At 44.4% G+C, this 72,089-nt stretch overlaps 1 long non-coding RNA gene across 4 annotated transcripts; it reads right to left on the bottom strand.

Annotated features, from left to right (window-relative positions):
* Positions 1-21,977: 21,977 nt before the first annotated feature.
* LOC138753274 (uncharacterized) lies at positions 21,978-43,488 on the bottom strand. Of its 4 annotated transcripts, none has more exons than XR_011351068.1 (7): positions 43,281-43,488; positions 40,637-40,769; positions 40,138-40,395; positions 34,998-35,164; positions 31,500-31,550; positions 26,470-26,561; positions 21,978-22,807 (listed from the first exon to the last, which is right to left on the bottom strand). It is a non-coding gene; the product is annotated as an uncharacterized lncRNA (long non-coding RNA). The 4 variants fall into 4 exon arrangements; XR_011351067.1 differs by lacking the exon at positions 43,281-43,488 and adding an exon at positions 40,877-41,279; XR_011351066.1 differs by lacking the exon at positions 43,281-43,488 and having other exon boundaries at positions 40,637-41,279.
* Positions 43,489-72,089: the final 28,601 nt, after the last annotated feature.

Here is a 72,089-nt window from a genome sequence, read left to right as displayed (position 1 = left end):
ATATGAACACGTTACTGGCTCTTGATAACAATACGTGCACTGGAGCTAGTTTTAAACAAAATATTCAGGAGATAGTCCCTTCAGGTGCTGGCATGGACCTACCGCATGAGCTCACAGGTCACCTGCCCTCTGCTCCAGTGTGATCCTGGAGGGCGGTCCTTTTGGAGGCTGGTTGCCCGGCTGAGGACCACTCTGTGCAGTGGCCAGGCTCACCTGTTAGGTCAGCCTGTGAAGCCTCGTTCCCTGCTTCGCCGGCTGCCATCGCTGGCACCTCATGCAGATAAAGGCCACAAGCACGGTTGGCCTAGCAGTTAGCGCGATGCCTTTACAGCGCCAGGGATCCGGCCCGGGGCTCGAACCCTGTCCCGTCCATAAGGAATTTGTACGTTCTGCCCTGTGTCTGCGGTCTTTTTTCCCGGAGGGCTCCAGTTTCCTCCCACCACTTGGTGGGGGGGCGGTTTGTAGGTTAATTGGGTGTAAATTGGGCGGCGCAGACGCCTGGGCCGAAACGGCCTGTTACTGTGTTGGAATCTAGGGGTTAAAACAGTATGAAATAAATGATTAATTAATAAGTGTATATTTACTGCATGGTTCAGGGAAAAAGGAATGTGATTAAGTGGCAATCACAGCATGGAGCAAAGTTGGCTGAGCAAAATTGTCTGCTCCAAAATACAGGGAGAGGAAATGCATAAAACGATTTATGCTCAAACTAAAGGAGGTGGTGAGTAGCACAGGAGACACAGGCCAGATCAGAACAAAGAATGGCCTGCAAGAAAAAAGGGAATGGAAAACCAGTCTAGGAGGAAGATTAAGGCAGGAGGAGGTGTTAAAGAGAACAGCAGAAATTGGCCAGACAAGAACAGAATGGTGATTAGAAATATCTGGGGATGAATTAATTTCTGATCAACACAACAGGATAGTCTGGCCTGGAGGATTAAGATGGGAGTGCTACACCCCAGATATCTGCAAAACAGGAGATGACTTGTGATAACCCTTATGCAAAAAGATCTAGCAAAGGAAGACAACTTTTGTTCTGTATGATAAGATTGATCTATATAAACTGAGCGAACTGGACAATAGGGGTCAGTCTTGGGGAGTAGCTCACTGTGCAGGTGACCTATGAACTAATGACTGACCCAGAGCTCTGTTAAGTTTTATTCTTGTGCTGTGTAATAAATTGACTGTTGAACCGAATACCTTCTCCTATCACTTCATTCAAAGAACACGCTGGACTCAGACTACACATAGACTAAATTAAGAGTAAGGTAAAGCCAGAGTCCGACAACTGTGGTGTTAGGTCTAAATTTTGAAAATTAGCCCATCCTCAGGAGTCCTGAGCTTCTGCCACTCAATGGCAGCAGATGTGCCACATTTAATTGTAATAATGCAGAAGCTGATGTCCCAAAAGAAAAAAATAATGCAGATACCCTCTCAAACATTGCAAATAATTAGAGGGCCAGTCAGCGTCTGGACAGATGAACCGATGACAACTGGGAGATTTACGTTCTGTTCATTAATTCTATCTGGAATAAAAAGCTATTTTCATTCATGGTGACTGTGAAATTTTGAACTGTCAGAAGAAACTATTAATATCACTGAAGAGAGAGGAAATTGCTCCTTACTCGGTCTGCCCGGCATGTCCACTGTTCGCATTGTACATGACTGGAGCCTCACCACACCTGCTCACGAGCAACTGCAGATGAGTGACAGAACCAGTCTAGTTAGCAATGCTGACAGCCCATGACTGAATAAAGCAGCAATGGAACAGCAGCGTGTTTCCAGGATGTGCTGTGAAATTAGGCAAACAATTATCTCAGCGCCCGAAGAAGGTCTGGTTCAGAAGGTCAATGCACAAATGTGCTGGAGAAATTCAGTGTCCAGAGGATGTGCAGGGTGACCAACATTTTGGGCCTGGCCACTGCATTAGGCAGGATGGTGTATGGCCTGCTGTGTTCCCTTGCAGACTTGCATATTGCCCTTGATGCTGCATCAGCAGATTTATTTTGTTATCTGGTTCAGAAGGTCTCAATGACAGTTTTCTTCTTAGAATTACACACACACGCACACACACACACACACACACACGCACACACACACACGCACACACACGCACACACACACGCACACACACACACACACGCACACACACACACGCACACACACACACGCGCGCACACACACACACACACACACATGTGCACACACACACACACACACACACACACACACACACACACACACACACACACACACACACACACACACACACACACACACACACACACACACACAGGGATATAGGAATATAGGATTCCCCAGAAAAATCTCCTTGACCTGGATACCTGTAGGTAACTCAGTTCATCGATAATGAAGGCAGCAATCAGCGCCCTCCTTTCCAGTCCCTGGCAAGGAGTTGAAGGCCACACACGCCCCCAACTTGCTGCTGCTGCTCTCCTCACATTACTTCCCAGTTCCTGTCAGACTACAAACTGGGTCATTTCGGAAGTCTGACAGATGTTTACTTGTTCGCTGCCACCATTGATTTACAGATGCACTGCTGGGTAAATAAGTAAAGACCTCATCATCACTCACCAAATCACAAGTCCAAAAATGATAACAGCATGCGACCTTTGTCGAATAAAACTAGATTGCCAATTGTGATCTGGCCATGCTATTATCACAGGCAAATAATCCATCTTCTGGCTTATTCAACTTTACATTAGAGTGGACCCACAGGTTTTATAAATCATCAAAGCTTATCCAAGATTATTAGTGTCAGAGGGTCCCTCTGTGCAGTATATTGTACAGTCAGCACCTTTCTCACACACTCTACTCACACACACACACACACACATACACTCACACAGACATGCACATGCACACACACAGAGACACACATGTGTGCACATACAAGCACACACAGGTGCACACATACAGGCACACGCACATGCATATGCACATGCACAGACACACGTGCGGGTGCACACATACATGCACACACACACATACATATACACAAACACACACACACAAACACACACACACACACCCACACAAGTAAACACACACACACACACACACACACACACACACACACACACACACACACACACACACACACACACACACACACACACACACACACGCCAGTAGTTTTCATATAACTCATACCTGACCAATTATCTTTCTGGGCATGAAGAAATTAAAGGAGTTTAATTTCAGATCAATGACTGGAATGAGTTTAGGGAACAAGGAATTTATTATTCATTGACAAGTGTACCCATCAGCACACAAAAACTCATCTGCAATGCAACCAGAGGCTTTTAGTACAAAATTCTCAGAAACCCCTCAATCCGTGCTGACTTGAGGAATATTTGTCCTGCTGCATACAAAATGAGATCCAAAAGCATGCACAATGGCACGCTTCTCCAGTCACGGTTTCATTCTCCGCTCTGTGCTGATTCCTGATAAAGCTGATGCAAACACCATCTGCCCTTCTCGGAGAAGTATGAGCTTTTAGCAACTAAAGCAGTATTCTTTGTCCTCCTGTCTCTGAAGCCAACGATATTAGGCTCTTGGCAAGTTCCCCAAGATATTTATGCTTTAATATCTTAGGAGCACTTGATTTGGGGTTGTGAGATGCCACCTTGGATCTGCTCCGGAGGTATTTGTGTCCCAGAATGATGCCCTTTATCCCAAAGGGTCGGAATAGAGAGAGGTAATGTCTACTTCGATGTGCATGGCCTTTGTAAATCCTGATCGAAGCAGTGCCTTCCATTTTGAGCTCAGTACCTTTGAAGGTGGTAAAGGAGGAGTCACAGGGGTAAAAATTACAAAGATAGGACTCCTTGAATTTGGCTTGTCTACTTGACATTAGAGAGGAGTTTAATCAAGAGAATTCAGTGAGATAGATATGGAAAGTAGCTCGAACAAGGGGAAGTTAAGGTCTCTTCAATTAATAAGTGCTGGGGAAACTCAGCAGGCCACTCAGCATTCAAAAGGGGGCAAAGTCTTGGGCCTGAGCCTTTTGTCAAATGATGAGCAAAGAAGCAGGCAGGTGCCTGAATTAAAAGGGGCAGGGGGAGGAGCACTGGCCAACAGGCCATAGGGGGGGACATAGGAGGGCAGGAGAAAAGTGATTGAAGGAGGGGGTGAGGGGTAGCGCTGTGAATGCAGACCTGGAGGAAAGGAGACAGAGAGAGAATGATAGAGCTAGAAGCAAGGCAATTTAGGGATAGGGAGAGGGGCAGGTGCAAGAAAGAAGACATGGAGATGGAGGAACGAGAGAACTGGGTGGGGGTGGGAAGGGAATGCTACTGAAACCGGAGAAGTTGATGTTAATACCATCTGGTTGGAGGGTGCCCATCCATGGAAGGAAGAACATGGAAGTTAAGGTCCATATTTTCTGGTCAATGGGGGATAATTGTTCATGAACAATTGTTCAAGTCTCATCGCTCCTGTCCCTTTAATCACCTTAGACCGTTGAAGTCTCGACCCTCATCTCTTTCTGGGTTATATTAAGGTCCAATGAACTTTTATTAGCATCCATGCTCCAGGACCCCTGCTGTAGTGTCTGCATTTGCCTATCTCTTTTTCTTCTCAAATCCCTTTGATGAGAAAATTAGATCAGGGGAGTCTTTTGTCCAGAGCAGGGGAATCAGTACCCAGAGGACATGGGTTTACCATGAGGGAGGAGAGATTTAACAGGGTAATTTTGTTTTACACAGAGAATGACGAGAGAATGGAATGGGGCACCGGAGGAGGTGGTTGGGGAAGATTGCAACTTTAAGATTGGGCAGATACATGGATGTGATGGGTTTAGGATGTGGGCCAAATACAGGCAGGTGGGAGCTATTTGTCAGCATGAACAAGTTGGGCTGAAAAGCTTGTTTCCAAGCTCCATGACATTATCATTTACCCACCCACTCTAAAGCTTCATTATTATAGAGTGGTGTGACATACTGTCCGACAATAAGACTGGGAAGAAAATTGGAGCATTTTCTCCATAATAGAGATTTATTATTGTAATAGTATAATACAGACCTCTGCTTTGAAAGTTAGAAATCAGAAACAGCTCCAAGGCCTCTCGAGATCAGAAAGAGATGTTTTGCTCCTTTGCATGAGCAGCTTAAGAATCCTCACCGAGACACCCAGAATTTTCGTAATCGGAAAAGTTAACTCTTAAATCAAATCACGTTCAACAAGAAAACTGGAAGACGAGAAAGGCATGTGTTCACTCCACATTCTTAGCACTCTAGCAACGAGGTCCGGGTTCACTTCAGACTCCTGGCACCAGTGTTCCCAACACAACAGGCACTGCAGCAGTGAGAGCAGAGATTCACTCCGGGTTCCTGGCACAACAATGTCCGACAGGAGGGAATGACAGGAATACGCTCCAGGTTGCTGGCACCACAGCAGAGAGGGCAGGGGTTTGCTGCAGGCTTGGCAGACATGTTACTGGCACAGTAATAGAAATGGCAGGGATTTGTATCAGATTCCTGGCACCACAGTGCACGGTGGGAGAGGACAGGACAGGAATATGCTCCATGTTCCTGGTACAACAGTGCACTACAGGAGAGAGCAGGAATTTGCAACGTGTTCCTGACACAGCAAGGAGGAACCCGTGTGAATGTCCTTTATTAAAGTACAATGAATTTTTGGACTAGATGACAATGAACTCTCTCATAAACCAATGGGGCTGTCTGAAACCAGTGTTCTCCTTTGGTTTGTCAATCATCCTTCCCGTGATAAGGTTGCTGCAGAGAAATAGACTGGAGGTTAATCCATAGGACCATAAGAGTGGCAGAGAGGATCACTGGAGACTCCCTCCGCCCCCATCGACACGATCTACCGGGATCATTGTCTGAAGACAAGCTTATTGTCATCTGATTGTACAGGTACAATCCGATGAAACAGCATTCTCCGGTCCTCGGTGCAAAACATGCAGACACACAACGAGACATAACAATACATATGCAGGACAAATAAATAAATAAATAGAATTTGTGTTGAGCATATGAGAGTCTCAGATGGTGACTGTGAGCTGTTGCTTTGGCTGTTCAACATTCTCACTGGAAGTAGGGAGAAGCTGTTCCTCAGCCTGGCTCTGATCCTCCTGTATCTCTTCCCCAATGGGAGCAGCTGAAAGATGCCATTAGCAGGGTGGAAGGGGTCCTCAATGATTTTGCACACCCTCTTCAGACAACAGTTCCAGTAGATCACTTCAATGGGGGGAGGGAGGTCCTGTGGATTGACCTCTGATCCATTTCTCTGCAGCAAGTGCATTGTACTGTGATGCAGCCAGCCAGGATGCTCTCAATAGAGCTCCTGTAAAAGGTTGACATAATGCTGTCTGATAGCCTTGCCCGCTTCAATCTTCTCACTGTTGCACCATCCTAACAAGTGAGGAGATGTTAAATGTCCACGTTCGGTCACTAGTTAGAACTCCAAGGAACTTGGTGCTCTCCACTCTCTCTACTACAGAGTAGTGGAGGGTGGTCATTCCTGGTCCTCCTGAAGTCCACGATCATCTCCTTCCTCTTGTCCATGTTGAGTCTCAGGATGTTACTCTCGCACTCCTTCACGAGATTTCCCACCTCTTCTCTGTAGGGCGGCTCATCATTGTTGCTGATGAGGCCAACGTCTGTGGCATCATCTGCAAACTTGATGGCCCTGTTGGAGTTGGATCTGGCATTGCAGTCATGGGTCTGTAACATTCATCAGGAGCGGGCTGAGAACCCAACCATGGGTGTTCCAGTGCTCAGCATGTTGGTACTCGGCGTTCTGCTACCAACCTGAACAGACTGTGGTCTCTCCGATAGGAAGTCCAGCATCCAGTTACAGAAAAGGGTGTTGAGGACAGCATATCCACCAGTCTCTGGGGAAGGATTGTATTAGACGCTGAGCTGAAGGCAATGAACAGCAGCCTGGCGTATGAGGCATGATTCTCCAGGTGGGCCAGGACGGAGTGAAGAAACATGGCTAAAGCATCGTCTGTAGAGTGGTTTCCACAGAAGATGCCCTATGCTTTTTAAAAATCACAAAGAGTAGGGTTCCAGAACAGATTCCTGTGGAACTCCACTCGTCACTGACCTCCAGGCAGAATACTTTCCGTTCACTATTACTCTCTGCTTTCTACATGCAGGCCATTTTTTTATCCAAAGTTCCATGGATCCCATACCTCGTGACTTTCTGAACAAATGTCTCATGGGGGACCTTGTCAAGCACCTTATAGACCACATCTTGCACCCTACCCTCATCAATCCCATTTGTTACCTCCTCAAAAAAACCCAATTAGGCTCATGAGGCACGACTTTCTCTTCACATGCTGAATATCCTTGGGTACACGGCACTTCTCCATATCCTCCTAGATCCTATCCTTAAGAATCCTTTTCAAAACAATTTTTATTTATTTATTTGTATATATAAATGATTGTCATGCATATGTATTGTTTGTACGTGTGTTATGTCTGGTTGTATGTCTGCGAGTTTTGCACGGAGGACCGGAGGGTGCTGTTTTGTCAGGTTGTACTCGTGCAATCAGATGACAATAAACTTGACTTGACCTGACTTGACTTGAAGTTTAACCAAGGTATTCTGAATTAAACTGGTTGATATCAAAGTGAAAGGCATCCCAGAACCCTCACGATGTAGGTTATCATTGCATTACTCTACGCTCAACAAACAGAGCTGATTATGTACCAGGGCAGCTGTGAATTCTACATTGAAGTAACATGGACCTGACAGCTCTATTGATTCTCAATACAAAGCACCCATTGATTCGGAATGAACCTATTAACCTGTGATTCATTAGTGGACTATGCACTTGGTAATGTAACTGTTGTCGGATTGCCATTCAAGCCTCACAACCAATGAAGATAAATGAGAGTATGCTCAGCTGGTACTTAATGGTCCCAAATGACTTGCTCAAAGTTGTTAAATGAGAAAATCTGCAGATGCTGGGGTGCAGTGCAATACACAAACATGCTGGAGAAACTCAGCAGGTCACGCTTCATCCATAGAAAGTAAAAGGTGGCCATCATTTCAGGCCTTGGCGCTTCGTCAGGTAATATCCGACGATGTGGTTCATAGTGTGAGGAGGTCACCTTACTATCAGATTCAGGAATGAACATTGGATTGAATTTATAGCAGAGCCAACAGGTCTTGCCAACTTCATAACTGATTTCTTGACAAATTCCAGTTCCAAAATGCAAATTTCCAATGTGAAATGTGTGAAGAAACTGGTTACATCAGCTCGTCCGGTCAGGATATTACCGGTCGATATTACCAAAGTCTACAAGATTATGAGAGGCATAGATAAGGTAGACAGTTGGCATCTCATTTTTTTTTATCAGGGCAGGTGTAGCAAACACCAGAGGACATCTGGACAAAATGAATGGAGGATCATTTAGGGGAGACATCCGTTTTTTACACTGAGAGTTGTGGGTGAGTGGAATGCATGGTGGTGACATTTGGAACATGAGGGGCATTTAACAGACTCTTAGACAGTTACATGAATGAAAGGGTTTTGGGATAGGGAGGGTTTTTTGGCAGGCACAACATCATGGGCCATGTGCTGTGCCTGTACTGTGCTGTAATGTTCGACAATAGCCCAGAATGATGGAACAGACAAGCGGAAGCAGAATGGGCAGCGTGAGTGGTGCATCTGAGGTGTGAATACAGCAATGTGGAACATCCCCCGACTGACAGCAGGGATTCGTGTATGGCAACGGCCTTTACAAATACCAAGAGGAATGGCGTCACTTGGACACGTTAATTGGTGTAGCTTGCCCTCCCTGGTATGGGTCATTTCTGTGCATAGGCATAGAACTGAATTTTTGGAGCAGAGTTGAGCACACAGTGCTCTGTGAACTGAAGATGAATTTTCAGCTAATTACTGTCTATGCACATTCATTACACTGCAGTTTCCAGAACTTTGTTCACCTAACTGCAGGAAAGATATCAATAAGATCGAAAGAGTGCTGTGAAGATTAACAAGGATGTGGTTGGAATTTGAGGAGCTGAGTTACAGGAAAAGGTTAAACAGATTAGGACTTTATTCCCTGGAGCGTAGAAGAATGAGGAGAGATTTGATGGAGGTACACAGAATTATGAGGGGTATAGATAGAGTCAATACAAGTAGGCTCCCATGAGGTTAGATGAGACAAGGACATGGGTTGAGGGGAAAAAGGGGAAGTATTTAAAGGGAGCATTGGTGGGGGGGGGGGGAACCTTCTTCACACTGAGAGAAGGGAGGGTGTGGAATGAGTTGCCAGCTGAAGTTGTGAATGCGGGATCCATTTTGACATGTAACCAAAGTTTGGATAGGTACATGGGAGAGGTGTAGAGGGCTAAGGTGGGTGCAGGTCATTGGGACTTAGCAGAATAATCGTTCAGGACGGATTACATTTTATTTTATGTTCCTAACTTTGCAGTGTGCACATTTTGTATGAGTGTGTCAACATTTCAAAAGTACAGCACTGACAATGAAGCAAACTGGGCTAATGTGAGGTTGTGAAAGATGACTTTAACTCTCTGCCTGATCTCCCAATTTCATTAGTTATGGGCATCTCCAAACAAGGACAATTCTTTACTAAATCAGCTTATTGACAGTGACTTGCGACGTTGTGACTTGCGGCGTTGACATTGAAGTTAAACCCTCTTTGAGCTTCTTGGCAATTTATATAACAGAGCCCTGAAAGATTAATGAGAAGGAAAAACTGCAGATGCAGGGAATCAAAAATACTGGAAATACTCAGGTCAAGAAGCATTTGCAGAGAGGGAGAGAAGTAACAATTTGAGTCATCACCTGTAATTATCCAAAACACCGAAATACTGGAACTCAGCCAGTCTTGCAGTGTCCATAGGAAGTAAAGATATATTACCGATGTTTTGGGCCTGAGCCCTTCTCCTTCCCTACACCACCGTCCTCCTCCGGCTGGCCAAACATGTCCTCACCCTCACTAACCTCTTTCAACTCATCCCACATAAATTACTCCATCTGTGGTTAACCACCTTGGTGCACGTGACAATCAACTTGAACTTTACACCAGCCAGCACCAGTTGTGTCAACCAAGTCACGTCAATCAACTTTCCAAGGAGACACTTCTGCAGAACATCTTGCAGCCAAGTTTTACTGATAATAGGATTTTGGAGCAAGATTTGTTCTCCTAAAGAGGTGAAAAATGAGTGGTGGTGGATGGGGGGTGGTGGAGGTGGGGGGGAGATGGGATGAAGTTCCTCCTCCACTGAATGGATTGGCCATTACAGAGATCAGCTCAGAATCAGAAAAGAACCTGGAGTCACAATCTATATGGGCTATGATAGAGTTGGATAAAATTGATGAGAAATTTATGGCTGAATTTATTTATAAATGGAATTCAAAACTTGAGTTAAGTCCCCCCACCTCTGAAGTTTGAAGTTGCTTGTCCCAATCAATAGCAGAGGTCTCCGGAACCAAGGCTGGTGGTGTAATGCCACAAAGCTGCATTAGACAAATGCCCATTGCTTGTTTGCTACTGCCAGCATCATTTTTCTGAGCATGACTTCCTCAGGTGCACTCTGCGGTGGGTCATTACAGCATTGAACGGCCGACTAGTCCATCAGATGGCTGACGTCCATCAGACGGCTGACTCGCCCTGCCCATTGGCAGTTGCTGCTGTGTAGCTTAGCTGCCTTCCATTTGCTCAGTGACCCAAACAAGAACTGCTACTGACTGAAGGAATAGGTCACTCCAGCATTGGAGTTCACTTCATCATTTATTAAGTTCCCAGTTGACCTTTACCACAAAACCATTTTCACGCACCATTCCCTCCTCCCTTGATTGCTTTAATATCCAGAAACCTCTTGATCACTGATATGAAGGAAACCATTGGCCGAGACTCTGCAGCTGGGGACAAGATTTCCAAACTCCATCTCCCTGACTGAAGAAATGTCTCCTCAAAAGTTCAAAGTTCAAATTTATTGTCCGAGTACTTACATGGCATCGCACACAATTCTTTTTCTCGTTCCTGCACTAAATTGACCCACCTTTATTCTGGGACAGTAAAGCCTGGCTCTGAATCTTCTCAATCAGGAGAAACACCTTTCTTGCGCCCATCTCGTCAAACCTTGTAGGCTTCTCATTCTCCTAAAGTCTGGAGAACTAGGGCCTGATTCACTCAACCTGTCTTCACTTGTCCGGGGACCGGAATTCGTGGATCTGCACTGCCCCTGTAACATCATTTCTGTTCAGGCAAGCAGACTAGAACAGTGTGCAATACTCCAGGTGTAGTTTCTTCAAAGTCCCGATGAGTTGACTCTCCTGGATAGCACGCTAACACAAAAAGGTTTTCACTCCATCTTAGTACATGTGAGGATAAACAATCCAATTCATTTCAATGAGTGAGAGAATTTTTTCAGAAAATAAGAATTTTTTTTTGAATGGTAGGTAATTAGTAAGTGCTGGTTTGCTGGTACGGAATTCTAGCTGCAGGTGTTCCCATTGCAAAGGAATTCCACTCTTTGGAGTCACCGCATTTTAGATTCACTGTGCTTCTTCAGAAGGGGTGGGTGTGAAGTGAGAAGAGATTGAGTAAGATTGCCACTGGAATCCGGAATAATGAGAGAAGATTTAATATTTGGAAAGGGTTTCCAGGTTAGCAGCCAAGACCTGTATCCACACTCATTTTACTGTTATACTGCTCTTTGTAACACAGTGCCTATACTTGGCATTGGAATTGTTCTGAATTAGTGCAAGGCATGATCCAACTCCACGCGTTCCTTCATTCCTAGGTAAATGACGTCCTGTGTGAGTCACACAACATGAAACCAAGACCAACCACGTTGCGTTGCTCCAGTTTTCCAGTGCCTACAGACTTCTCATTGACTATGGTTGACCACCCTCCTCGATACATCATGGCGACAGAGGGGAGCACATAGTGCATGTAAAGGACGACCTATCCTCAACCCATGGCACCTTGTCATCAGTCATAAAGGTGCAGCGGCACCTATACTTCCGCAGGGCATTGAGGCTACTGCGCCTCAGTTTGAAAATAATTTCACAGGAGCATAATTGAGTTTGGTTGCATCACTGTGCGGTGTGGAATTCGGACCAGACTTCACTACAGAGGATCACCGGTGTCTCTTTTTCTCCCATTGATGACGTCCACTGGGATCTCTGCTAAATCAGGCCTTAAAAGATTTATTGAGGATCTTTCCCGTCCAGCACACAGTATCTTTGACCCACTACCATCAGGAAGGTGGGACAGGAGGATCAAAATCAGGACTGCCAGGCTGGGAAAGAGCTTCTTCCAGCAGGCTGTGAGATTGGAGAACGGTATTCTATAACCTTGGGGCTCTTATTACTGAAACTGAGTAAATTATTTATACATATTTATGTGATATAATATTTTTAAGCACTTTGGCGATTATTATGTGCATTCTGTGTGTACGTGACTGCAAAGTGATCCAGAGAAATGCTGTTTCATCAGGTTGTAAATTTAGTCAGATGATAATGAACTTGACAGATTAAGAATTCAGTGGGAGCATATTCAAAACTCTGACTAACAGTCCCTGCAGGGGCATAGGCTTAAAATGCTGGTATTCTTCACATCAGCTGCCACCTATGGAGAGAGGGAATAAAAGAAAAGAATGTTTCACCTTTTTAATTATCAATGATCTGAAAGTTCAGTTGCTTTCTCTCTGTCCTGATGAGCACTTCAACCATTTTATATGGTTAGACTTGTTTCATCTGCTGTATTGAGATACACCCGTTCCACATATAGGTCCTGAGGATCACATAAGAATTAATCATTTATAAATACCTAGATCTGAGATAAATTAAAAAAAGATTTGACATCTATTTGCTGGGTTCATGCAAGTAATTGCGGAAAATAGACTTTATTTTATATAGAAATAGGCCACAGCAATTAATGTCTCTTGTGGACTCCTGGAAATTAGAAAGGACAAAGGAGACCAATCAGCCCACTGGGCTCACGCCAGCCACGGGAGACCATGGATATTGGATCCTGGAGCCAAGCTAGAGGAACGACACAATTAGCGTAGCAGTTAGTGCGACGCTATTACAGCACCAGCGACCCAGGTTCGAAACCGGCACTATCCGTAAGGGGTTTGTATGTTCTCCCAGTGTCCGCGTGGGTCAACTCCGGTTTCCTCCCACCTCCAAAAAACGCACAAGATTCCAGGTTGACCCTTTGGGCTCCGTGTCCAGAACTACCAGCAAACGCATATACTCCGAGTCCAGGTTTTGAGGGACTATCAACAAGCGCATATGCTCCGTGTCCCAGTTTTGCAGGACAGGTTTTTTACCCAACCACCAGCTGGATTGTACTAGTATTCATTCTATGGTTTACACATGGACCCAATCTGGAGCATATATTATGAAAGGTTAAAAATGGCAGGAGTCCAAAGAATTAATTTGTGCATAATTGGGTGGTACGCTCTATCAATAACTCCAAAGACTGAGGGAGGTTAACAAAAGGCTTTAATACACATTAGATTGTAGCTGGCCTGACTCCATGTGCTCGAATGCGGGACAGGAGAAGGGAGGTCGACCTTTATGGCCAGGTCACAAGGGGAGGAGTCATTAGGGAGTGAGCTATTGATACACGGCACAATATATACATATCACCCCACCAGGTATAAATGGCCAGAATCAGCTTCCACCATGCTAAATAAAATGTTTTAAAAATGTCAGTGAGGTGAGCAGCAGCGAGGAGAAAGGGAACAGTTGCTATTTCGAGCGGGAACTCCATACGTTGACAAGTCACAGGTTACGGACTTCGACCTGCCCACTCCATCCCTACTTGGTTCTGGTCCACTGATCCCTTCGATGTGGTCAGAAGGAGAAAACAGAAGGGAATGAGCAGCCCAGCACCACTAACGTTTACCTCGCTGAGCAGGTTGGCCATGTCCAGAGAGATCCAGTCCAGGAACTCTTCAGACAAAGAAAATATTTTGGTTCTGTAATGAGGAGGTGGCTGAGTGCTGGGGGGATCAGTGGCTGAGCCTTAGTAAGGGCCCCCCAGGGTAGGCGTGATGGGGGAGGACATTCACAGGCCATGCCCACATGCAACTACACATTCATTATGCTTTAGATTCCTTTCTCAAGTTTAATGTCTCCATCAGGAGTGCAGTGCTGCCAGAGCTCACCAGAGCACCATTCTGGCACCTCACTAGGCTGATCCGGCAGCTCACCGGGCCACTTCAGCACCTCACTGGGACACTCCGGCACCTCATCGGGCCTAACCAGCACCTCACCGGGCCACTCCAGCATGTCACCAGGCCATTCCGACGCCTCACTGGGCTGCTCCAGCACCTCACTGGGCCATTCTGGCATCTCACCGGGCTGCTCTGGCATCTCTCTGGGCTGCTTCAGGGTTGTTCTGGCCAGGGTGCAGTACCATTTTTTTTGCCCTGAGTATGGCGGAGTGGACAGGTTGGGGAGACATTGAATTCTCTTTGCGCCTTGTGTTTGCACGATTCACACGTGTGCTGCAAATGATCCACACTAGCTAATAGCCCAATCAGCAGGGAGGACACCCAAGGAGACGGCAGGGCAGATCAGAGGTGCCTGTTTTTGAACTGTGAGACCATGGCTTCTGAGGCAGATGCCGTGGTCTCACAGTTCAAAAATATGTGGTGCGGGAGACGGCCTTGGGGTCAGGGGGTGCTGCTGGGCTGAAAAGATTGGGTCAGTGGTCCCCCCCTGCCCGCTCCCCCCATAGTTATGCCCCTGCCTGGCCAGCACAGCAGGGAAAGGGGAATCTGGCTGGGTTCAGGTCTGGGCCCAAGCACACCTGTAGCTTGTGGATTTTACGTGATTTCGCCAAGCAGTCGCGGGCAAAGGAGGCAGCAAGCGCAATTTTCCAGTTGTGTGCGGAGCTACAGACTCACAGGTATAATGAAATGCACTGGAAATATGTTCCTAAAAATCTTAAACAACCAGAAGAACCAGATAAAGATGGGCCAGTGACAGCACTGAGCTACGGTGCAGTTCAGGGGTCTTCCGCAATCTGGCAGGTTTAACAAATAAATATCAGAGAAATCCTTGCAGAGCACCCGGGGATAACTCATGGAGACGCGGGGAGAATGCACAAACTCCTTACGGACCGCGCGGGATTCAAATGCCTTCTGGCACAGTTACAAATTTACGCTTCTACAAGTTTACTGAGTAGACTGAAGCCTGGGAGGTTTGGGGCCCCTTAACCTCTGGGCCCCTAGGCCTAGTCAGCCTAATGGTTAATCCGCAGCTGGAGGGGGGGAATGGATGGTGCTGTTCACTGAGACGTGTCTGCTGATGGGTTCGGCCTGAGGGCAAATTATCTGGAGCTGGTGCCGGGGCCGAGATACTTGCTCGGTGCGATAGATTTGATTAATATTCTGCACTTCACCTGATTCCACTTAAATTGTAATAATGAGAATGGGTCTCCATATGGAATAAATTAGAGGAGAAGCTCTCACTACACACTCTCCAATTGACTCTATCGAAGTAAGTATTTCTTCACCACATCGAACCTCCTCCAGTTCCAGGCAAGTGTTGTAGATTAGAGGCGCAAGAGATTATTCTTCCGGGAGAAATAGTGGCGGCGGAGTCAATTGTATTATTTAAGAAAAGGTTGGACAGGTCTATGGATGAGAAGAAGATGGAGGGTTATGGGCATTGTGCAGGGAGGTGGGACTAGAAAGGGGTGTTTGGTTCGGTGCGGACTAGAAGGGCCTAATGGCCTGTTTCCGTGCTGTAATTGTTATGTTATATTCTAGAGTATAGGGAGAGATTGGACAGATTAGGTCTTTATTCTTTGGAGCGTAGAAGGTTGAGAGGGGATTTGATAGAACTATTTAAGATTATGAAAGGGATAGACAGAATGGATGTGGATAGACTATTTCCGTTAAGAGGAGGAAAGATTAAAACAAGAGGACATGAGTTAAGAATTAAGGGGCAGAGGTTTAGAGGTAACATGAGGGGGAACTTCTTTACTCAGAGAGTGGTAGCCGTGTGGAATGAGCTTCCGGGAGAAATAGTGGCGGTGGAGTCAATTGTATTATTTAAGAAAAGGTTGGACAGGTCTATGGATGAGAAGAAGATGGAGGGTTATGGGCATTGTGCAGGGAGGTGGGACTAGAAAGGGGTGTTTGGTTCGGTGCGGACTAGAAGGGCCTAATGGCCTGTTTCCGTGCTGAAATTGTTATGTTATATTCTAGAGTATAGGGAGAGATTGGACAGATTAGGTCTTTATTCTTTGGAGCGTAGAAGGTTGAGAGGGGATTTGATAGAAGTATTTAAGATTATGAAAGGGATAGACAGAATGGATGTGGATAGACTATTTCCGTTAAGAGGAAGGAAGATTAAAACAAGAGGACATGAGTTAAGAATTAAGGGGCAGAGGTTTAGAGGTAACATGAGGGGGAACTTCTTTACTCAGAGAGTGGTAGCCGTGTGGAATGAGCTTCCGGGAGAAATAGTGGCGGCGGAGTCAATTGTATTATTTAAGAAAAGGTTGGACAGGTCTATGGATGAGAAGAAGATGGAGGGTTATGGGCATTGTGCAGGGAGGTGGGACTAGAAAGGGGTGTTTGGTTCGGTGCGGACTAGAAGGGCCTAATGGCCTGTTTCCGTGCTGTAATTGTTATGTTATGTTAGATTGCTAATGCTGTATCTTCCTTCACCATTGCCCCCCCACTCCTGCCTATCGGTGCAGTAAAATTATCCGGAACTCAAGCAACTCTAGCAAAGAGCGCGGAAAATAAACAGGTAGAGGAATTACAAGAGTTTAACATTGGCGCCCCCTAGCGCAGGGTCGGCCAACCTAAAGTGGTGCATTGGATGAGTAGAAGTGGCTCCCAGTAATAATAATTAAAAAGTAACCCTACTCATGCAAAAAATATTAACTTAGTTTTTTTTTAAACTTTATTTAAAGGTTTTATCACAGGAATAAAAAGAAAGATTACATTTAAAAAAAGGTATAAAATAAAATAATATTACAATACAACATTAATAACCTAACTTAATTCAATTTAACCCCCCCCTACATATACAGAACTAAAAATCTATATATATATTAAAAAAACCCAAGTATTAACTTAGTAAACAAAGAAAAATCGCAAGGATGCCTAGTAACATGCAAATGCAACTTATTGACTTGAAAGCTGATTCATTATCGAACATGAAATTTGATGAGCTTCTCCCAGTCCCAAATGCTTCTGATCTGATTAATTTCTGGCGATCATTTCCCTCTCCACATCATCCAGAACTAAGAAAATTGGCCCAGACTTATATCTGTTTCGGGACGACGTACATATGTGAACAAGCATTTTCAGCCATGAAATCGATTAAAAACAAATCGAGGTCGCGATTAACTGATTCAAATTTGAAGGATTCTCTGCTGCTCTTAGTAACTGATTTAACTCCAAGCATTGAAAGCTTAGTGAAATCAAAACAGGCTCAAAAGTCTCATTAAGGTAAATAATGTTTATCTTGTTTTGATATTAAATTAATATATCCTGTAAAAATGCTAAAAATGTATCTAGAGTACGGAGAAAGATTGAGTAGACTGGGAGCAAAGAAGGTTGAGGGGGGATTTGATAAGAGGTATTTAAAATTATGAAGGGGATAGATAGAGTAGATGTGAATAGGCTCTTCCCCTTGAGGGTAGGGGAGATTGGAACGAGGGAACATAAGTTAAGGGTTAGAGGGCAAAAGTTTAGAAGTAACATAAGAGGAAACTTCGTCACTCAGAGAGTAGTGGCTGAGTGGAATGACCTTCTGGAAGAGGTGGTTGCAAGGTCAATTTTGTCATTTAAGAGAAGGTTGGATGAGTACATGGAATGTCAGGGGATTGGAGGGTTATAGGCAGGGAGCAGGTAGATGGAACTAGTGGAGTTCACTTAAATCAGTGCGGACTAGAAGGGCCGATATGGCCTGTTTCCGTACTGTAATTGTTATATCATCATATGTCTACATTAAAATGTTTTTACAAGAATTGAAGGGTGAGGCGGTGGGGGGTGGGGGGGTTGTACAAAAGTTGCATGGCGCCTCTGAACTCGTGCGTGAAATAATTGACGCATGGAATGTAACAGGTTGGCCACCCCTGCCCTCGCGGTTCGTTTGCCAACCATGCAACTCGTGGTCTCACGCAACTGGCCAATTCCCTCATTCGGCATCTCCCAATCCCCGTCAGTGTCAGAAACTGGAGGTTCTACTGTATATTTTTTTTCTTCGTCCTCTTGTTCTGATTCCACCTATCATTCGCCTGCCTCTGTCTCACGTGCCACTCCATCATCTGGCTTCATCATCCTTCAAGCTTTGGATCGAGTAATCATGTGGTCCACCACCACCTTCTTTCTCCCATCCTTGCCCATGGTGCTAGATCTTAAAGCACCATCCACACAGAGAATGCACATAGACCTGGCCTCTCCTCTGTCATAGTTGTCATAGCCCTCACCTGTAGTGCCTGCAAGTCTGCTCTTGACCCCCACACTCCTTCACCACCTTTCACCATCATCCTCCGCATCCAACACATCATTGACCAGCTTTGCCGCCAGCTTCCCCCCCTCCCCCCACCTATCCCATTTCCTCAGGGTCTACACAATTCCCTGGTCTCTTCAATCTTCGCCACTCACCCCCAGCCTTTCCTGCAACCACCTGCCACTTCACCTCCTCCTACAATGACGTCTCTGCACCCCATCTGACCTGGTCACCTTCATTCAATGCTTATGGTGTTGCCTTGTCCGCACTGATCAAATCACAAGCAGACTTGGTGACCGTTTTGCAGAGGGTACTAGTACCCTGCCCACTGTGACATCCTGAGCTCCTAGTTGCATGTTATTTTACATTTCATTCCCATTATCACACCAACTTGTCTGATCTTCATGGCTGCGGAGAGATCAATATCTCGTAACCCTCTTGGGTAACTTCCAACGCCATAGTATGACCATTGATTCTCCAATTTCAGATCACCCACGCTTCAGTTCTCCACCTATTATTCTCCTTTTTCACCTGTCCCATCCCCCTCTTCCCAACATCCTCTCCCTACCCAGTTTTGCCACCGGACCCACACCCTCCACTTCCTTCCATCTGCCCTTCGTTCTCTCCCCATCAGGCTCCACCTACCGCTTACCAGCCCGCATCCCATCCCAACCGTGGTGAGGAGAGGTCCAACCCGGAATACCGATCTGCTGGGTCCCTCCACCTCCTTTTTAACTGGCTCTGTCCCAGCCCACCTCGTCGTGCTATCTCTCCTCCTCCCCACTCAGCCCAGGTGCAGTGTCTCAACTCGAAATGCCAACTTACTTCTTTTCGCTTCACAGATGATGAGTTCTTCCAGTGTTCTGCGTTGGTTCTCGATCCCAGCATGTTTTTGTCTGGAGAAAAAATATTGTTTTACTTCACATCTTCAGCATCTTGTTTTACTGTCAATACAAATTTGCTTATCTTAAAGATCTAATTGAGATGGACGCTACCAGCCTCCATCTTGACAACATCTTACAGCAGCACATTTGAGAGTGTCCTGTCTGGCTGCATCTTTAGACCCTATCGTGTAGTGAAAAAGCCTGACTGTAAAGGCAGAGATTCTCTGCACTTACAATGGGAGACTTACCTCTATGAATGCGCCGTGGTCATCTCCAAGGCGTCGACTGCAATCCCTCTTGGGGAAGGATCATCAGTGGAGCACTGCGTTTCACCACCTCACATCAATGTGAAGCAACTGTAAGCGACTGGCTGGGGTGGTCTGATGACGTTGCGATGAAGCCATCAGCAAGTGACCCACCTGCCCCCCTTTCCCACCCACTCACCCCTCTCCCTCCATGACCCCCTCAGGGCAGGGGTGGCCAGCAGGAGCCATCAGGTCAGCAGTCATCAGGACAGGGGTGGCCAGAGGGAGCTGTCAGGGTGGGGAGGTATCAGATGGGGCATCAGGGGGAGGCTGGTGTAGGCTGTGACAACCCTATTGGCCATGCCAGCACCTCACCGGGCCACTTCGGGCCTTCGAAGCCACATGTCAGGGGGTCAAAACACAGCGGAGCAATGACCGTCTTCCCTACCCATAATCCCCCATGCAGCCGCAACTTTTCTGGAGAACACACAGCAGTTCCAGCTGCGTGGGGGGATTATGGGTAGGAAAGATGGCCATTTTTCTGCTGTGTGACGGGTGGTGCTACGGCACCAGTCGCCCCACCTCCATCAGCTCCGGAGGATGCTACGAGGAGTTGCTCAACATGAATGCGACACAGGAGCAGCTCTCGAAAGGTGTTTATTTTTTTCCCTCTGTGCTTATAGCTGGCCTCCAGGTGGAGGCTTGGCATGAAAGGGCCTAGTGCGTGGTATGGAGGCTGTTAAGAAAGCTTTTGGCATATTGGCCTTCATAAATCAAAGTATTGAGTTGGGATATTATGGTAAAGTTGTATAAGATATCGGTGAGACCAAATTTGGAGTATTGTGTGCAGTTTTGGTCACCTAACTACAGGAAAGTTATCAGTAAGATAGAAAGAATAGAGAGAAGATTTACTAGGATGTTGCCTGGACTTCTGGATTGAGTTACAGGGAAAGGTTAAACAGGTTAGGATTTCATTCCCTGCAGTGAAGAAGAATGAGGGGAGATTTGATAGAGGTATTTAACATTATGAAGGGGATAGACAGAGATTGAGGGTGGATGAGATTCAAACTAGAGGACTTGGGTTTACAGTGAAAAGTGTAAACTTTAAGGGGAACATGAGGGGGAACCTCTTCACTCAGAGAGTGATGGGAGCATGGAGTGAGTTTCCAGCTGAAGTGGTGAATTGCAGACTCAATTTTAACACTTAAGGGAAATTTGGACAGGTATATGGATGGGAGAGGTACGGAGGGCGATGGACTGAATGCAGCTCAGTTGGTCTTGGCAAGAAAAGTGGTTCAGCACAGGCTAGAGGGGCCAACTGGTCTGTTCCTTTGATGTAATTATTCTACAGTTCTAACCGTGTCACCTAAATATTGATCTCTATTTATTCTGATCATTATGCACTGTGTTTTGTGCATCTTTTGTCTGTGCATCATGGTTTGCATCATCAGGTTGTATACCTACAATCAGATGATATTAAACTTGAACTTGAAAGGAGGGAAAAAAAAGTTAGAGACCCTGGCTCACATTTTTTTCTCAAAAAATCAGGTTAGCAGGAAATTCATGTCTGCTATTTACAGGAACATCGGAGTGGGTAATTTTGCTGTTGAGTTTTTCCAAGTTACATTAGCATCAAGACTTCCAAAATTAATTAAATGTCTGCTGCCTCACTACGTTCAGATAATATCTTGGGTGATTTATTATTCCTCATTTTTCTACTGTATTTAAATGTTAGCCTGGATTGTAATGTCCAGGGCTCTGGAATGGAGGTTCAAACAGTAAGTATTCCAATTTTAATTCAGAGATACAGTGGGATAACAGCCTATCTGGCCAGCAAGCTTAAAGTGGGTGAGCTAAAATAGTAAGCCATCCTGTTCTCTTCTCACTGATGTTGTAGCAGCTAAGGCCATCAATAAACCCCACTACCCTACCCTCCATAATGAGTTATTGTGCCCCTCCCCTCCACCCGCAGGCCAAGCCCTCGGCGCCAAACTTGGAGTACTTGAGCATCAGCTTGTGCCCCGCCCATGGTTACCCTAATGCCCCTCCAATTAGATTTGTTCTGATGCCGCCTCTGCCTCCATCGACTCCATCTATACTCGCCACTGCCTCAGAAAAGCAGCCAACGTATTAAAAGACAGATCCCACCCTGGCCAAACCCTCTTCACTGTCAGGATGAAGATTGGTGCGTGTGAGATCATTCACTGCCCGATTCAAGGATTTTTCTTTCCCGCTATTTGTCAGATTCCCGAACGAACCATGCACCAGTCCGGTTGAACTCCTAAAATCATGGATTGGACGAGTCTAGATTTTTGGATTTTCCGGATTCTCAGGCAGTACTTTTAAAATTCAAATTTAAGGAGGAATAAAGATATGAACAGGTCAATTTTGATCATTTATTAATTAGCAAAAATGGCAGGCTTCATTTATCAAAAAGAGTCGTTTTAAAGAAAAATAACGTCAACAAGTGTGGTTGCTCATTGCTGCTGTGCATCTGTGATGCTTACACGCGCACGCACAAGCCCGCTAAATTAAAAAAGTTTGAGAATTTTTGAATTCTCGGGTGGTCCAGATTTTTGGACTTCTACTGCAATATAATGTCTTCTTTGTTCCGTTCCAACCGATCTCTCCCTGTAACTCTGCACTCCGTCCTGTGCTTTTACTGCTGCGCTCTGCCTGAGTTGACCAGCTGGGCTGCTTGCAACACAAACTTTCTCACTGGGCCTCAGTGCATGCGACAATGAACTTGAATTTTAACTCTGCCCCTGAGCTGAGTGGCTTATTGGACCGGGTCAGGGTGTGAAGTCATTCTGACCATGGACTGAATCCTTCCTTTGAGTGAGGATATTAAGAGTTCAGTTTGAGTTAGAGTCAAGTTGTTTTGCAGTTACCGGTATTGATATCGGCATTTTATTCATGATTAACTCAATGACTGGTGATCAAATTCCCTGCAGTTAAGTATCGATTACTCATCCAATATCATCATGAACTCGATGTAGATTGTTATGCATTTGTGATTCTTTCATTGCATCACTGCCAAAGCACAGGACAGGAAAAGGCAGCAGAGAGTTGTGAGCTCATCCACCACCATTACAGGCATCAGTCTTCACTCCATTAAGGACATCTTCAAGAGTTGGTGTCTCAAGAAAGCAGTTTTTGTCAACAAGGTCCCTCACCAGCCCACTGTTCACTGCTACGGGAGATGCAGGAGCCTGAAGACGAAGAACCAACATTAGAAAAGCAGCTTCTTCCCCTCCGCCATTGGATTTCTGAATGGACAATGAATTTTAAAGTTAAATTTAAATTTAGACATAGCAGGCCCCTGCGGCGCAATTACACAGAAAACCCCCTGTACATTTCGAGTGGTGGGAGGAAACCGGAGTCCCCTGGGGAAAGCCCACGCAGGAACGGGGAGAAGGTACAAACTCCTTCCAGATAGCACGCGATTTGAACCTCAATCCCAATTGCTGGCGCTGTAACAGCATTGCACTAACTGCTACACCGACCACCCTGCAGACGATGTCGTGGACACTACCTCATTTTTTTCTCCGTCTTGCACTAATTATTATTATTTATTAAATTTTGTATTTGCAGAAATGTAATTTATAGCATTGTTGCACCTGTAATTGTACAATACAGCTGCTGCAAACCAACACATTTCGTGGCACATGTTCATGACAATAAACCTGATTCTGATTTTGCAACTGTTGCTCTCCCATACCCTTCTATGCCAGTTTGGCATTCCTTATTCCTCAAGATGAGTCACAGTGACAAAATCTCTTCCCTCATAGTGGTACCCTTGCAAAGAGACAACCCTTTCAGTCTGAACTTAAGCCCAGGTTCCTGAAGTCTCGGAACATAGTCCCACCTAATTCCCTCTTTTATTCTAATAGATCCTAATTTCAAAGTATCATCTTCAAAAAGCATGAGCTATGATATTCCAAATTTCAATCCCTTTAATCCAATAAATCCAGCTCTGTGACTGCTGCTTTATGTAGCTTTAATCTGTTGATAAAACAGATAAACATTTTGCATAACTTTACATCAAAACTTTCATAGCAATGAATAACAAAGCATTTACTGAGTGATAGGGAACATATAAAGAAGCTCAAACTTTAAAGAGATACATAATGACATAGATAAACAAATTTAAAGAGACGAAAAACATTCAAAGAAATATTTCTCGTGCTCACGCTTCCTTTACATCCTGAAGAATAATGAGCAAGCTGTTAGTCTGGGTGGATATTATGACATTTTACATCATAGTCACTATGGTAACACTACAAACAATAGTTCTCTTAAAGAAACAGGCATGAAAATAACTAAGAATTTTTAAAAGCACAAAGTTTTAATCTTTACACCCTATAACGTAAAATTGATCAGGTAACCCTACCTGTAATTGTCAAATTTTGTGGACCTTGTCCGTGAACTACTCTTTGCAGACGATGCCGCTTTAGTTGCCCATTCAGAGCCAGCTCTTCAGCGCTTGACGTCCTGCTTTGCGGAAACTGCCAAAATGTTTGGCCTGGAAGTCAGCCTGAAGAAAACTGAGGTCCTCCATCAGCCAGCTCCCCACCATGATTACCAGCCCCCCCACATCTCCATCGGGCACACAAAACTCAAAACAGTCAACCAGTTTACCTATCTCGGCTGCACCATTTCATCAGATGCAAGGATCGACAATGAGATAGACAACAGACTCGCCAAGGCAAATAGCGCCTTTGGAAGACTACACAAAAGAGTCTGGAAAAACAACTAACTGAAAAACCTCACAAAGATAAGCGTATACAGAGCCGTTGTCATACCCACACTCCTGTTCGGCTCCGAATCATGGGTCCTCTACCGGCACCACCTACGGCTCCTAGAACGCTTCCACCAGCGTTGTCTCCGCTCCATCCTCAACATCCATTGGAGCGCTTACATCCCTAACGTCGAAGTACTCGAGATGGCAGAGGTCGACAGCATCGAGTCCACGCTGCTGAAGATCCAGCTGCGCTGGATGGGTCACGTCTCCAGAATGGAGGACCATCGCCTTCCCAAGATCGTGTTATATGGCGAGCTCTCCACTGGCCACCGTGACAGAGGTGCACCAAAGAAAAGGTACAAGGACTGCCTAAAGAAATCTCTTGGTGCCTGCCACATTGACCACCGCCAGTGGGCTGATAACGCCTCAAACCGTGCATCTTGGCGCCTCACAGTTTGGCGGGCAGCAACCTCCTTTGAAGAAGACCGCAGAGCCCACCTCACTGACAAAAGGCAAAGGAGGAAAAACCCAACACCCAACCCCAACCAACCAATTTTCCCCTGCAACCGCTGCAATCGTGTCTGCCTGTCCCGCATCGGACTTGTCAGCCACAAACGAGCCTGCAGCTGACGTGGACTTTTTACCCCCTCCATAAATCTTCGTCCGCGAAGCCAAGCCAAAGAAGAAGAAGAATTGTCAAATTTTGTGGACCAATTTTTGCAGTAAAATGTAGGGGTTTCTTTTATTCCATGCTTCCAATAAATGTTTTAATACCAGCATATTACATCCCTGTAATAAACGGGGATTCAATTTAAATATAAACTGTTGAACCTGAAATTCAGAAATACAAGCTAATTCTACATTTACCCAACTAGGAGGTTGCTTAATATCCATCATTCTAGTAACAAACTTCAATTGTGCAGCTTCATAATAATTTTGAAAATGAGATAATTGAAGTCCTCCTAAAGCATATTTCCACATCAACTTCTGTAATGCTACTAACACTAACTTTCCCTTCTATAAAAATTTCCTCACCGCCATATTCAAATCTTGAAAAAAAAACCCTTTGGAAGCGAACATGGAATTAACTGAAATAAATACTGAATACATGGAAAAAATATTCATCTTAATACAATTTTCTTGACCTATCAATGTTAATGGAAAATCTTTCCATTTAATCAAATCCATTTTAATCTTTTTCAATAACAGCACATAATTTAATTTATATAAAGATTGATATTGTGCATCCACAATTACTTCTAAATATTTAATTTTATCAGACCATCTTAATTTTATAATCTGTTTGCACCCTTCCAAAATTGGCAATATTTCATTTTTATCTCAATTTATTTTATACCCGGATAACACACAAAATTGAGCCAAACATTCTTGTAAATACTTCAAAGAATGTTCTGGATGTGTCAAATAAATCAATACATCATCAGCAAATAAATTAATCTTATATTCATAATTTGAAATTTTGATCCTTTTAATATTATCATTCTGTCTAATTGCCTGAGTTAATGGTTCAATGACAAATGCAAACAAGGCTGGTGATAATGGACAACCTTGACGTGTTGATCAGGTTAAATTAAATGGCAAAGAACTTTGGCCATTTGTCACCACCCTACCAACTAGATTTTTATATAATGCCTTAAACCAACCAATAAAAAAAAGGGACAAAATTACATTTCTCCAACACCTTAAATAAAAAGTTCCACTCAACCTGATCAAATGCTTTTTCCCCATCAAGTGCAACCACCTTTGGTTGGTTGGGTTGCTGTCTTGATGCATTGATCAACGTTATCAATCTAAGAATATTATTAGAAGCATACCTATTCTTAATAAAACCTGCTTGGTCAACATGTACTAACTGAGGCAAATATTTAGCAAGTCTATTTACCAATATTTTAGCTATTATTTTGTAATCCACATTTAATAAAGTAATTGGGTGATATGAAGCCACATTCAATGGATCTCTGTCTTTCTTTGGAATTACTGTAATTATCGTAATTGAACAAGACTCTGGTAATGATTGTTCATCTGTTATTTGCTGAAGCACCTCCATAAATATAGGAGACAAATCTTCATAAAACAGCTTATAAAACTCTACTGTAAATCCATCATCACCTGGTGACTTTCTATTTGGCATCTCCTGTTTAACTTCTTTAATCTCAAAATCTGTAGATGGAGATTTCAGTTCCTTTCACTTCCTCCTTTCCCTAAAACCAGCAAATGTAAATCAGATCAAAAAGATTCAATAGAACCATCATCCTGAATTCCCTCAGAAGTATATAATTTCTGATAAAATAAATAAAATTGGTCATTAATTTCCTGAGGTTTATAAGTAACTATTGAATTCTTTTTAACAGCATTAATAGTTCTTGACGCCTGTTCCATTTTTAATTGCCAAGCGAATACCTTATGAGCCCTATCACCCAGTTCATTATAACGCTGCTTAGTACTTTGAATTAAGCACTCATACTGATAGGTTTGCAAAGTATTACAACATAATTTCAACTTAGTTAATGTTGCTTTTTTTTAACCTTTCTGAAATTCTTTTTCCAATTCAGCTATTTGTTTCTCCAATGTCAGACTTTCCTCCAAATACTGTTTTTTTTACTTTTGCTGAATAACTAATAATTTGACCCCCATGAATATGCTTTCAAAGCGTCCCATAAAATGAAATTACTATGTACTGAATTAGTATTTAGAGTCAAAAAAGAAGCAATCTGTTCCTTAACAAAAGTAATAAAAGAAATTCTGTTATAGGTACGAAGGGTAAGTTATCAACTTGTATCAAAATAAGATTATTCCTTTTTCAATGAATGATAGGTATTTAAAGGTGTGGCATTCTAAGGGTGATTCAGGATTGGGAGGTTATGTGCCATGAAGGGGTAACTAAATTGACTAATGTAAGCTATACCTTGGTTAATTATAATTTTTAAACCAATTGTATTTGACTCCTAAGAAATTGAAGAAATATGGATTTAGTCATTTGGATTTGTGTTTTAGATGTAGATTGCATATTGGAACATTTTTTTTCATGAAGTTTGGTCTTGTGATAAAGTTCAGCCATTTTGGGAAAAAGTATTTTTTGAAAAATTATTTAAGATCAAATTACCGTTAGTCCCAGAAATTATTTTGTTGGGTTATACCATTTCGTTGACTGGTTTGGGGTTGGATAAGTTTCAGATAGCTTTTGTTCGTCTAGCAATAGCAGTGGCAGGAAATGTGTCGTGATTACTTGGAAAGATAATATAGAAATTAATATAGTTCCTTGGCAAAATGAATTGAGATCTTGTATTTATATGGAAAAATTAACATACTATTTGCATGATAATTATTCATTTTTTGTTCAAATGTGGTCACCTTATTTGGAATGTATGAGTTAAAAATATCTTAAAATACTGTATTGTTTACTTTTGTTTGTAATTATTTGATATATGTTTTTTAGCTCCCCTTGCGGGGCAGGCTGAGGTGGGGCAGGGAGGAAGGGAGGGTTGTTTTTTTTTAGTGATTCATTTATTTTGTTTTTGTTTTTGTTATTTGAAAATTTTTAAATAAAGTTTTAAAAAAATGTAGGGGTTCAACTATTATTCACAATACTACTTTTAACCGCAGTAGGTACCTGTGTGGTTCGAATCATCAGGAAGTCGGATGGGTGGGCAGCCGAGGGGTCTAGGAGCAACTCTGTGGATGGGGCTGAGGGATCTCGGATGAGCAGGAGGCCGGGAGAGAGATTGCGGCCGGAGTTTTGGAAGCTCAGATGGGGAGGCAGCCAGGACCAAGGAGACAGCCTGCGGCTGGGGCATCGGGAGCTCCGGTGGGTGGGCAACTGAGACAAGGGTTTGTCGCTGGGGTGTCAGGTGCTCCGGTGGGTGGGTTGGCAGCCAAGGCGAGGGTTCATAGTTGGGGCATTGGGAGGGGTGGGTGACCGGAACCAAAAATGGGGGGAGGGGGAGATATCAACATTTACATGTGATATATGGAAAATGCCAGATTTTTGGGCCACAAATAGGGGTCAACTTTAATACGATATCAACTATTACATGCGTATATGTGGTATGTAATATTAAAAACAGAAGATATTGTGCATCAAATTTTGAGTCTTACTTGGGATTGTGATATGCATTTCAGTGAGAAAAATAGGAGTATTTTTTGCTTATTTTAAGATCAGTAACAATGCCTAAAGAACCCTTTACAACTGCAGTCTAGGGAATACATGATCTGTGAAATTTCTCATTCAGCCACATATTGTGAAGGATTTGCAACTACATCAGTTTTAGATGAGTGAATGAAAATCCCGGTCTCACTTTGAAGCTGAAACCGTGGGCGATGAGTCATTCGTTTCCTGCTTGTCATCGGCAGGAGTCCAGCACAAAACACTGTTTAAGGTTTACCTCCACCTCCCCCTTGGCTGGCTGACTGTCTGGGTAAGGATTCAACCAGAAGTTCAGTGGCACAGCCTTCTAGCTCGAACTGCCTGGATTCAGTTCCGACATCTGCCTGGGTGGAGTTTGCACATTCTCCCTGTGAAGGCGCTGGCTTCTCCTCTGTGTTCCCAGCTCCCCGCATAGGAACATAGGAACATAGGAAGTAGGAACAGGAGTAGGCCAAAATTGGCCCATCAAGCCTGCTCCGCCATTCAATACGATCATGGCTGATCTAATTTATGACCTAACTCCACCTACCTGCCTTCTCCCCATATCCCCTAATTCCACTATCATGTAAAAATTTATCTAACCGAATTTAAAATATGTTTAATGAAGCAGCCTCAACCACTTCCCTAGTTAGAGAATTCCAAACATTCACTACTCTCTGGGAACAACTATTTTTTCTCATCTCTGTCCTAAATCTACTCCCCTGAATCTTGAGACTGTGTCCTCTCGTTTTAGTTTCCCCGGCCAGCTCAAAAAACCTTCCTACATCTATCCTATCCATACCCTTCATAATCCTATATGTTTCTATAAGATCTCCTCTCATTCTTCTGAACTCGAGCGAATATAATCCTAGACAATTTAATTTTTCATCATAAGTCAACCCCTTCATCCCAGGGATCAACCTAGTAAACCTCTGGACCGTCTCCAAAGCCAGTACATCCTTCCTCAAATATGGAGACCAGAACTGGACACAGTACTCCAGGTGCGGTCTCACCAGTACCTTATACAGTTGCAACATTACCTCCCTACTCCTGAATTCAATTCCTCCAGCGATGAAGGCCAACATTCCATTTGCCTTCTTAATAACCTGCTGCACCTGCAACCTAACCTTTTGCGATTCATGCACAAGCCCTCCCAAGTCCCTCTGCACAACAGCATGCTGTAGTTTTTCACCCTTTAAATAATATTCAGCTTTTATTTTTCTTGCCAAAGTAGATAACCTCACACTTACTAACATTGTACTCCATCTGCCAGACCTTTGCCCACTCATCCAGCTTAACTCTATCCCTCTGCAGACTCTCCACATCCTCATTACAATTTGTTCTTCCACTCAATTTGGTGTCATCTGCAAACTTGGCGACACCACATTTTGTCCCCTCCTCCAAGTCATCAATGTAAATGATGAACAGTTGTGGGCCTAGCACAGACCCCTGCGGCACCCCACTTACCACTCTCTGCCAGCCTGAAAAACTCCCATTTATCCCGACTCTCTGCCTCCTGTCAGACAACCAATTTTCAATCCAGGCCAATAGACTTCCCCGGACTCCACTTTCCTGTAACTTACTGAGAAGTCTCTTGTGCAGCACCTTATCAAATGCTTTCTGGAAATCCAAATATACAACATCAACCTGTTCCCCTCTATCCACCGGACCCATTATATCCTCAAAGAATCCTAACAAGTTTGTCAAACAAGATCTTCCCTTTCTAAAACCACGTTGCGTCTGCCTGATTGAACCCTTACGTTCCAAAAGTTTCACTATTTCATCTTTAATGACGGCTTCAAGCATTTTTCCAACTACAGACATCAAGCTAATTGGCCGATAATTTCCAGTCTTCTGCCTACATCCCTTGTTAAAAAGTGGCGTGACATTTGCAGTCTTCCAGTCTGCCGGGACCTGCCCAGAATCCAAGGAATTTTGGAAGAACACTAAGAATTAGAAGCAGGAGGAAGCCATTTGGCCCATCAAACCCGCTCCTCCATCTATCAAGATCATGGCTGGTCTGGCTGCTGACTCAATTCCACTTACCTGCCTGCTCCTCGTAACTTTTAATTCCCCGACTATTGAAAAATCTGTTTCTTAAAAATACTTTTAATGAGGCAGCCGCAACTGCTTCCTTGAGGGGAGAATTCCACAGATTCACATGACGCTATGGGAGAAACTGTTCCTCCTCCTCTATGCTTAAATCAACTCCCCTGAATCTTGAGGTTATGTTCCCTTTTCTAGTCTCACCTGCTAGTGGAAACAACCTCCATGTTTCTATCCTACCTGTTCCTTTCATAATTTCATACAATTCCAAAATAATCCCCTCATCTGAATTCCAACAACCATAGTCCAAGGTGTCTACTCAGATTAGGCCTCTTATTTCCAGAATCCACCTGGTGAACCTCCTCTGCACCATCTGCAAAGCCTGCATATCCTTTTTCAAATAAGGAGGCCAGAACTGTGCACAGTTCTCCAGGTGCGGCCTCACCAGTTCTCATGTACAACAGTGGGTCTCAACCTTTTTCTTTCCACTCACATGCCACTTTAAGTATTCCCTAAGCCATCAGTGCTCTGTGATTAGTAAGGGATTGTTTAAGGTAGTATGTGGGTGGAAAGAAAAACTACTGTTTTAATTGTCCCTAATTGACTCCTTATGTCCACAGTTTCATCACTCGAAAGGAAATGGGCCAGTTTGTTAAAAAAAAATGAATTTCAGCAGCAGGTTTAGACGAAGAGTATCTTGTCAAGAATTGAAGACCCCCCCCATTCCAGTGAGTATTCACTTATATCAGGTAGAACTGAAAAAAAATCTTTTTTTAAAAAATCCAGCTCGGCAGTGTTAGGGATGTAAACATGAGGAAAAACAACCAACTTATTAAATAATTTACCTGTAAGAATAATAAAATGACCTTGTTTGTCTGATAAAGTTTATGAACTACAAATGGAATATTTTGATTCATTAAAATGGAAACTCCCCCTAATTTAGCATCAGTAGAAGAATGAAAACTTTTACCTTTCCACTTGGACTTGAGCCATTCCTTATCAGATTTCCTGAAATGGGTTTCTGAAAAAGAAAAATAATATCAGCCTTTAGGTGCCTAACATGAGAAAATACCCTACAGTGTTTAATTGGGCCATTCATACCCTTAACATTCCATGATATAAGCCTAATTGGGTTAATCATGAGTTATATTTAATGTTAATTAATGCTATGAAAATGATCCAACTGTATCTATCAACATTCCAAGAGCCGTCCCTTTGAGACCTCACTGTAACACACAATATGTCAACTGTGAAACAAAAATAACCTTGCAAATCCAACAAAAACCCCAACCCCAACTCAGAAGGTCACAAAACAAATTTGTAATCAGCTCAAATAATATATTTTAACCCTCACATTTCTACTGTAAACCTTAATATCCCTCCTTATATTAAAAAAATAATAATTTTTCCCAAAGAAAAAATTCTATAGAAAAGAACTTTAACCAAAGTGCAAAATACAAAGATTGCTGTAAATAAAAAACGATATATGCACATGTCCAGTAGAAACATGACTCGATCCCATGATCAGTTAAAATGAAAAAAAAAAATCATCTGGAGATGCATTAACATCATCAAAACTTTTAGAAATTTTAAACTTCAGAATTACATCAAATTAAAAAAAGACTCCTTAAACTATAAAAATCTACATTTAACTTTCCGAGCTCAGTGACATGAACTTATATTTGATTCTTTGAAATTTCCAAACCAAAATTAGATTAAGCGTGTGTACATTATTTCAGTGCTGACTGCATTTTCTCTCGGTCTTATGATAAACTAATCGCGCAAACCTACTTTCCCACCTTCAAATAATAAACTTCATACAGTATATCACTAATGGGACGAATAAATTAATAATCAAAATAGGTAAATTCTGTCAACATTAATAAAGTTAGATTAATAGAATCTATTTAATTCTTTAACATCAAAGAAAAGCAAAATAAAATAAATAAATAAGTTAAAATAATAAAGCATGTAATTATTAAGTCAATTAACCCTTCAATTAACACCAGAAAAAAGCGGCCTTTCCAAGATGAGAACAACTTTAGACACCGTCTATTAGTTCATATCAAACTTGAAGCTGAGACAGAGTCTTGGATTCACAGAATTCAAACATTTCTTACTGCCCTCTTCCAAGGTGATCTGCAGACGGACTGGATACAACAAAGCAGGTCTAAATCCTTCCTTATATAACTCAGTCATAACATCTCTATATTCTTTGTGCATCTCCATAACTTTAAGGCAAAAATCTTCAACAATTCTAATCTGTTGATCCTGATCGTTCGAATTTCTATTCCGATGAGCTTTGCGAATAACATGATCCTTATCTTGATAGGAATGAAAACGAAGAATTACTGAATGTGAATGATGTTCCAAGGTTGGCTTGGGAACTAGAGACCTAGTGCTCTGTCGGGCTCGGGCAAACACTTCCACGAGTAAATTTGAGAAGAAATCGGTGAACTTGCCTTTCTCAGTATCTTCCTTTAAGCCCAGGTTTTGGCATCTGCTCCTGCTCTCCAAACCGACCACCTTCGAGACTAACTTGGAGTTGCTGGGAGACAATGCTTCACATCGAGTTTCTAGTTTATCTCTTTCTTTGGCTTGGCTTCGCGGACGAAGATTTATGGAGGGGGTAAAAAGTCCACGTCAGCTGCAGGCTCGTTTGTGGCTGACAAGTCCGATGCGGGACAGGCAGACACGATTGCAGCGGTTGCAGGGGAAAATTGGTGGGTTGGGGTTGGGTGTTGGGTTTTTCCTCCTTTACCTTTTGTCAGTGAGGTGGGCTCTGCGGTCTTCTTCAAAGGAGGTTGCTGCCCGCCAAACTGTGAGGCGCAAAGATGCACGGTTTGAGGCGATATCAGCCCACTGGCGGTGGTCAATGTGGCAGGCACCAAGAGATTTCTTTAGGCAGTCCTTGTACCTTTTCTTTGGTGCACCTCTGTCACGGTGGCCAGTGGAGAGCTCGCCATATAACACGATCTATTTTTATAGTTTATCTATACAGTCATTAACAGACTCTCTGCAGAAACTCTGCAGTTTCCAAACAATCCTCTTTTGCTGAAATCGATTGATGCCTTTTTCAAGCTTAGAATCAATCACTCGTTGACTTTCCTTTGCTGCTGTAGTTATTTCTCGTGCTAGCTCCCGTGATTGCATTTTCAACGTGTCTGAAACAAAGTCTGATTCCCGGCCTCTGATACCCCGCTTCTCCGCTTTCCCATTTTTTTTAGCAGATTTAGCTCCTCTGGTTGTCGTAATTTTCCAAAGCAATGATAATAAATATTGAAGGGACAAATTTTAAGCCACTTTGGTTAAAAATTAATGACGATTAAGTGGGAAATGTTTAAGATCAGAGGGCCTAACTACTGCCTCCTACACTATGCAGTCGCCAGTCCAGAAGTCAATAGTAATATTCAAGAGGCTGCGAGAAAAACACTTGAATATGCAGGGAACAGAAGGAAATGTATCAGGTACAAGTAGTGAGGCTATAGTTAAGAATTGGGCAGCATATTTGGTTCACACCTGCGGGCCTAAGTCCTGTGCTGCACCTCATTCTAACTCAACGGGCCACTCAGCTTCCATGAAGGGAAGTGAACAGCCTAGGTTTTGGGCCAAGATCAGTTAAATGGACTGGAAGAGGAGAGACAGCCAGAACACAGAGGTGATGGCAATAGCTAGCAACTGAGAAGTGAGGAAGGGTTTGATTGGCAGATTGAATCAGGTGGGAGAGAGAAGAGTGGAGATTGTGAAAGATGTTGGAAAATAATAAGTGGAGAAGACAAACAAGGGCTAAAAAATTTGGAATCTCAGAACAAAGGAAGGTGGAGAGATGGTGGGCAAATTGGGCAGCAGGGTTGGCCTAGTGGCTTGCACCATGCCTTTACAGCTCCAGTGATTGGGACAGGGTTCTAATCCTATGATGTCTGTAAGGAGTATTACGAATCTGTATGCTTTTCCTCCCACCATTGAAAATATACCGGGGGTGTAGGTTAATTAGGTGCAAATTGGGCAGCATGGATTCGTGGACTGAAATGGCCTGTTACTGTGCTGTATGTTGCGTGTGGGTGATGGGCAGGCAGTATGTGGGTACAGGAAAGAAGCTGGGTATCAGGGACTGTGAGGGAATTGGAAAGAAGGGCACATGTGAGGACATGGGTAGATCAGAGGGGGAGCGATTTACTTGAAATGGGAGAATTCAATGTTCATGCCATTGAGAATAGACTATCCAGGTGGAATGCAAGCTGCTGTTTACCAAGATGATGTTCGCCTCACCCTGGCAGTGGAGGAAGCTGAGGACCGTGTAGGAATGGGAAGAAGAATTATAATGGCTTGCAACTAATAATCAATGCAGAGAGAGATTAAGGTTCTTGACTAGTCTGTACTTGGTCTTACCAATGCAGAGGAGGCCTCATCAAGTGTATCAAATGCAATAGAGAGGGTTGGAGGAGATGCATGTGAATCTCTGACTCACCTTGGAGGGCTCTTTTAAAGTCTCTGAATGGAGTTGAGGGGGACGAGTCGGTGTTTTATGCTCCAGATTTCAGCATCTGCAGTCTCTTTATAACACCATATTGACATGTCTGATTCACTGCCAGGTATTTCATAACTCTATCCTTAAACCATCCAAATTGCAGCAATCTGAAATAAAACAGATGTTTCTTTTACTGTAAGAAAGAAACTTGGGTTCTTTTCAAACAACTTTATCTATTAGCTAGAACACAAACCGACAAGACCTCGTGGAGGCAACCATTTTGAATCTACCCATGGTGCAGCAGCTCATCTTCTGGCTCACCCTAGTGGTCAGGATTAGCACTGGCAGTGCACTCATCGAGGGGTCAGCAGTGAAGAGGGACAAGAACTTTAAATTCCTGGGTGTCAACATCTCTGAAACTTCTGGGGCCTCCATGTCGATGCGATCACGAAGAAGGCTTGCCAGCAGCTATACTTTGTGAGGAGTTTGAGGAGATTTTGGTATGTCACCAAAGACTTGCAGAAATTTCTACGTGGAGAGCATCCTGACTGGTTAGATGACTGTTGGACATGGAGTTGCCGATGCATAGGGGAGGGAGAAAACTCCAGAAAGTTGTTCACCTGCCCAGCGACTTCGACAAGAGGCAGTGTGTTAAGAAAGCAGCCTCTATCTTCAAGGACCCCCACCACCATGCCCACGCCCTCTTCACACTGCCGCCGTCAGGAAGGAGGTACAGGAGCCTGAGGATGAGCATTCAGTGGCACAAGGACAGCTTCTTCCCCTCCACCATCAGATTTCTGAATGATCAATGAACCACAGACACTGCCTCACTTTCTCTTCTTCTCTTGCACTATTTATTTATTTTTGAAATGTAATTTGTAACAATGTTTGCACTGTAATGCTACAATTCTATGACATGTCCACAACAATAAATTCTGATTCTGATTCTGAGAAGGGTGGAAATAAATCTGTGGAGAGAGGAAAGCCATTTCAGGTCTGGTTCTGATGAAGGGCTTTTGAGCTGAAACATTAATTCTGTTTCTCACTCCGTTGATACTGCTTGGCCTGTTGCCTGCTCCCTGAATTTTCAGGTTGCATTTAATCATTAGCCGAGGCCCAAAGTATCGTTTTTTTCTTAGACAAACCATCAGAACCGTCGATTGAAATCTAACCCAGGTACTCGCAACTGAGTTGACTTTCCTGGATAGCACGCAAAGCCAAGATTTTTGTTATCCTATCTCATTACAAGCGACATTAAAAATTAATTCAACTGTTCAAATTCAATTCTATATATAAATTTTATGTAGGAAAAAGAATCTCAGGGTTTTATGTGAAGTCTGACAATCAGTCTGAAAACAGTGTACCTATGGACAACCAATTGGACAGACATCCACGAGGAAGAATGGGGACAGCTGAAGACCATTCTAACTGCAGAGCCAGTCCTTTTGACGCTCTTTGACGCATCAAGAAGGACAAAAATATCTACGGAATCTGAAATATGAATCTGAAACCAGATGAGCCCTCAGTTAGATTCCAGCCTGTGAAGCATAAACTAGTGGAACTCATAATTAAATCTCACCCCTGTATTTAGCTCCCAGACACCCCTATTCTCTACAAAGGCATCTTTGCATTAAATTCCAGCCTTTCACTCCGATTCAAACATCCTTTGTACTGTTTGTAAACCATCTGAATTCTTTAACTTGATTCCAGCCTGTAATTCATTTGCAAGCATTCATTTTACATAAACCACATGAGTTTCTCAATTATGTTGCAACCAGTAGTACATTTCCAGCTATCATTTATTCTCTTTTTGTGGATGCCACAGTGTGGAACGAAGGCTTTAGTTAATATTCTGTCTGAATTCCAGCTTTCTTGTAAATGTGATTACTAGCTCATGTCAGGTATTACAGACTTGGCTGAGGCTGCCAGAGCTTATATTAGTCCAATTATCCAAACATTATTCGCTACCTTTGGGGATTGATAGTTGATCTGGAGATGTCTAGCGCTGTGCCACGTTTCTGTGCTGAGCTGTGTGTTTGCTGAAATTATCGGACTAAAAAAACCCATAAAATAGCTTCAGAGCAAATAGAACGGAGCTTCAGCTATTTGTTTCGATTACCTCCAGAATGAAGTCATTGGTTCCAATCCAGTGCCTCGCGTCCCTGAACTATTAGTGTGGGAACGTTTCAAAATGTAACATTGAGGTTTTTGCAAGATTTAAAAACAGGTCGATGCAAATATTTGATGTGATTACAACCATCGAGCTATAAAATTACGTGGCAATATAAAAAGTTATGTTAAACGTTGTGTCATTTCTATATTGACCAAGTCTGGATTACCCTTGCTTCTCTGTATTCTGCTGCTTTGGTGAAAATTGATGAAATAATTCTGAAGGAAAAGAGCTGATTTTACAATGACCATCTGTGTGTGACTGCTATGGATATTGACATCAGTTGCTGGCGTCAGATTTGGGAAATAGTGCTCTGTTGGCCAAGATGATGTGATAATTTTTCAGCTTCAGTAGTGGGGACTGTTACTTCCCGCACTGCATAGTGCAGTTCAGCAGAACTACATGCTGTAAATGTAGAAGTTCGGAATCAGAATTTATTGCCGTGAACATGTCACGAATTTCGTTGTGCTGCGGCAGTGTCACAGTGCAAACGTTCTATAAACAGCTTTGCAACATAAATAAAGTAGGGCAAGGGAAAGAAGAAAAAGACAAAGTGAGGTTCTGTCTGGGGTTCATTGTTCATTCAGAAAACTGATGGCAGAGGGGAAGAAGCTGTCCTTCTGCTGCTGAGTGCTTGTGGGCCTGTTTCTCGATGGTAGCGGAGTGAAGAGGACAGGGCCTGGGTATGGGGGTCTTTGAGGATAGAGGCTGCTTTCTTAAGACACCGACTCTTGGCAGATATCCTCAATGGCATGGCTTCCATATACTGCCTGACACAGTCGTTCCACGTTGGTGATTGAGACAGATCCATTAATCCCTATTATGCTGCGTCTGTTTTGCGGTTACAGACAGCGATGCTTTGGGATTATGTGAAATTGGTTCGACCAATTTCAAATGTCTCCATTAAACAGGTCGCCTTTCTTCCTCCTCTCCTCTGCTCCCCCCCCCCTCCTTTTCTTCAGGCATTTGCCTGCTTTATTCTTATAAGTGATGAAGTCCCCAATATCTTAAATGCTGATAAGAGTGAGGTTTTGTATTTTGAAGGGACAAACCAGGGTAGGACATACACGGTAAATGGTAGGGCACTGAGGAGTGCGGTAGAAAAGCAGGAACTGAAAGTGGTGTCATAGATAGATTGGGCTGTATAGAGCCTTTGGCATGTTGGACTTCATAAATCAAAATATAGTGTACATGAGTTGGGATGTTATAAGACATTGGTGAGGCCAAATTTGGAGTATTGTGTGCAGTTTTGGTCACCGAACTACAGGAAAGATATCAATATGATAGAAAGAGTGCAGAGACAATTTACTAGGATGTTGCCTGGACTTCAGGAACTGAGTTACAAGGAAAGGTTAAACAGGTTAGGACTTTATTGCCTGGAGCATAGAAGAATGAGGGAAGAACTGATAGAGGGGTATAGAAAGAGAAAATGTAGGTAGACTTTTTTCTACTGAGGTAGATGAGATTCAAACTGAAGGACATAGGTTAAGGGTGAAAGGGAAAAGTTTACAAGGCACATTAGGGGGAACTTCTTCACACAGAGAGTGGTGGAAGTATGGAACGAAGTGCCAGCTGAAGTGGCTCAATTTTAACCATCAAGAAGAATTTGGACAGGTACATGGATGGGAGAGGTATGGGTGCAGGTGAGTGGGACTTGTGTGACAGAGTATATAGATATGTTTTTGGGAGATAAATTGGGAAAGGTTTGTTAGAGTAGGTTAAATACAAACATTTTAAAACAGATCTTATTAGAAATACTGGAGCTCTGCTAATGCTAGACATATTGGGGCCTCAACAGCTTTTGCAAGAGCTTTGAAGAGTGCTCAAAGACTTCACTAATGGATTGTTGTTTACAAAAGGCAACAGATGAAAGATCTTGTTGGAGCCAAAGATTGTCTGGAGCTGTTCTAAGAGAGTCATGTGGTTTTGCAAGCAGAGAGAGTCAAAAAGGCTTTCTCTCAGTGAGCGAGAGAGAGAGAGAGAGAGAGAGAGAGAGAGAGAGAGAGAGAGAGAGAGAGAGAGAGAGAGAGAGAGAGAGAGAGAGAGAGAGACAGATCACTTCCACAGGATGACTTCTACAATGTTACAGCCAGAAACAGCAGCTGGGCCTGGAACAGGACAAGCTGGCAAGCTTGTGGAAAACCCCATTTGGAAGACAGGTTTGTAACTGCTTTGTTCAGCCTGGCCAAAGCCCTTGTGGTTCATACAAGAGGAGAGGACTGGCTGTCTAATGTTTCACTTGGAATAAGTGAAACAAAAAGGCACTCTGTGGTGACCTGAAAGAAAGAGGTTATCATCTGGAGAACCCTGAAGGGGCAAGTTTCGTCAGCAAGACACTGAAGTGGCTGATGGAAAAGGAATCAGTTGTGGGTGTCAGCGTAGAACAATTTTCTCTCTGAAAACCAACAAGAATCTTCCTGAGCGGTAACCATTTACCTTTCAAGCACCAAAGCCTGGTGAACTTTATAAATGTTAAATTCTGTGCACAGTACAAGCATTGCCTGTAACCAGTGAACTTGGAGGAATGAGAAGTGAGATTGGACTGTGAACCAAAGAATTTTTCTGAACTTACACACACATTACATACACGTGCACTTAGAATTAGGAGGGGGTTAAGTTAGTTAAATTAAAGTTTAAAGATAATTAGAAGCAACTTCTGTTTAAATAACCCTTTGCCTTGGTGAATATCTAATGCTGCATAGTTTTGGGGTCCTCTGGGCTCGTAACAATAGGCAGAATAATACTTCAGCACCGTCTAGAAGGGTCAAAGGTCTGTATCTGTGCTCTAATTATCTATGGGTCTATGGTTGGTTCCCCTTTAATCCCAATAGACATTGCATGGCCTGCTGGGTTCCTCTAGCACATTTGTGTATTGCACTCGAACCCAGCATCTACAAACTTTTAAAAGATGAGCACTTTTATAGTTATAACCTGAGCTTCTATATCAGGAGATGGAAAAAGGGATCTTACCTGGTCTGGACTTGATGGCTTCCAAATGGCCTCTAATGGACCTCTCTGATGTAGGGGTCAGGTGCCTAAGGAGTAAAGGAGACAAAGAGCATAGGAGCTCGGTAAACCTGGGATTCACTTCTCCTGACCCCAATCTTTTTTTGGAACGTGTCTGAAAAGTGTGCCGGAAATCCTTTGACAGTACTGTTGGCTGCCTGGTACCTGAGCGGTAGATGGCCAAAGGTTCAAACAACTGATTTTGATCTTGTCCAAATCTCACTAGAATAGAAACAGAGTACATCTGAACTGGTAACATGAGGATAACAGGGCAAGTTCTCAAAGGAGGAGGCACTTGGCAAACTTGACATTTGCTAATGGACCACTTTTATTTCTGCTGCAAACAGGGCAGCTTAACGTAACGAAATAAACAACTTCCTTGGCAAACTAATTACTTTTTTTTTAAACTTGTTATTTACGGAATTGTAATTCATAGTCATGTTGCCCTTTGATCTGCACAAACCTGCTGCTGTAGAACAAATTTCATGACGTGGGTTCATAACAATAAGCATTTTTTTGCCTCCTGATGGCTGGTGGTGAACTTTACATGTGTTGCTGGATAACAGAAGGTCCAATTCCTACTGAGCCGAAGATGCCTATAATAAAAAAGAAACATCTTTTAACCCCATTTAAGTTCTGTCAGAAATAAAACTTCTCACACATGAGTCTCTTTAAAACTGATGACACGACAAGCTTTATTTACAAGTCTGCAGAGTTGGACTCAACTGGTTTCTCACCAGTTAAGCCCCGATACATACAGTGCATTGATTTTTATACCCTTATTGTTTGCCCTTCCCCTTCTTATTAATACTGTTTTAATTGGTTAGTATTGCAAAAGCATTCTAAGTATAACTGCATTTTTAATTATCACGTTCGTTACGTACGCTGTGAACTCTACATACACTAAATTCTGTTTCTCACCCTTCTTATCAATCTTTTGTCTCCTGCATGTCTCTCACTATGACCATGAAAAGATAGGTTTAAAAAAACATATCCAGCTGAACCTTTTGTCCTTGGCTGCTAGTAAACTCCCTGTCCGTTCTGGCTTCCCTGTTTATGATTAATCATCACATTTTAACTTAAGTCATTTTAACCTAAATTCTCTATATAACAAGTTCCTTAGTTGAATTAAAAACACACAATATACCAGAGATGATGTCCAAGAATTTTCAATGCTCATCAAGTGAACTAGATGGGCAAATAGATGCAAGTTTGTTGATTGCCCCTGGGTGATAATAATAAGTTTTACGCATAGATCTCTCAGTAGCCGAGTTTGTTCTCTTTAACATATAGATCTTTGGAATCTCCAAGCTTGCTTAATTGTGTTGAGAAGAAGCCCCTCAAACTTGCTCAGCCATTCATTAAAATAATGGCTGATTCAAGTTTATCATCATCTGATCGTAAATATACAACACGATGAAACAGTGTCCCTCTGGACCATGGTGTACGCACATGCACACACAATACCCAGTACATAGCCATCATTTAAACAATCAAAACAAATATACCAGTATTGCTAGTCGGATGGCTTTTCAGAGTACAGCAGTCTTTCATTTCCCTCTGGCTAAAGGGAAATGAAATCCAACTAGAGGTATGCCAGTTCATTTTCTAGAGATCATACATTTGCAAGTAAAGTCATCAGGAGCGCGGACCTCAGCAACTTTAAGTTCTTGGGAGTCACTATCTTGGAGGATCTTTCCTAGACCCAATACACCAGTGGCATCGTGAAGAAAGCATGTCAGCTCCTCTACTTCCTCAGGAGGTTTGGTGCGACACTGGAAACCGTGGCAAATTTCTACATAGGTGTGCTGGAAAGTGTGCTGACCTGCTGCATCATGGTCTTGTATGGGAACACCATTACCCCTGAGCATAAAGCCCTCCGAAGTAGTGATCACAGCCCAGGACATCACGGGAAAAACCTTCTGCACTATCGAACGCATCTACAGGGAAAACAGCGGTTGGAGGGCAGCAGCAATCATCAAAGACCCACACCACCCAGCACATGCTCTGTTCTCGCTGCTGCCATCAAGAGAGAGGTACAGGTGCCACAAGACTCACACCACCAGGTTCAGGAACAGCTGCTACCCCTCCACCATCAGACTCCTCATCAACAAACTTAATCAGGAACTCATTTAAGGACTCCGACTTGTGCCCTTTATTGATTTTATTTTGTTCTCTCTGTACTGCCCAGTCAGTTTGTTTACATTTGTTATCTGTTTACAGTTTTACATGTTTACATTGTGTACAGTTTATTTTTGCACTATCAATCAAAATGATAATTCTCCCGTGTCCACAGGAAAAAAGGAATCTCAGGGTTGTATGTGATATCATGTATGTACTCTGACAATAAATCTGAAATCAGAGTCTTACATGAATACCACATGCTTAACGTGCTTCTGCTTCCTTCCCCACCATTTCCAATGACCACTTCCCTGAGTAAGCTTCAGTTGCCTTCATTAAGTCATATTCACACAGTAGTTTCATGATTTGGTTCTCGAGATTGGCAGGCCTGCAGGTTTCATTGTTCTGCTCATAGCCAAGATGATAGAGTGAGAGATTGCACTTTTGTCTGGAGCCAGAATGGCAGCTGCCACCGTGTGCACTGCCGCCATCTTATTCTTGGCCTAAAATGCCCCTTCTCCGTCTCCACCTTGAATGGATTCAATGTCTCCTCCATCATTCACGGAGCCTCAGGATTCAAGGAAAGAAATCTCTGCCTCACATGGCTTATTCTAAAATTGTGGCAACTTGTTCAAAATAGCCCCAATTAAGACAGGCATCTGGCCAGCTAATACAGAACCTCTCCTTCTGCTAAACTCCAATGAGTGCAGGCCTGACCTCTTTTCACACACCAACCCCTTCATCCCAAGAATTAACTCAGTAGATCTGCTCTGCATGAACTCCAATACAATATTGCATGTGATATTTCAGCTGCCTTGTAAAATTGAGTCAAAACTGCTTTAGTATTCCATTCCTATTGCAATAATGGCTAATATTCCATTAGTCTTCCTAATTACTTATTGCACCAGCCCTTAGTTAACTCTCCAAAAGACATCTGGTCCATGTAATTAAAAGTTTCACAATTAGTTAATAGTTTTGGTTTCTACCTTGTCTAGAAGCTGAAGCAGATCAATCATGTTCCGTGGTGCATGTCAAAGAATCAGATAACGGTGGAGTAGACTTGATTGGCAGTTGTGCCTCAGATGCCCCAGAGTGAAAGTGCTCGGAAATTAGGTCTCATCCTATGGGCAAGTGCGTGACTGGAAGTTTTGAGGTTTGACTAGTAACAGCCACAATATATGCCAGCCCAAAGGCAGCAGGGAAACTCTGGCAGTAGTACATCCTTCAAAAAAAAATCAGAATCTGGTTTATTATCATGAATACGTGTCATGAAACTTGTTGTTTTGCAGCAGGACTGTTGCGCAATTACAGGTGCAAAATTACTATGAGCTACAATTTCGTGGATACAAGATTTTTAAAATAGTGCAAAAAAGAGAAAAAAAGATGAGGTGGTGTCCGGGGTTCATTGTCCATTCAGAAATCTGATGGCGGAGGGGAAGAAGCTGTTTTTGTACCGTTGGGTTCAGGTTCCTGTACATCCTTCCTGCTGGCCGCAGTGAGAAAAGGGTGGTGAGGGTCCTTAATTATGTCCTTAGTTGAGTGATGAATGATTCCCATGATGGCGCTGGCCGAGTTTACAACCCTCTGTAGTCTTACCCTGTCCTGTGCTTTGGCACCTCCATACCAGACAGTGATGCAACCAGTCAGAACTGTACCCCTGTAGAAATCTGGTGATGTACCAAATCTCCTGAAACTTCTATCAAAATATAGTGGTTGGTGAGCCTTCTTCATGATTGCATCAAACATGATGACACCCCCACTCCCCCCAGGATAGGTCTTCAGAGATATTGACACCCAGGAATTTAAAGTTCTTAACTCTCTCCACTGCTGCCCCCTTGATAAGGACTGGTTTGTGTTCTCCTGACTTCCCCTTCTTTTTTTTTTTTTATTTTTTTTTTAATTTTTTTTATTTTTCACACCATAAATCACATTAGCCATGATATACACAATTTCTTTTTCACACATATACAGTGACTTTTTCTCCCCCCCCCCCTTTCCTCCCAAACCACCCCCCCCACCCCCCCTCTCATCCATTTTAGGTATACAATCTAGGTTGCATTAATCCAGTCAGACAATGTTGTCATTCAACAAAATTACACCAGAAATTCTACTGAGTCCATTCTTTTCTTTCCTTCTCCTTCCATCAACTTAGGTAATGTTTGTCCCCGGTAGGTTTTCGCTATTGTATTTAATGTAAGGCTCCTATACTTGTTCGAATATTTCAATATTATTTCTTAACCAATATGTTATTTTTTCTAATGGAATACATTTATTCATTTAAATTTGGTAGTTTATTCCTTTTAATTTGGTTATGTATTCCATTAATATTTAAAGACATATAGTTCAGCGTAGCCCTTTTATATTTTGTTTATCTTCTCTTTCCGTTTTTCCATCATTACCTTTCCTCCTTTTCCATTTCTGTTTTCTTATTTTCAACTCTTTATAAGACAACATTCCTACAACATCCAACATTTTCCTTATTCTCCTATTTCTATCTTATTTATTCCCAATCTCCCATTCACCTCCTGAGTTGTCCTTTATCCCTTGTCGGACAACCACATCTCCCCTCTCCATTTGGATTTGCGAATCCACTCGCAAGCGTCAACTGATTTTGCAGTGACCGCTATTTCCCCCCACCCCGCCTCCCCCAGAAAAGATTTCACTTTTCATATGTCACAAAGGTCACTCTTTTAATTCCCTCCTTATTCTCTCTATTCCATTACCTTCCCTTATTAATTCTTGTCTATACTATCTATATTTTCCTCTAAGTACAGATACATTCACGTATGCTCCTTGTCTCTATTCACTCTTATACCTCTTTACCCGCATACATATCAATCGTGATCATTTTTACTCTCATTACCCGTCTTCATCCCTCAGTCTATTTTTGTCTTTACCCACATACATATCAATTGTGATCATCTTAACTCTCATTACCCGTCTTCCTCCCTCAGTCTATTTTTGTAATTGTTCTGCAAATTTTCGTGCTTCTTCTGGATCCGAGAATAGTCTGTTTTGTTGTCCTGGAATAAATATTTTCAATACCGCTGGATGCTTTAGTATAAATTTATACCCTTTCTTCCATAAAATCGCCTTTGCTGTATTGAACTCTTTTCTCTTCTTTAGGAGTTCAAAACTTATATCTGGATAAATGAAGATTTTTTGCCCTTTATACTCCAGTGGTTTGTTGCCCTCTCTTACTTTTTCCATTGTCTTCTCCAGTACCTTTTCTCTTGTAGTATATCTTAGGAATTTTACTACAATAGATCTTGGTTTTTGTTGTGGTTGTGGTTTAGAGGCCAATACTCTATGTGCCCTTTCTATTTCCAATTCTTGCTGTAGTTCTGGACATCCTAGGGTCTTAGGGATCCACTCTTTTATAAACTCCCTCATATTCTTGCCTTCTTCATCTTCCTTAAGGCCCACTATCTTTATGTTATTTCTTCTGTTATGGTTTTCCATTGTATCTATTTTTTGAGCTAGTAGTTCTTGTGTCTCTTTAGTTTTTTTATTAGATCTCTCCAATTTCTTTTTTAAGTCTTCTACCTCCATTTCTGCTGCTACTGCCCGCTCTTCCATCTTGTCCATTTTCTTTCCCATTTCTGTTAAGGTCATCTCCATTTTATTTATTTTCTCTTCTGTGTTGTTTATTCTTTTTATTAAATCCTTAAATTCCTGTGTTTGCCATTCTTTAAATGATTCCATGTATCCTCTAATAAGAGCAAGTATATCCTTTACCTTGCCTCTCTTTTCTTCTTCTATTTCACCATACTCTTCCTCTTCTTCTTCCTCTGGGTTGGCCATCTGTTGTTTCTTTGTTGCCCTTTCCTCCTCTTCTTTCTTGTTTCTGTTGTCTTCTGTGGTCTCTTCTTGCTGCAGGTGTTCTGCAGCTGTCGTTGCCGGCTGTGGAGATCGACTCCCCAGCTGGTCCCCCCTCCCGTCGGTGTGTTTTTTTTCATTCGCATCGCGCATGCGCGAAGTTTCGCACATGCGCGGTTGCGCACTTTTACTCGGCTCTGCGAGCCATTTTTGTAGTCCATTATTTACCGACCTGAGGGAGCGGGTTTCTCTCTCCGCAGCGGGCCTCTTCGGACAGGTAAGGCCTTCACCTTTTTCCTCCTTTGTCTTCTCTTCCTCTCTTCTTACCGTTGCTTTCGACTTTTCTTTTTTTGTCGCCATCTTCTTTCCACCTTTATACTCACTTTTCTGTAACTTTTATTTCTGTGCCTTTGTGTTTTCTCTTGTTTTTCCCGACTTTTCTGGAGAGGGCTGGAGTTCACCGTCCGGCCACTACTCCATCGCGTGACTCCTCCCCTGACTTCCCCTTCCTGAAGTCCACAATGAATTTCTCAGTTTTACTGGCGTTGAGCACAAGGCTATTGTTGTGACACCATTCAACGCGCTGATCTATTTGAATCCCATACGTTTTCTCACTGCCGTCTGTGATTCTGCCGATGACCATGGTGTCATTGGCAAATTTGTGGAAAGCATTTGAATTGTTCCTAGGTCCTCAGTCCTGGGTGTAGAGAGAGAGAGTAGAGCAGTGGGGTAAACCCACTATGTAAAGAAGAAATTCTTCTCATGGTTCTGATGATGGTAAGAATTGCTTCAGGAAAAGAAGCTCTCATTCCATTCCTATATTGTGAGGGGATAGTGAGGCCTGAAAACCTTGATAAATTGGAGACTTTTACTGGCTTCTGCTCATTTATCTGGCCCCCGTAAAGGAAACTATTTGCTGATTGATAGCTTGATTTAACAAATGAGTCTATAATCTGTCACTCCATTATGGATGAGCAAAATCCCTGGCTGTACAAAAGTCAATTCTCATACGTTTGTCCACAAAGGTAAAGGCTGTTGATCCACGTACTTTCCTCTGCATGGATGGTAGCTCTGCAAGAGTCTGCAAAGGATTGGATCCACATTCCAGACAGAAGTGATTGAGTGACACTGGACTCAAAGGGTTATTTGACAAAAAAAAGCAAGGAACTGAAACATGCCATTATCCCACGCAAGAAAGGAAGCTCGGGGGGGGGTGGGGGGGGGAGGTCGTAATCCTTGGGCGAGGGCTCACTTAACAATGGGCAGCAATTCCTTTGGGATCGTGTGATAAAGGCACATGGCCAAAGAGCCTAAATGGGTCCATTGGTGCTTAGCAGCTCACAGATCAGGATTTCCTGCCTTTACCCTGGCCTGTCTGAGATGTGCTGAGAGATCAGAGGATAGGATCACTCTGCATCATGCGGAGGAGCTGGCTTCCCTGATCCCCTGCCAACTCATAGAAGCTGCAATGCCATGGACTCAAAGAAGGATTTCCGTCTACGGACTGGATGGGAAAAGAATGTTCTGTCACTTTATGATAATTAAAGAAAAGGCAGAAATCTGAGAAGAAAAGGTACTGGAACTACTTGGCAGGTCAGGCAGTAACCATTCGGTTTTATTAATTATAATGGTCAGTTCTCTTCTCCCATCAAGCAGAAGACACCCGAGCTTCAAAACACAGATCTCCAGATTGACAAACATTTTCTTTCTTGCAGTTATCAGAGTTTTAAATGGACTTCACTATCAAAAGGTGATGTCCTTGCTCGATTTTAACTGTTTTTAAAAATCTATAGCCTGCACCAGGGACTGAGCCAGAACGTATGTAAAAGGGGGGAATTAGCGAATTGGGGGGGGGGGGGTAGGAACCAACCTGTCGACGGCAGGGGTGGAGCTGACAGGATCTGACCTGTCGACCGGGATTGGCAGGGTGTGCCAATCAACCTGTCGACCAGGATTGGCAGGGTGTGCCAATCTACCTGTCGTTGAGTCCATCCATCCAACATGGGACAAGAGTGCATTCTTTTTATTGCTAGTGATACAGCTGGGGTGAGGGGGGTGTGGGTGGAGAGTCGCTGACGTGCGTCAACCTCATGCGGGAGGAAGTGGGGCGGGACTGACGGCCAGGGATGCCCTTGACTGAATGGGGGGGCACAGTACCTTGTTTGGGGGGGTAAATGCCCGTAAATGCCCCTCTTTGGCACTGACCCCTGGCCAGCTATTCTGCCCCACGATCCTTATCTGAAGTTGTTTTTCTTTCTTTAAGAAAGCAGGAACAAGTTAAACTATGGCTGGTCAGACATTCCACACCACTGTCTTTATCAGAGGTTTTTTCTGAAAGACCCTTGTGAATTATGTCCAGTCCAAATGCTTTATCACCTTACAGTTCCGACCTGGAGTTGCCCCTGGATCTTGTGGGTCCCATGTCCAGCCATCAATCCTACCTAACATCTGTCTTAATTGTAAGATTCAAAGGTTTTATTCATAGGGTGTAATTAGTTCCGCTTTCCAGACGGTAGCATTCTCTCTTTCGACCTGCCCATTACCACGTGGGTTATAGCTGGTAGTCCTGCTTGAAGCAATACCACGCTCCAGAAGGTACTGCCGCAGCTCCGCGCTCATAAACGAGGATCCCTTGTCACTGAGAATGTAACTGGGGTACCCGAAGATGGCGAAGATGCTGTGCAGGGCCTCTATGACTGAGTAGCCGGTCATGCCTGAGCAGGAAGTGGGAGTACTCGTCGATGACCGTAACGATGTAGTTATTACGGTTGGTCGACGGTAGGGCCCCCTTGAAGTCCACGCTGAGACGCTCAAAGGGGCGGGTGGCTTTGATAACGTGGGTATTCTCCGGACAGAAGAAGTGGGGCTGGCATTCAGCGCACACTGGGCAGGCTCAGGTCATGGAGCGAATCTCCTCGACCATGAAGGGCAGGTTACGAGCTTTGGCAAAGTGCGCAAACCTAATGACCCCTGGATGACAGAGCTCCTCGTGGAGTCTCTGCAGCCTGTCCAGTTGTATGTTGGTGCATCCCCCTGGAGGGCGCATCTGGCGGGTCGTTGAGTTTACCAGGCCGATACAGTATGTCATAATTAAAGAAGAGAGTTCGATTCTCCACCTGGCGATTTTGTCATTCTTGATCTTACCTCGCTGGGTATTGCTAAACATGAAGGAGACTGCTCGTTGGTCGGTCAGCAGTGTAAAGCACCTGCCAGTGAGGTAGTGTCTCCAATGACATACTGCTTCGACTATGGCCTGGGCCTCCTTCTCGACAGAAGAGTGTTGGCTCTCAGGACCCTAGAGGATTCTGGAGAAGAAGGCTACCGGCCGACCGGCCTGGTTCAAAATGGCTGCCAGTGCAAAGTCGGACGCATCGCTCTCAACTTGGAACGGGACAGACTCGTCAATGGCGTGCAGCATTGCAGCAGCGATGTTCGATTTGATGTGGTCGTAGGCCGCTCTAGCTTTGTTTGACAGGGGGAAGGAGGTGGTCTTGATGAGTGGCTGTGCCTTGTCGGCATAGTGTGGAACCCATTGGGCATAGTAGGAGAAAAAGCTTCTGGATGTGGGGGGGGTGGGGGCAAGTCCATGAGGCGACGCATGCAGTCAGGGCCCGGCATGACCACCCCATTCTCCACCACGCAACCCAGAATTGCGAGCCGAGTGGTCCGGAAGACACACTTGTCGAAATTGTAGGTCAAGTTCAGCCGAATTGCATCTGAAAAAAATTTCACAAGGTTGGGATCATGATCCTCCGTGTCATGGCCGCAGATGGTGACATTGTCCAGATATGGGAAAGTATCTGTCAGCCCGTTCTGGTCCACCATCCGGTCCATTTCCCACTGGAAGACCGCGATGCCATTTGTGACCCCAAAGGGTATCCTGAGGAATTGATACAGCTGCCCATTCCCTTCGAAGGCCATGAAAGGTCAGTCTTCTCGGCGGATCGGGAGCTGGTGATAGGCCGAATGTAAGTCAATGGTGGAGAACACGTGGTATTGGGCGATCTGATTCACTACATCCATGATCCGTGGGAGGGGGTACGCATCCAGAAGCATGAAGCAGTTGATTGTCTGGCTGTAGTCAACCACCATCCGCAGCTTCTCCCTGTTTTTAACAACCACCACCTGGGCCCTCCAGGAACTCGAGCTAAGTTAAATAATGCCCTCGTCCAGCAGTCTGCGCATCTTGCTTGAGATAAATTTCTTATCTTCATAACTATATTGCCGCCTTTTGATGGCCACAGGCTTCCAGCCAGGGGTGAGGTTTGCAAAGAGCGCTTGTGGAGCAACTGGGAGGGTGGAGAGACTACAGGTGAGGACCTGGGGCGCGGGGGCGGTGGCTTGGGCTCCCGCTAGCAGGAGGCTTCTGGGGTGGAGTGGTTACAGACAGAGAGTGGAGCCTGGGCCCCCCAAAGTGCAGGGAAACAGTTCGGAACTGGCATTGAAAATCCAGTCCCAGCAATACAGGGGCGCACAATTGGGGAAGGGCTAATAGTTTGAAGTCTGTGAACGTGATGCCCTGGACTTTTAGGGTCGCCACGCAATACCCATTTACCCCGGTCGAGTGCAATCTGGTCACCAATGAAATCCTCTGGGCAGTGGGGAGAATACCCAGTCTGTAATGACAGGCCAGGTCTGGGCGGATAAAACTGTCAGTTGACCCCGAGTCAAATAAGAAATTGGTGCGGTGTCCATACACTTTAATCAGTTCCATTGCTTTTGTGAGGGTATGGGGGCAGTCCTGGTCTAGGGTTATTGATGCAGAGACTTGTAATGGGGACAGTGGAGTCCTACGTGATGACGTCAGGCATCATGTGCATGGTGACATCACAGAAACATTCGGGCCGGAGCAGTCAGTGTCGAGGTGTTGGTGCTGGTGCCTGCAGCCTGCTGGGGGTATCGGCCAGCCAATGGTAAGTGCTGGGGATCACTACCTGCTGTTGGCGGTGTGGCGGTCAGTCGGGCGGTCGTTGGCGGTTGCGGTGGTGGGTACCAAGTCGGTAGCGTCGGTCTCGGTGGCGGGTGTGGCATGTCCTTGGTCGGGAGCAGCATCGGGTCCCTGGATGGCAGCGGCGGTAGCGGCGGAGGCGGGCTCAGCGGTGATGGTGGCGGCGGGTCCTTGGTCAGCAGCGGCGGCGGCCGTTGAAGTCAGGACTGGGGCCTGGTTGGATGTTGCTTCGTGAGGGAGGGTGAAGCAGGCCAACGTCAGTGCAGTGTGGGTGGGTTGTACCTTCCACTCTCAGCAACTGCCCCGTGACGTCAGGCACTGCCATGCGGTGGAGCCCTCGCTCTCATTGGACGAGAGCTCTGAGGAAGAAATGTTTGAATGGGAGGGTGACAGTTGGGCTTCACATGAGGCACTGTGTTTGACGGTGGCCATTTTGGAGCGACAGACTACAGCAAAGAGGCCATTTTTAAGGCACTTTTGGCACCTGGCTTTTCTCGCCGGGCACTGGGACCTGCTGTGCTTGTCCCTCCCGTTGAAATAACACTTCAGGGTCACATCAGGCAGCATAGTGACAGCCAACAGGCCGTCGGTGTGCCGTGGGGTAGTAGGGTTGAGAGAAGGCATCCTACTCCACATTAGAGCGCGGGATCCAGTCCCGAGAGTACATGTCCATACTTATGACTGCATTCTCCATTATCTCTGCGATCCGGATCATGTCCTCCAGGTTTTCTCCCCCGTGCTCTAGCAGGCGCTGTCTCACCTCATTTAATCAGACCCTGGCCCACATAGGCATCCCAAATGAGATCGTCTGTGGTCTCCGCAGCAGTTCTGTCTGTGCAGGTACAGTCCTTGCCCATTGCCCTTAGTGCTTGAATATAAGCTCTACAGGATTCACCGGGCTGTTGCCTCCTTGTTGCTAGTTTGTACCAAGCCTAGACCCTGTTCACTGGCTGCGGCGTAAGTGGTCACATCCTGGATGCTCTGGTAGACTCTCGGGGACACCATAAACATCAATATTAGTAGTCAATGGCTGTCCTCTATCACGGCAGACTCAGAGAGTTGTAAGTATGTTTGAAAGCACCTGACCCAGTGCTTAAAGTCATTCAAGACTGTAGCTGACTGTGGGTCGATGTTGAGGTGTTCCAGCCGTAGCATACGCTCCATCCCTTTAAAACTTTCTAGTTAATAAAATTGTAGAGTGCATCGAAAGAATCAAAGGCTTGTTGATCCAAACCAAGGCTTTTATTAACTAAAAGACTGGAGCATATCACAAGTAGGTTGACCAGTCCAGAATGACCTGGTCTGGCTAGGAGCAATCCTTTAAGACCTGCCAGTAGGTGTGGCTACACTCTCAGCCAATCACAGTCATCCTACACTACCCTCTGTACATATACACAGTGGTGATAGAATCTGGACTATCTCAGGAACCGAGGTTCAAGTCCCACACTGTCTGTTAAGGAGTTTGCACCTTCTCCCCATGTCTGCGTAGGTTTCCCCCAGGGGCTCCGGTTTTCTCCCACCGTTCAAAATGTAGGTTAATTGGGTATAATTAGGTGGCATGGACTCATGGGCCGAAATGGCCTGTTTGTCTGAATTTTAAAATTTGAATTTACGCCAAAATATTTTTATTTATATTAAATTTTATGTATATGCTTGATTATTATATAATGTGGTCCGGGGAAACGCTTCAGTCAGATTGCTTATATACTGATGACAATAAACTTGAATGTGAACTCGAAATGAGAACAGCAAGGATGGCCAGTTCTGAGCAGTCACGTCAATTCTGAGACAACCCCATTTATAATGTCGAAATGACTGAGGGTGTCATCAGTGTGCAGGCAGGATGTTGTCTTCACAGCACCTAAGCAGCGGTCACTGATCTTATGGATGGATGCATCTGCCACGGCTGAGGATGAGCCTCGCCTCTGTCCCCACACAGTCTTGCAGCAATATGTCAGCCGTGTGTGCCGACGCTACTCTTCATGAAGGGCATCCAAGTGTAGACCCCCGTGCCTTCGCACCGTCCATTTTCCAAGTGGCGGTTGATGCGGGAAGACAGGAGGTGGAGATCATGAAGGAGGGAGCAGGATATGCAAACCTGCTACCCTGAACGTGGCTGCAAATCTCTACACGGAAGTGCTGGAGAAACTCAGCACTTATTAGGTTGACGTCAGTGGTTAGAGGGTAGCCAACATCTTGGACCTGGGCCCCTTCATCAGGAAAAAGAAAGAAAACAGGCAGACCTAACAAAGGACACCCCCCCCCCCCTCACTTCCTATGACTCCTGCGAGACCAGCTGAGTTTCTCCAGCACTTTGATGCATTGCTTTGGACCCTGGGGTAACTGCTGCTTCCCGTGTTTGTCCGGCACTAAAGCAAAGCCAGAGAGGCCTCACCAGGGCGCAAGCCAGGGCAGAGTTGATGTGGAGATCCGTCTGTTGCCCATGCAGTGGGATCGCTCTCTCCATGCGAATGACAAAAGTCGAGGCAGTTTGGTGCCAGCAGCATCGTGGGAGTTGCCGTGCCCAGGGCTGGGTACAGCAGTCAGCCGCCTTCGGGACTCTGACACTGGATTTTTCCTCGGGGCTCACTCCCAAAGCCTTTCCCGCAAGAGGGTACAGCTACAAGGCAGCAGTGACTTGAAATCAGAGTCTTCCCTCTCCTAGATGAGTTACCAACTGTGGTTAGGAACATAGGAAGTAGGAACAGGAGTAGGTGAAAAATGGCCCATCGAGCCTGCTCCGCCATTCAATATGATCATGGCTGATCTAATTTATGACCTAACTCCACCTACCTGCCTTCTCCCCATATCCCCTAATTCCTCTATCATGTAAAAATGTATCTAACCGAATTTTAAATTCGTTTAATGAGGCAGCCTCAACCACTTCCCTGGATAGAGAATTCCAAACATTCACCACTCTCTGGGAAAAACTATTTTTCCTCATCTCTGTCCTAAATCTACTCCCCCGAATCTTGAGACTGTGTCCTCTGGTTTTAGTTTCCCCGGACAGCTCAAAAAACCTTCCTACATCTATCCTATCCATACCCTTCATAATCCTATATGTTTCTATAAGATCTCCTCTCATTCTTCTGAACTCGAGTGAATATAATCCTAGACGATTTAATCTTTCATCATAAATCAACCCCTTCATCCCAGGGATCAACCTAGTAAACCTCCTCTGGACCGTCTCCAAAGCCAGTACATCCTTCCTCAAATATGGAGACCAGAACTGGACACAGTACTCCAAGTGCGGTCTCACCAGTACCTTATACAGTTGCAACATTACCTCCCTACTCCTGAATTCAATTCCTCTAGCGATGAAGGCCAACATTCCATTTGCCTTCTTAATAACCTGCTGCACCTGCAACCTAACGTTTTGCGATTCATGCACAAGCACTCCCAAGTCCCTCTGCACAACAGCGTACTGTAGTTTTTCACCCTTTAAATAATATTCAGCTCTTTTATTTTTCTTGCCAAAGTGGATCACCTCACCCTTACTAACATTCTACTCCATCTGCCAGACCTTTGCCCACTCATCCAGCTTAACTCTATCCCTCTGCAGACTCTCCACATCCTCATTACAATTTGCTCTTCCACTCAATTTGGTGTCATCCGCAAACTTGGCTACACCACATTTTGTTAACGAGCCTCATCTGCTCGGAGCAACTGGTTTCAAGGTGCCAGTGGCCCACCTTTGCCCCTTCTCCTGTCAGTGAGAACAGCTCCGGCTGGGCAGAAGAACTACATAAAGGCCAGAGGTTGTCAGAGGTTATTTGAGTCGCACCGCATGAAGAGCATTTGTGCACCAGTGAGAGCTCGTCCCCACCATCACCCTTCATCTATGACAACCTTGAGAGCCATTTGACTCCAGTGCCTGTAGATTTTCTAGTTTAACCTTTTTAAATCACTAATCTGCATGCAATGAAACATGTTTCCTTGTGGCTAAACCTTTAAATTTTGGAGCTACAATAGAGGGAGTGCTGTGGAAACCCATTTCCCTGTAAGCGGTCAGCAATTTTCTGTGAGGTTGACGAACTTGACACAAAGTCATCTGCAGTAATTCAAAACAGGATCAGAATTAGAATCAAAATTTATTGTCATGAACAAGTCATGAAATTTGGTGTTTTACAACAGCGTCACAGAGCAAACATTCATATTATAACCATCTTACTATAATAAAAATAACAGGGCACGCACGAAAAGTAAGACGGTTTCATTGATTATTCAGGAACCTGATGGCATCGGGGAAGAAGCTGACCTTGTAGTGTTGAGCGCTCAGCGGTGATGTACAATAGGATACCTTGCTCTGTGCATGGTGTCAATAGGAATTGCTGGACCGAACTTCCCTCGCTGAACAATTCTTTGGATTTGGGAAACCTGCAGACTGGGGCCTAATGCAGTAGACAAAAATGCCGCCAGACTCAGCAGGTCACGCAACATCCACAGAGATCTGTTTCGGGGCTGAGACCTTCACCAGGAGAAGGGATCTGGCCTGAAATGTCATCCGCCTAAGGGATTTGCTCGAAATATTCCCAGAAGTATCCATTGCCAGGCTTCAAGCACTTTAACAATGCATGACACTCTGGTGATCCCGGCTACGGGCAATATTTTTTTTAAAACTTCTCCATCGCAGAATTCTGGTATTTAGCTGTCAACGCTTCAGCAATTGGACAGATGCCAGTGAAAGAGATTACTTTAAAGACTTTGATGCTTTTCTGGGATCAAAAGAGATTGTGCAAGAGTCGATGAAACTATAAAATTGTGAAGTGATTTCCTTCGCTTGTTATTCTTTGCTTGTGTTCTGTGAGAGCTGTTCTGATTGCATGACTCCATTGATTTCATTGGACAGGAATGAAAGAGGGGGCAGGGGAGGCAGAGAGAGAGGAGAAGGAAAGAGGAGAGTAAAAAGCAGAGGAGAGTTCAGAGAGAGAGACCAAGAGGGAAGAAAAGGAGAGAGAGAATGAAAAGATAGAGAGAGAGAGAAAGAAGAGGGAGAATAAAGGCAGGGTTAAAAGAAAGAGAGAAGGAGGTGAGTGAGGAAAGAGAGAGGGCAAGAGAGGGAAAATGGGGAAGGTTGAGAAAGAGGGGAGAGGATGGGAGAATGAGAGTAAGAGAGAGGGAAGAAAAAGAAATGAGGAGAGCAAAGAGAGAGTGAGGGGGAGAGAGAAAATGAGAGAGCAAGAGAAAGAAAGAGGGAGAGTTTCTGCACATTTATAATTTTAATGTAGTTGGCCAGTATTAAAGCTTTTCCAGCACTGGCCAATAACAGAATCAAGTGTAGGTGGAGCAAAAGGAAGACACGGGAAAAAATCTATCACCGTTGGAATGGAGTAGCAGTATTGATGCACCATCAACAATCGCAAAAGGTTGAATTTGTGAAGCTGATTAACTATAGACTGGAACAGCCGTCAACCCCATTGACTGGTGGAGACAGAGTGGAATGGGGAGCATGCAAAGGCCTATGGGTAGAGAGGAGTGTCCAGCCAGTAGCAGCCAATCATGGTATAACAGTGGTTTACCACATTCACCCCTCCTTTTTAAGAAGAGCCCTGCAGGGCCAGGAAAAAAAAAGGATGAAACAATTATATATACACTGAAACCGCGGAATCGTTTATAGTGAGGGTGTCTGTGAACCCCAAACGTTGCAAATTTTGAAAGATTATCTGAGCACTATGAAATATCATTTGAATATGATTGTTCTACAGTAAGAAAGATTAACTCCTACTCTTCCAAAAGGCACAGAACTGAGTTCAAAACAGCTCATTACTGTGATAGCTCTAATATTATCCAACGTATCTGTTCCGCGACTCGGCTGTATTGCGGTATGAAATCTTGGACCCAAGCTACTGCGTCCTAACGAGGTTTTACTGCTTATACAATTTACAGATTAAGTCTGTCAGGGGTCTCCTTTGCCGCAGTGAACGACGTGGTAATTGTCAAGGGGCTACCGTAGCATCTTGAGCGGCTCGTGGGGTTGGCCTGTCATCGTCGGTTACAGTTCGTCAGCCACGAACGAGGGGCGCTCCCCCTCCCTCAATCCTGACACAAGATCTCAGCCCACAATTCCTTACCCCCTCTCCCCCCAACCCCACAGCTGCTGTTCAACCCACCCCGTTCGCTCAGTAGTTGGTTTTGTCCTCCAGCTTCCAGCATCAGTGGATTCTGTCTCCATGTGGTAAAGCTTGAGCACTGACAACACCAGGTCGATTAGGTTAGAGAAAATGGGGGGAAATAGACCACAGTTCCAAAAATGATCTGCACCGGTGGTTCCAAAAGGTTCACAAAGGCTTATTTTTAACTTAGTGAGTTTGCCTGAGATAATAGGATGGTTCAGATGGTGTTTGATTAGAGTCGTAGTGATTCCTATAATAAAAGTTGACATGAGAATCAAGAATTGATACTGTCAGCAACTTGAGCAAATAACTGCAACAATATCGCCCAAGACCTCGTTTAACAAGTTACAAAAGTAAAAACTATTTAAAGACAAAAAACTAACTTATTTTTTCATAAACATTATTACCAAAGATGCACTTTTTTGTTGGGGGGAGCAATAAATGAAAATAAAACAGGAAATGCTGGAACTACTCAGTGGGTTATCGGTGGAGAGTGTGGTGAAACCACCACTGTACATATTCATTTTATGTAAATTACATGATCTTTCCTGGTCGACCCTGCTCTCACTGGCCAGCTTGTGACTCCACCCCCTTTCTTCCCCATAAAGGCTGTCATGCCACAAGCCAGCCCCTAATTTGAGTCCGGGTCAGGGTAAGCGACCAACACAAGGAGGCTGTCCTTCTCTTGCAAATAAAAGCCTTCAGTTTCGATTACGTCAGTCTTTCTACAATTGATCGTGTATCATTTTGTAGTGGAACCACTTTTAATACTGCTTGCCTGTGCATTGGTGGCCCGCCCCTTTCTGATTGTGCCAGTGTGATTCCCCTATTAAAGGCGGCAACTCCATAACCCCTCCCCCAGAACAAGCTTGGCTTTCGGGACAGTCTTCTGTTGATGGTAATAAAAGACAATCAGTCAGGTAACTTCTAGTCTTTGCCGTATTTGATAGTATGTCACATTCCAAGATCATGCCTTTGACTGAAAGCAAGGGTGTGAGGCGCCATTGGTCACATCCTTGATCGTGTGCACATCATCGGACCCACATGTGTAGTCTGAGAAGAGACAACTTTGGATGTTGCCGGGGTTTTCACAGTGCCCTGCAAATCACTTCACTTAGAATGCTCAAGTCCATCCCTCTCAATGATGCCAAGGCTTCTCTCTCCTCAGATGCCTCATGCCACCTTGCATATTTCCAGCGTTTTCTTGTTTTGATATCACAAACTCATGCCTGTGGACATCACCAAGTGTGTTCGCAGGTGGGAGCAGGCCGTCTCAAATGGAAGTTGGCGCATTGACCGAGTTAACAAAACGGTGGCAGGAGTTCAATAAGGCGAAGGCATAAAGAGATCAGAGAGTGGTCAAAGTGCCAAGATTCTGGGAACTGCAGATCAGAGAGAATTAGGAACCACTCATATATTTTCAAACAACCAATGGCATTTTAACTTTTTTATTTTAATTTTTCATTTAATTTAGAATACAGCATGTTAACAGGTCCTTCTGGCCCATGTACCCATGCCTTCTAAATACCCCAATTAACCTATGACCCTGGTACGTTTTGAAATATGGGAGTAAAACTGAAGCTTCTGGAAGAAACCCACGCAGACCTGGGGAGAACAAGCAAACTCCTTACAGACAACTCCAGATTCGAACCTGGGTAGCTGGCCCTCTGAAAGAGTTGCGCTAACTGTGTTACCTACCTTGGCTGACAATGTGTAATGGAGGATTTAGACCATGCTTTTGCTTATGCAAGGCTGAGTATCAGTAACCTACTTTGAGAATAATGTAAGAATCAACAGACATAAGCTAAATTCCATCATGGGGGCCAGAGATGCAGTTATCTGACAAAAAGGCATCTGGTACCAAGAACGTTTAATCTTCCTGCTTGTTAGTCGATTGCTGTTTGAGATTGATGGGATTGTTGGTCGCAGACTGTCAGGTGAGACCTTGAAGCTAAGTAAACCATTGTATTCAACGTGATAAGCTAGAAAGTTGTGGTATTTGATAGAAGCCTAGGCATCCTCGGTTATCTTTTCTTTTTGCGCAGGGAATAGATGTTTGGGTAAGCAATTTTTGGGTAATATAAGCCATGGTCCCGCTGCTGAAGTTTCAGACTCTCTGAAGGGTGGGAATGTCTCTCAGCAAGAAGAAGAACTTCTAGAGTCCAACCAATGTCCCGGTCGGGGGAGGTGGAGAAGCTGCTACCGGCGCCCTGACAACCTACTACAAGTGTGCGGTCGTTGCCTCGCTTTGGCACCAGTCCAGGCGCTGATAAATATAATTGGGAAGGGCTTGCATATTGTAGTTTGAAATCAGCTTAAGATTTTGTAATAAAGATTTGTATAAACTGAAGTGCTCTCAGCGTGTGTGTCTGTTTTCTTTCGGTAGCTCAAACAGTGTGGCCTAAAACGAACAAAGTGAGAGGTACAAGTTTACCCAGGACACCATGCCGCCCATCTCTACCAACCGTGTTGCCCGTTGTCAACCTTTGTCTCAAGGAAGCTAATGGACAAAGATGTGTAAATAATTTCCGTTACATAGAGCTCTGGATGGACCTCATTTAGAATTTTTTAGAATTTAGAAATACAGCATGTTAACGGGCATGAATCTGTGCCGCCCAACTTACACCCATTAACCTACACCCCAGAACGTTTTGAATGGTGGTAGAAAACCAGATCCCTTGGAGAAAACCAACAGAGTCACAGGGAGAACATATAAACTCCTTATAGACAGGCAGGATTCGAACTCCGGTCCCGATCGTTTTTGCTGCAAAGGCGCTACGCTAACCGCTATGCCAACTGTGCTGATTTACATTGGACCATTGGACAAGTATGTAATGCAGATTCTTCAAGGGGTCTAGGATCAGCCAACATCATAACAGACGGCAGGGCAGACGAGGATCTTGGTGTTCTATTCCTGCTTTCTTGCGTTACATTGGTCATGGATTTCCTCATGACCGTTCTTTCCATGTGTTGCTCTGTTGAGGAGTAATCGAGTTATATTAATGTAGGAGAGTTTAGAATTACAAAAGTGTCCTTTCTCTACTGGGGAATAAATTGCCGTTCAGCCTGGATGGAAAAGCTGAAAGGTTTCTGCTTCAAGCATTTCAAGGATAACAAAGTAAATGAATCTGACCATTTTTTCAGTTCAAAACATTGAAGCAAGGAAGCATTTTCCTGACCTTGTGTGCTTTGACATTACATATCTTTTGTAAAAAGATGAGGGGTGGAGTGGAGTTAATGTATTCAACTTCTTACCGAAGAACTGAGATTTGTTTCCGAAAGGATCATTCTTGTTCCTGTAGCAGCCTACAGCGGCGGCAATCGAGCCGGCGCTCAGGGCGGCGAGTGTAACCAAAGGCCAGCAGCCCACGCAGCGGCACTGGCCCCAACAAGCGAACCGACGAGTGAATGGCAAGGGCAGCTTAAAGGCCAGTGACCCCAAAATGGTGCTGGCCTTGCTGTGCAGCCGACGGACAGGGACAGCGCGCGGGGAAGAAGGGCAGGAAAGTACCCACGCGCAGGAAGCCCACTTTTGTTATGCATGTTGTGACGTCAGCCAAGGGGGGGGCTACGGCAGGAACAGCACAAGTCTAAAAGTCGCCCCAGAGCCTGAATAAAACTCAGAGCTTAACCTGACTACACTACATGCGTGCGTGTGTGTCTTCTTCCATTACTTACAGTGATGTCTCAATGATCTTTAACCTGGTCTTGCCTTATTCTCAATTGCAGAGTCGTGCTTTTTCTCGGGGCTCTCGAAGATCCCAAAGCACCATCTCCACCTTTCTTCCAAGAAGTGAGCACCAAATCAAAGGCAACACGTTGGATCCATTTGGTCTGAATCGATTTCTGTCACTTCTATCAACACCATTACTCACTGTATCACAAGATAGTTCACACCCACTGTGACAGTACAGATCTATCACCAATGTATATAGTGTATATAATTACAGTATCTAGACTGTGCTTACAGCGATTGGCTGAGAGCTTAGCCACGCCTACTGTTTGGGCCTTAAAGGGTTGTGTCCCTAGCCAGGTCGGATCATTCCGGACTGGTCGGCCACCTGTGAAGAGCTCCTGTCTTTTGCTAATAAAAGCCTTGGTTTGGATCAACAAGTCTTTGATTCTTTCGACGAGCTCTACAATATCCAATTAGCATCTTTCGTTGGCCTGAACTCCTCCCCCTCCCATTCTTCAGTCTTAATTCTGGCGCCTTCCTTGAGGAAAGGATCTGGCCTGAAATATCTGTAATATATCTTAACCTTCTATGGACGCTGTGAGATCGGCCGAGTTCCTCCAGCATTTCTGTGCGTGCTTTGCTACCATCTCAGTGTCGGCAGACATTCGTGTTTCACCCCCTCCCCCCCCCCCCCCACCTTATTCTTGCACTGTCCACACAACTCTTCCAAGGTGAATGCGGGCTCAGTTTATGATATTTAAGGAATTTATTTTGGATTGGTCCGTGGATGGGAAGGGTATGGAGGGCTCTGGTCAAGGTGCAAGTTGATGAAACTTGTCAGAACAGTTTGACATAGACTAGATCGGCCAAAGGGTTTATTTCTGTGCTGTAGTCTTCTATGGTTGTGTGTCTAGTTTGTCTAACCTCTGCGTGTTTCCAGACAATCTGGAATTCACAATACAAACAAGGGTACCCCCCCCTCCCACATCATACTCCACCAGGAGAAGGGATCAGCATACTATTCATGGGGTAGAGGTGAGGCCATGGGGTATGCTCCTCTCCGCTGCCCCCTCACCTCCCTGTCCCATGTTGCTGACCTTCATTCTATCATAGATATTATCTCGCTATCGCCTCTCATGCTAGTCAAGTTTCAACTCATAGAACCCCCCTCCCCAGCCCTTTCCTCCATTCATATTCTGGCCACTCTGTTGAGTTGAGCCCCTTCTCACATTGTCATAAAAATACACATGATACGATCAAGGATTGACAAATACACTGGACAACAGGTTTTTTTTCAAAAGGTTTGCTTCCTGAAAAGCAGTTGAGGATTATGATAGACAACTTCAAGCTGAACACAAATATAATTTCAAATTTGCTGTATCATGTAGAAAGTTAGAGAAGCATTAAATGAACCTTTATTGAATTTAGCATGTTTAATCGCATAAAGATGCTGAGCCAAGCTCTCAGATTGATTCCACATTGTTACACACCAAGTGTAAGGAACCCAGGGTTTGTTCTGGTCACTAGAGATCATAGGCTTTCTTAATAAGTGCAGTCTTCAAGCCTTGAGCATGTCCTCGCCACAAATGTAACAGAATGTATCGCACCTGTTACGACATTTCTGCTGTATTGAATCTTACAGAAGACAATAAAAGCTATTGTTAAGTACACTCACGATGCTACTGCCTGAAGAGCAAGCACATCAACATGTGTTCAATCTATATCAATGTAATGCACAGCATCTGTATATGTGAGCTGCTTTTATAGCCTGTCTGCATCATCCTGACTAAGCATGCCCAGGCCTAAGACAACTTTTGCCTAACAATTGCCCAGGCATGTTTAGGCAAACCAAAGCAGCTCGCTTTGTGGGCAATATGCTGGTAGACTTAAAATACGACAGGAAATCACAAATCACTAATCGCATCTCTTAAAGTGATAAGATACAAGTACGAAGATCTTTTTTTTATTGCTTTATGTTTTAGGGAGTGGAGAGGGTGGGAGAAAGGGCGAGGAAAAAATGAATATGTCACTGTGTGTATTTTAATGATGAATATTTGTACATATTGTTATTGACATGGTTCACGGTGAAGTATTACATTTTTTAAAAGTACGTGATTGGAAAATGTTAAGGCGATTTCGTGATCAACAGCCCAAAATCTATAAAACGCACCCAGAAGTGTTCAGGAAGCAAAATCTTCGTTGTCCAGTGATATTTGTCTGAACACCTTGCGGCAAATATGTTTCCAGTTGGACAACTTTGTTCATTCCTTTTTTTCTCCTTTGATCTGCCAGTCGATCAAGGTGCACACCTGGGCTTGTGAACATCCTCCGTCTTACAAAGCTTTGGATGAAAATGAGAGAGATCAATCAGTTTTATTCTCCTTTGAGAAGGGAATAACCCAAGAGCCCTCTGTAGAATAACTTTGCCATCCTCTTTCATAAGCTCACCCCTACTGAAATTATGCACATTGCTGTGATGAGTACTCGATAATATAAATTTGAATTTAGTCCTACTCTGCACTGTAACAAAGCCAGGAGTTGAAGTTAGTGTAACAGAAGTAAAGTCTCATATCAATGACGAGACAAGCTCAAATTCCAGCCTTAGTAAAAGATTAAAGATCAGTTCACCAATTCAATCAAAATGGAAAATTAGGTCAAATTCCGCATTGTAATAATGACATGTGCATCCTTTTATATTTATCTAGCTGTTCTTTTTATAGTTATTATTTTTTCTTTCTCTCATGTGGTAACTTAGTTTATACTGCAGTTAGTTAATGTATTTTATGTCCCTGTGTGTGGCTGCAGCCATCAGGAACTTCAGGATACAACAGCAAACTGGTCATTAACAATACTCTAGCCAAACGCAATCTGCTGGAGGAATTCATCAGGTCGATGCTTCGAGCAGAAACAGAGCCGCGTGTCTTTCCTCACCTCAGATTCCAACATCTGCAGTCTCAGTTATAACAGCTATGTGGCCTTTCCCAGAGGGCAGCTCACCAACACGTTCTCAGTGCAATTCCAAGATAAGCAACAGATTCCGGCCTTGTCAGTCACACTCGCATTTAGAGAATGAATTTGTGTTTTTTTACAAAACTCACCATGCCAGGAGAACTGGCATTTTGGTGGAACAGTGAAATCGTTGAGGAGATGAGTGTATGTATAATCCCTTTTTCTTTGGCTTGGCTTCGAGGACGAAGATTTATGGAGGGGGTAAAAGTCCACGTCAGCTGCAGGCTCGTTTGTGGCTGACAAGTCCGATGCGGGACAGGCAGACACGGTTGCAACAGCTGCAGGGGAAAATTGGTTGGTTGGGGTTGGGTGTTGGGTTTTTCCTCCTTTGCCTTTTGTCAGTGAGGTGAGCTCTGCGGTCTTCTTCAAAGGAGGTTGCTGCCCGCCAAACTGTGAGGCGCCAAGATGCACGGTTTGAGGCGATATCAGCCTACTGGCGGTGGTCAATGTGGCAGGCACCAAGAGATTTCTTTAGGCAGTCCTTGTACCTCTTCTTTGGTGCACCTCTGTCACGGTGGCCAGTGGAGAGCTCGCCAAATAACACGATCTTGGGAAGGCGATGGTCCTCCATTCTGGAGACGTGACCCACCCAGCGCAGTTTGATCTTCAGCAGCGTGGACTCGATGCTGTCGACCTCTGCCATCTCGAGTACTTCGACGTTAGGGATGAAAGCGCTCCAATGGATGTTGAGGATGGAGCGGAGACAACGCTGGTGGAAGCGTTCTAGGAGCCGTAGGTGATGCCGGTAGAGGACCCATGATTCGGAGCCGAACAGGAGTGTGGGTATGACAATGGCTCTGTATACGCTTATCTTTGTGAGGTTTTTCAGTTGGTTGTTTTTCCAGACTCTTTTGTGTAGTCTTCCAAAGGCGCTATTTGCCTTGGCGAGTCTGTTGTCTATCTCGTGGTCGATCCTTGCATCTGATGAAATGGTGCAGCCGAGATAGGTAAACTGGTTGACCGTTTTGAGTTTTGTGTGCCTGATGGAGATGTGGGGGAGGCTGGTAGTCATGGTGGGGAGCTGGCTGATGGAGGACCTCAGTTTTCTTCAGGCTGACTTCCAGGCCAAACATTTTGGCAGTTTCCGCAAAACAGGACGTCAAGCGCTGAAGAGCTGGCTCTGAATGGGCACTAAAGCGGCATCGTCTGCAAAGAGTAATTCACGGACAAGTTTCTCTTGTGTCTTGGTGTGAGCTTGCAGGCGCCTCAGATTGAAGAGACTGCCATCCGTGTGGTACCGGATGTAAACAGCGTCTTCATTGTTGAGGTCTTTCATGGCTTGGTTCAGCATCATGCTGAAGAAGATTAAAAAGAGGGTTGGTACGAGAACACAGCCTTGCTTCACGCCATTGTTAATGGAGAAGGGTTCAGAGAGCTCATTGCTGTATCTGACCCGACCTTGTTGGTTTTCGTGCAGTTGGATAATCATGTTGAGGAACTTTGGGGGGCATCCGATGCGCTCTAGTATTTTCCAAAACCCTTTCCTGCTCACGAAGGCTTTGGTGAGGTCAACAAAGGTGCAAAAAATAATGCAGACTCATTTTGTGGTGTCAGTCGAAGGAGCCTGTGATTAGGGAAACAAGGGGAGATACAAGAGTCCAATAGGTGTTCTTGGACCTAGAACTGCTGGTCTTTAGGATTCAGTCTGAGAAGCAGGGGTGCAGTGTTAATTTTCTTTTGGTGCCGGAGCTCACCAACAACGGCGACAAGGAGGTGCCAGAAGCGGCCCCATGAGGTGCCGGGGCGGCTCCCCTCACACCCCGGGGTGCCAGGGCAGCGCTCCTGTGAGCTCTGGCAGCACTGAGAAGAGGATGTGACCGGGGTACTGGGGGCTCTTTATGGCTGCCTTCTTGATGCAAAATACTCATTGAGTTTGTCTGCCATTTCTTTATTCCTCCATTAGTATTTCCCCAGCACCATTTTCCAGTGCTGAGCGCCCATCTCCATCCCTCTATTGCTCTTGGTATATCTGAAAAAAGACTTTTCATATCCTCTTTTGTTACTGGCTAGCTTACTTTCCTATTGCATTATTTTCTCCCCTTATTGATTTTTTTGTAGTTGCATGCTGATAGCTTTTAAAAGTGTCCCATATTCTCCGGCTTACCACTAACTTCTGCTCTATTGTACGCCCTTCCTTTTGCTTTCATGCTGTCTTTGATTTGCCTTGTCAGCCACGGTTGCTTTATCCTCACTGTCGAACGCTTCTTCAACCTTGGGATGACTTTGCCTTCTGATCTAAGCTCACAAACTTCAGCCACTGTCATCGCTGCTAATGTGCACCTCATGGAACATTGCTGCGCAGTACAGGCCCTTTGGCCCACAATGTTGTGCCAACCCAAAAATTAAAACTAAACTCTCCCTACCTCATAACCCTCTATTTTTCTTTCATCTACGTGTGTGTTTAAGAGTCTCAATTGCCCTATTTCTCCAGCCCTGGCAATGCATTCCAGGCACCCACAACTTACCCCTAAAAGAAAATTTACCTCTGAAGACTCCCCTAAACTTTCCTACCTTCACTTTGCGTCGATGTCCGAAGGTGTTTGCTGCACCCGCCCTGGGAAAATGAGGCTGTCTGCCTACCTTATCCATGCCTCTCGTCATCTTGTAGACCTCTATTAAGTCACCTCTCATTCTTCTTTGCTCCAAAGAGAAAAGTCCCAGTTCTGCAAACTTTGCCTCACAAGACATATTTTACAATCCAGGTAACATCCTGGTAAATCTCCTCTGCAACCTCTCCATAGCTTCCACATCCTTCCTGTAATGAGGTGATCAGAACCGAACACAACACTCTTAAGTATGGTCTCACCAGAGATTGGTAGAACTTCACCATTACCTCACGACTCCTGAACTCAATCCCTCACGATTAACGAAGCCCAGCTTACCATAGGCCTTCTCAACTGTCCTATCAATCTGCGCAGCGGCCTTAAAAGATGTAATCTTTAATTTAATTTAGACATACAACAGAGTGGCAGGACATTTCGGCCCACGAGTCTGTGCTGCCCCAATTACACCCCATCAACCTGCAATCCCCTGTATGTTTTTGAAGGGTGGGGGGAAACTGGAGACCCCAGGGAAAACCCACGCAGACATGGAGTGAACGTACAAACTCCTTACAGACAGCATGGGATTCGAACCCTGGTCCTGATCACTGATGCTGCAACAGCATGGCGCTAGTCACCAGGCTAACTGTGGCGCCCTGCGAGGATGTGGACTCTATTTCCAATATACTACTTTCGAATTCTATTTTCTTCTCAGTTATCTGTGGTTTCATGCAAAGTAGTCTCACCAATTAATATCAACCTCAGAGAATGAATTCAACTATAATTTGCTAATCAATGATCCATTTATAGGAAATGAACTCTGCTGCCTTCCCAAAGCCTTTCTTCTTTTGTTAGTAACTGCCTCCATACTTAAGTGAATTGCACTGCTACTCCAGCCTTTAAAGTTAATGCCTGACTGCTAGCCGCAAGTTGTTCGATATCCTCAATGATTTGAAGAGAAATTATTAATTTGCTTGCTCTGCAGCCCATGGACATTCTAAATGGAAGCCTAACCTGGATTCAATCTGACACTTCACTGAAACAAACATCGCCTTCATTCCATCTTACATAGACGTTGGATTGTAAACCCCAGGTGGTTCCTTACATTTTTTTGGAGTTAAAGTGTTTTAGGGGCTTCAATAATGTTTTGTTAGGCTATTAATAGGTTGCCATTATTGAGCCTTGGATGGTAATTTGTCACAGTCAAGTTCTTCCCTCATTTCTCTTAAGCTTACCTGGGCATTCCCATAGTAGGTGCACCGACCCTGTAATTCAGGCCAAGAGCCCATGCTGCTCAATTACACCCAATTGACCTACAACCTCTGGTATATTTCAAACGGTGGGAGGAAACTGGAGCGCCCGGAGGAAACCAACGCAGACACGGGGAGAACGTACAGCCTTGTTACAGACAGCGCGGGATTCTGACCCCAGTCCCAATCGCTGGTGCTGCAACAGTGTTACATTAACTGTGCCACCCAATTAATCCAATTTGATAAATAGAAGAGTGAACGCTATTTATGATTTAATTTAGAGATACAGTACGGTAGCAGAAACTTCCGGCCCAACTAATAAAGCACAAAGGTCTGTAGACACCGTGGTTGAAGTAAAAACACAATGCTGGAGAAACTCAACAATTAAATAGTGTACTTTATCTTCTTCTTTGGCTTGGCTTCGCGGACGAAGATTTATGGAGGGGGTAAAAGTCCACGTCAGCTGCAGGCTCGTTTGTGGCTGACAAGTCCGATGTGGGACAGGCAGACACGGTTGCAGCGGCTGCAGGGGAAAATTGGTTGGTTGGGGTTGGGTGTTGGGTTTTTCCTCCTTTGCCTTTTGTCAGTGAGGTGGGCTCTGCGGTCTTCTTCAAAGGAGGTTGCTGCCCGCCAAACTGTGAGGCGCCAAGATGCACGGTTTGAGGCGATATCAGCCCACTGGCGGGGGTCAATGTGGCAGGCACCAAGAGATTTCTTTAGGCATTCCTTGTACCTTTTCTTTGGTGCACCTCTGTCACGGTGGCCAGTGGAGAGCTCGCCATATAACACGATCTTGGGAAGGCGATGGTCCTCCATTCTGGAGACGTGACCTACCCAGCGCAGCTGGATCTTCAGCAGCGTGGACTCGATGCTGTCGACCTCTGCCATCTCGAGTACTTCGACGTTAGGGATGAAAGTGCTCCAATGAATGTTGAGGATGGAGCGGAGACAACGCTGGTGGAAGCGTTCTAGGAGCCGTAGGTGATGCCGGTAGAGGACCCATGATTCGGAGCCGAACAGGAGTGTGGGTATGACAACGGCTCTGTATACGCTTATCTTTGTGAGGTTTTTCAATTGGTTGTTTTTCCAGACTCTTTTGTGTAGTCTTCCAAAGGCGCTATATGCCTCGGCGAGTCTGTTGTCTATCTCGTTGTCAATCCTTGCATCTGATGAAATGGTGCAGCCGAGATAGGTAAACTGGTTGACCGTTTTGAGTTTTGTGTGCCCAATGGAGATGTGGGGGGGCTGGTAGTCATGGTGGGGAGCTGGCTGATGGAGGACCTCAGTTTTCTTCAGGCTGACTTCCAGGCCAAACATTTTGGCAGTTTCCGCAAAGCAGGATGTCAAGCGCTGAAGAGCTGGCTCTGAATGGGCAACTAAAGTGGCATCGTCTGCAAAGAGTAGTTCACGGACAAGTTTCTCTTGTGTCTTGGTGTGAGCTTGCAGGCGCCTCAGATTGAAGAGACTGCCATCCGTGCGGTACCGGATGTAAACAGCGTCTTCATTGTTGAGGTCTTTCATGGCTTGGTTCAGCATCATGCTGAAGAAGATTGAAAAGAGGGTTGGTGTGAGAACACAGCCTTGCTTCACACCATTGTTAATGGAGAAGGGTTCAGAGAGCTCATTGCTGTATCTGACACGACCTTGTTGGTTTTCGTGCAGTTGGATAATCATGTTGAGGAACTTTGGGGGGCATCCGATGCGCTCTAGTATTTGCCAAAGCACTTTCCAGCTCACGGTGTCGAAGGCTTTGGTGAGGTCAACAAAGGTGATGTAGAGTCCTTTGTTTTGTTCTCTGCACTTTTCTTGGAGCTGTCTGAGGGCAAAGACCATGTCAGTCGTTCCTCTGTTTGCGCGAAAGCAGCACTGTGATTCTGGGAGAATATTCTCGGCGACACTAGGTATTATTCTATTTAGTAGAATCCTAGCGAAGATTTTGCCTGCAGTGGAGAGCAGCGTGATTCCCCTGTAGTTTGAGCAGTCTGATTTCTCACCTTTGTTTTTGTACAGGGTGATGATGGTGGCATCACAAAGTACACGAAGTGTACTTTATATAGCAAAGTTAAATATACATAACCGACGTTTCGAGCTTGAGCCCTTCGACAAGGTATGACCATGGCATGCATGTGACCAATCAAACAACTAATCCCGTACATCTTTGGTGCAAGATTATGGTTAATAGAGTGTTCCTTGGTGAGGAAAGTATTTAGGGTGCTTGCTTTCATTGGGCCTGTGAAGGAGCGGGCAGGTTATGTTACAACCTACAAGATATCGGAGAGACGGCACTTGGAATATTGTGCGCTGTTTTGGTCTCCCAGCTATAGGAAGGATATTGTAAAGTTGGAAAGGTTGTTGAAAGGATTGATGAGGATTTCATAGAAACTGGGGGCTTGACTTACAAGGAGAAGATTGTCAGGCTGCTTGGGATATTTCTCCCCAATGTGTAGGAAGCTAAGGTGTCGCAGAAACTTTCATCTATTCATGAGGGGCATATTCTCAGGTGAATAGTGTGTTAGACCAAAAGGAGCTGTAACTGTAATAGGACTGAATGGGGCTGCATCCCACCTTAGAGTGTCAGACTGAATGTGGCTGTATCCCAGCTTGGTGCGTCGGACTGAATGGGGCTGTATCCCAGCTTGTTGTGTCGGACTGAATGGGACTGTATCCCAGCTTAGTGTGTCGGACTGAATGGGACTGTATCCCACCTTAGTGTGTCGGACTGAATGGTGCAGTATCCCAGCTTAGTGTGTCGGACTGAATGGGACTGTATCCCACCTTCGTGTGTCGGACTGAATGGGGCTATATCCCACCTTAGTGTGTCGGACTGAATGGTGCAGTATCCCACCTTAGTGTGTCGGACTGAATGGTGCAGTATCCCACCTTAGTGTGTCGGACTGAATGGGGCTGTATCCCACCTTAGTGTGTCAGACTGAATGGGGTTGTATCTGCCTGAGGGTATTTGACTGAATCAGGTGTATCCCACCTGCCTCTGGAAATCAAAACTGAAATTGCTGAGAACGCTCGGCCAGTCAACATTCCTGGTCTGAGGACAAATCAGTTTTGTCACTTTCAGGAAAGACAAAGGAGGGATGGGTCGATCAAAAGGAATAGCTCCTACATGCATGGGGCTGAATGAGGTGATGCAGTAGTTAGAATTACGCAGTGGCTCCAGCATTTCCTGGGTGCATTTCAGATATTTGGCATCTGCAGTGGCCTCCGTTTTGATTAACACCTGGAACCACCGTTCATGTTCCCACCCTCTTTCCCCTACACAGACCAGTGCAGAGGGCTGATTTCAGCGAGTCAGCCTTGGAGGATGGAACACTGATGCTCTGTCCCCTTATGTCCTCTGACGGGATCACCAGGTCGCAGAGCAGTTAATGCTCTGAAAGAAATAGGGATATTGGTTGATCTCCATGCCATCTTATAGTCTCAGTGTGAAACAGTAGGGAAGAAGGCAATTTCATCCAAGCTGAACAAGGTGGTATTCTGGGCTAGTCCTATTTGTCTGCATTCAGCCCATATCCTTTTCAACCCTTCCTATCCATTGATCTGTTCCAATGTCTTTTGAAAAGTATAATTGTCCGCACTTCTATAGCTTCCTCTGGCAACTTATTGTAGATATGCACCACCTTCTGAGTTCAAAAGTTTTTCCTCAGGTCCCAAGACTGCAAGAAACAGCAGAGCATTGTGAATGTAGTTCCCATCTTCACATATACACATTCCCCCCCCCCTCCCACATCCACCCCTTCCCTCCCCCCATCAATTGCAGCTATACTTCCCGCTGCCTTTCAAAAGCACCACCATAGTAAATGACTCCTCCTGCCATTGGCAGGACACTCTTCTCCTTCCCTTGTTTCGTTCACACCCCACCAACAGATAGAAGGACAGTTTTTACCCACATGATCAGACTCCTGAATGAACCCCATTCCTGTAATGTATTGTTTTCTTCCTCTCCATCCACCTTGTTCTGTGTGTTTCCTGCTGTACTATCTCTTGCTTGACCTGCTGGACTGCTTGCAGCATAAACATTCTCACTCTACATTAGTACATGTGACAACAAACTTGAACTTGAATTTTTAAATCTCTCCCCTTTCACCTTAAACTCATTGTCCGCCACTTCCAGAATAATCTATCCTGGGGAAAATGACAGTGAGCAACTCACTTTATCCATGTCTATAATTTTACACAGTCTTGGGAACTGGTGGTGTGGCTACATTTAAACCCAGTATTTTAAACATTATTCACATTATTGTGAATAATTGAAATATAGAAATATAAAGATGTTTTAGATATATAACTTAAAAGTTAAGCAATAATTAAAGTTGCGTAACTTACCTATTTTCTCCATTAATTCCCAATGGAAATGAAGATGGCCACTGATACCCCGGAAAGGGGAGAAGGAATCCTGGTGTGATCAGACTCTGTGGTTAGGCTCTG

This window comes from Narcine bancroftii, chromosome 2, assembly GCF_036971445.1.
Source record: "Narcine bancroftii isolate sNarBan1 chromosome 2, sNarBan1.hap1, whole genome shotgun sequence".
Lineage (NCBI taxonomy): Eukaryota > Metazoa > Chordata > Chondrichthyes > Torpediniformes > Narcinidae > Narcine > Narcine bancroftii.
Note: the sequence above shows the minus strand (reverse complement) of the source record. Positions and strands in the feature narration are given on the sequence as shown.